The sequence below is a fragment of the Microcaecilia unicolor genome, chromosome 4 (assembly GCF_901765095.1).
Source record: "Microcaecilia unicolor chromosome 4, aMicUni1.1, whole genome shotgun sequence".
In the NCBI taxonomy this organism is placed as follows: domain Eukaryota; kingdom Metazoa; phylum Chordata; class Amphibia; order Gymnophiona; family Siphonopidae; genus Microcaecilia; species Microcaecilia unicolor.
The window spans coordinates 280,705,278-280,777,366 of record NC_044034.1 but is presented as its reverse complement, the minus strand read 5'-3'; the positions used below and the strand labels follow the sequence as shown (position 1 = coordinate 280,777,366).

Below are 72,089 nucleotides of genomic sequence, written 5' to 3'. Positions count from 1 at the left end.
AGATTGGACTGCAGTTAAAAGGATGGTAAGGTATTTAAAGGGTACCATTGATTGTAAATTAAAGATTTCAGCCAATAGTAATCCAAAACTAATATGTTACTGTGATTCAGATTGGGCAGGGGATCATTCTGATTATAAATCCACAAGTGGATATGTGTTTATGTATGGAAATGTACAAATTTCATGGGCCAGTCATAAACAAAGTATTGTGAGTTTGTCTTCTACAGAAGCTGAATATGTGGCCGCATCGGAAGCGTGCAGAGAACTGATGTGGATTGAAAAACTTTTGCTGGATTTCGGAATAGCTGAAAAGAGACCAATCCAGATAATGGAAGATAATCAGAGCTGCATCCGACTGTCACAGAATGACAAGGTTCAGTCACGCACCAAGCACATCGCAACGAAATACCACAACGTGCGAGAGTTGGTGAAAGAAGGGGTCATCAGTCTACACTATTGTCACACCAGTGAGATGACAGCTGACATCATGACCAAACCGTTACCCAGAGAACATTTTGTGAATCTGCGTATAAAGCTTGGACTTTGTATGAATAAATAATTGCATGACAGTTATGCATGAGAAGGGGTTTGTTGGAATGTAATTGTATTTTTACATGCATTGACTGTCACCTATTATTTCTCTGTGATTACTCTGTGACCTCTGATGTGAATTACTTAGAGAGGTCACACTGCTATGCAACTTCCTGTGGGGGTTAGACACAGCAGATGCAGCACATGCAGCACATGGAGCACATGGAGCTCATGATCTCTCCTAACCTGAGAGGATCTATGGTGGTGTGAGCATCCATTACCATCTAAGCACATGGAAGGAGCTGATAATACAAATGTATAGTAATATGTATATATAAGCCTGTCTGATTATAATCTAACTACAAACTGTGAGTAAACAGATGTTTTGTTACTTCAACTTTAAAGTGACTCAGCAGTGAATTATTCAGGGGTGAATGAGAGAGAGATGAAGAAAGAAATTAACATTTCTAAAGCTGAAGCTGTGTGTACTAAAATCTGCTAATTATTTACTACAAATAATCCAACACAGTCACCCTTGTATTAAAGGCTTGGGAGAAGAGCCAGGCTTTCACCTGCTTCCAGAAGTAGAGGTAGTCTTGAGTTATACGTAGCCCCTCTGGGAGTAAATTCCAGAGCGAGGGGGCTAATCCTGAGAAGGCTCACTGGCAGATATCACATCGTACAATTTCTTTTGCTGCGGGGACAGTGATGATCCTTGAGAAGCCCTTAGAGGTCTCAAAGGTATGTAAAGGACTAACTTATTCTTTAAGTACTCTGACCAGTTTTGTCTGAGGGCCTTGAAAATCAAACATAAAGGCCAATATTCACAAAAATATAGCCACTAAAACGGCACTTAGGCGACTATCCAGCGTTATTCAGTGCCAGGTAGCCTGCTATCTGTCACTGAATATCACCGGATAGCCGGTTAAAGATAGCCTGTTATATTGTGCAATATAAATGGCTATCTGCCAATTTTAAAAGTCAAACCGGCCAAGTGGAATAACTTGGGCTGGTCTGACTTTAAGCAGCCAGCGCGAAATATCAGCTTGGCTGGTTAAAGTCAGACTGGCCAAAGCTAAACCAGATAGTCAATGTCAGTCATCGAACACAGCCTGGCATTGAATTTCCGGGTTCAGCACAGACCACGGAAGACAGCCCGGCTATCTACCACGATCTGAAAATCGGGTGGATAGAGTTTTAAATTTAATCCTGTAAGCAGTGGTGTGCTGGAGCCGGTGGATCTGGCAGGCGAGCCGGCTCCCAGGAGTGGCGCAACCCAGCGGTAAGCGAGGTAAGCATGGCAGGAGGGCGCCACAAGCCATGCGTACCTCATCTCCCGCCGCCCTGGGGGGGTTTAAATCTTTGATTTACCGACCGTCGCAGCAGCCGCAGTGAAAGCCCTGCCCGTCTCTAGTCTTCCCTTTTTTCCCCATCAGTGTCCTGCCTTCTTCTGACATCATGTCCTCTTTCCTCGATGACAGGACACTGACAGGAAAGTAGTAGTAGTAGTAGGAAGGCTAGAGACAGGCAGGGCTTTCACTGATGCGGCCGCTGTGATGGAGGTAAATAAAAGATTTAAACCATGAAGGGTGGTAGGAGCAAAAAGAGGGATGTTAGGGGAAGAAGAGGGCGGGCAAGTGGACATGGGAGTGGGAGGGCAGGGGAGAGAGGAACATCGAAGCCATCGATGGACATGGATGGGAGGGCAGGGTCCAGGGAGAGAGGAGAAATTGCTGGACATGGAAGGGAGGGCAGGGGAGAGAAGAGAATTGCTGGATATGAATGGATGGAGGGGGGGCCGGGGAGGAGAATTGCTGGATATGGATGGATGGATAGATGGATGGAGGGCAGGGGAGAGGACAGTTGCTGGACATGGGTGGATGGAGGGGAGGGCAGGGGAGAGGAGAGTTGCTGGACATAGGTGGATGGAGGGGAGGGGAGAAGAGAATTTCTGGACATGGGTGGATGGAAGGGAGGGGAGAGGAGAGTTGCTGGACATGGGTGGATGGAGGGGAGGGCAGGGGAGAGAGGAGGGTTGCTAGATGTGGGTGGGTGGATGGAGGGGAGGGCAGGGGAGAGAGGAGGGTTGCTGAACATGGATGGATGGAGGGGAGGGCAGGGAAGAGAGGAGAGTTTCAGGACATGGATGGAGGGGAGGGCAGGAGAAATTCTGGACATGGATGGAGGGAAGGGAAGACAGGAAGGAGATGCACATGGATGGAGGGGAAGGGAGAGAGAGAAGAAATTCTGGACATGGATAGAAGGGAGGGAAGAGAGAGGAAGTGAGATGAGCATGAATGGAGGGGAGGAAGGAGAAATGCTGGACATGGATGGAGGAGAGGGAAGGGAGAGAGAAGAAATGCTGGACATGGAGGGAAGAGAGAGGAAGGAGATGAGATGAGGGAAAAGGAAGAGAGGAGAAAAACTGCACATTGATGGAGAAAATAGGCAAAAGCTGGATCCACTGGACAGTCAAGTCTGCGGAGGTCCCAGCTTTTACTTATGGAGGGCAAGAAATGAAGAAGAAAGGATGAAAGAAAAGAAATAAATGGAAAGGAAACCCTAGAAATTAAGTCAAGGGAACAGATAGAGAGCAGTAAAATCAGATACTGGGCCAGCATGATCAGAAAAACAAAGACACCAGACAACAAAGGTAGAAAAAAATCATTTTATTTTCATTTTAGTGTTTGGAATATGTCCACTTTGAGAATTTACATCTGCTATCATATTTTGCAGTGTATAGCAACGCATTTCTTTCTGTTTTTCTGGTATTGTGCTGCATGCAGAGTCTAACTTCTTAGGATTTCAGGTTAAGTTTTGAAGAATTTGAATAGGGGCTATCTCTGTTCTGCATGTATGACTGCAAGGCCATACTTGTTTGTTAGGTTCTAAGATTTTGATAACACATTGTTTTTCAGAGTTGGCAAGACTGTTCTCCTAATTCCTGGTCTGTATGCTAATTTGGTTTGTGTCATTTTGGGTATACTGCAGATATTTTGTTTTTTCCTGGTAAAGGGCTTCTAAAACAGACATCATGTTATGAGAATCAGGTTCTCAACGTTAAAAATTTATATTTATTTACTTATTTATGGCATTTTATCCCACATTAAATAAGAATTAGATTGGAACCTGGGAGCATTTCATTATTTTTTTTCCTGGAGAGAGTAATGCATTGCCGCCGCCCCCCTCCCCCCCAGTCTCTCTCCCCAGCTATAGCCAGCTCTGCAATTTGGGGGGTGCAGAGGTGAATGGGGGGGGGGGCGCAGAGATGGACCGGGGATAGAGCCTGTTGTTAAACATTTACCAGCACACCACTGCCTGTAAGGTACTGGTAGCCAGTGTAGTTTTTGCAGGAAGGGTGAGATGTGGCCACGTCGCTGGCAGCTTCCTACGAGTCGTGATACAGCATTCTGAATGAATTGGAGCTGATGCAAACTCTTTTTGGTTTGAACAGTGTACAGGGCATTACAGTAGTCTAGTTGTGATGTTATCATGGCATGGACCAGTGTGGTCAGACTTGTCTTTTCAGTATATGGAGAGAGATTTCATAGCTGCCAAAGATGATAGAGACAATTTTTAAAGGTTGTTTGAATTTGTGTGATCGGAGTGATTGATCAGTCTAGCAGTATCCCAAGATTCCTGACCTATGATTTTAGGGGGAGTTCATACTTCCCAAAAGTTATTATGAAGTCAGTTATTTGTCCACTTGTGTTAGGTACCTAACGAATCTGATTTGTTTGGGTTCAGGCAGAGTTTGTTGTTGTTTGCCCATTCCTGATTTGCGGTTAAGCAGGCAGGCCAGTTTACTCAGAGCTGTGGGTAGATCTGGTTCAATGGGTATGGGTAATTACACATCATCAGCAGAGATGTAGAACTTTGTGTCCATTGACTGAAGCAACTCAGCCAAAGGCTTCAGGTGGATAATAAATGAAATGGGGAACAGTATGGATCCCTGTGGCACCCCATAGTTCAGTGCCCAAGGTTATGATGTGCTATTGCTGAACTGAACTGATTGTTGTCTGTCTGACAAATAGGATTTGAACCTTATAAATACTGTGCCACTGATACTTGTTTCTGCCTGCTTGTAAGCATGATATTATGATCCACAGTTTCAAAGGCTGCTGAGACATCCAGCAGCACTAGTATCGAGGCAGATCCCGTTTCTGTGCAGATCAGCAAGAAGAGCTGTCTCTGTTCTATACCCAGGTCTGAAACTAGACTGACATGTGTCTAGTCAATTACTGTCAATTAGCCAATCGTTGAGTTGAATGCAGACTGTCTTTTCTATAAGTTTTGCTAGGAAAGGAATGTTAGAGATTGGTCGGTAGTTTTTGAGCTTGTCCTGGTCCAGTGAACTCTTTTCCAGTAGGGGGTACACCACAGCTCTTTTTAGTGTTGTTGGCAGCTGCCCTTCCACAAGAAAGGTGTTAACAATTTTAGTGGCCCCTTCACTGAGGCCATGTTCACTTGCCTTTGCTAAACATGCATTCCAAATATTAACGTATTCTGAAACTGTCATCAACTTTTCATCCACATGGGGATAGGACAAGGCCTCCAGGAAGTTATCAGCAGTCAGATTTCTTATGTCTCAGATTTCTTTTCAAACTTTGATTGGTCTCATCTGTTTTATATAGTCCTTAATAGAAAATTTGATTAGAAAATGGTCAGTCCATGATAAGGGTGTTATTTTAATGCCACCAGTCTTGTGTTCAAAGATGTTGACCCCTTTGCAGAAACCAAGTCTAGTATATAGCCCTTTTCACGGGTTGGAGATTTTATCACCTGAATGAATCCTAGTGCTGCCATCATATTAAGGAAGGCAGCAGTAGTAATGTCTGATGTATAGTTAAAGTCTCCGATGATCAGTAACCTAGGGTAGCTCAGGGTTACCTCAGTCACCAAATTTAGTAGTTCTTGCACAGATGATGTGTTGTTGTGAGGTGCTCTGTAGACCACAAGCAGCCATGCTGGTTTCTTATCTCCCAGCTGGATTAGGAAACATTCTGACTCAGATAGTGGGGATGGAGACTGCGCAGTTTGATTGTCTCTCAGATCATGACTGCTACCTCTCTACCCTTGTCTTGTTTGGTGCAGGATAGTGAATCCTCTGGGGCATAGTTCAGCTAATGGTACTGCTCTGCTTTCATCCAGCCAAGTCTCAGTTATTCCCAAGATGTTTATGCAAACGTTTCCCGTTATAAGATAAATGTGGATAAGATAGTATGCATTGCAATGAATGAACACACTCATATAAACTTGACCGCCAGAATGATACCATTCAGTATAGCCATGACTATGTAATATATCTTGGTGTATGGTATGACAGAATGCTTGATGACACCTCAGATAAGAACTCATATTACATCATTTCCATTGTGAAAGACTTGATGTCTCCACCTCTCTAGGTGGGTGAGATTGGAGGCCATCAAGATAGTGGTTACCCCCAAAATAAATTACCTTATCAGTATGTTTCCAATAAAGACTACCAAATACACTCTATAAAATGACAGACATACCCCCACACTCTTCACACCACATACACCCTTCCAATCACCTACTGCATGTATGCTACCCCTATACACCCATATCTTTCACACAACTCCCTCATACATCCACAGCATCTCCATGCCCCCTCACCACCTAGCTCCCTCCCCAATCCACACTCCATACCCTACATATACCCTCCTTACCCTTCCAGCCACACACATAGAGCCACATAGAACCTTTCCACACAAACACAGCAGTACAAGCAGGTAATGTAGTTGAGTTTAAAAAAGGTTTGGACAAATTCCTGGAGGAAAAGTCCATAAATCATTGTTAAGGTAGACCTGGGGAAAGCCATTTTTTTCACCGAGATTAAGTAGAATGTAACCTTTCTGCTTTTTGGGACTCTGTCAGGTACTTGTATCCTGGACTAGCAGCTGTTGGAAACAGTATACTGGATCCTTGGTCTGACCCAGCAGGGCATCTGTTATGTTCTTATGTTCATATCACCCAACCACTAACAAAATCCTACATCAGAGCTACCCAATTCCGGTCCTCAAGGTCCACAGGCAGGCCAGGTTTTTAGGATATCCATAATAAACATGCATGAATGAGATTTACATGCACTGCCTCCTTAGTATGCAAATCTCTCTCATGCATATTCATTGTGAATATCCTAAAAACTTGGCCCACCTGTGGACCTTGAGGACCGGAATTGAGTAGCCCTGCCCTACATAATCCACACCTCAAGTCTACAAATAGAGAAAAGGGAAACATGTCATTATGTGTCACACTGTAAGTGCACACTTTTTAAACTGTTGTTTATGTTTTCAAACTCATGATTAGGCCTCAGAAGAAATACTTAGTACAGTGGTCCCCAAACCTGTCCCGGGGGGGGGGGGGGGGGGGGGGGGGGCTCCCTAGCCAGTCAGGGTTTCAGGATATCCACAATGAATACTCATTAGAGAGATTTCCATGCAGTGGAGGCAATGCATGCAAATTTCTCATGAATGTTCATTATGGATATCCTGAAAAACTGAATGGCTGGGGAGCCCACAGGGCAGGCTTAGAAATGTATTTCCTGGCTGTCATTTCTCCCACTGCTGCAGCAGTGTGGCAATAATGCTGACTAAGATCTCTCAACTCCTCTTTTTTTGGGGGGGGGAGAGAGTGTTTTTAAAGGCTTGGATGATCACCCAGTTCGTCTTTACCTAGACCACAGATGGCCGAGGGCACCAAGGCACCAGTGTTCTGGGACTTGCCACGGCAGATGAGTCCCACTGCACTCCTCCCATGGCCCTAGATCTGAAGCAGCTTGTGCAGACTGGCTTGTTACCTCAGGCACTCCAGGCTATGCTGACATGCCTCCCAGGCCACAAAGCTTGCAGACCCACTGTTATTCCCTCTCCCCTTTCAATCAAGTTGCCACCAGTCTCCTCCATCATTGGTGCAGGGTAGGAAAGGAGGATGTGGATGCAAGCAGTGCACTATGCACAAGGGACTGGTGTCCCTCTTTCCTCCCCACCCTTAATGGTTTTCTTTTATTATTCATGACCAATGGATAACACCCAAAGCACACCAAACTGGCTAGTGCCAAAAAGATGCCCTATCATTCCCCTATTGTCCAGTGTTCCACCAGTCCAGTGACAACCACTGTCCTCCTCCTCTCTCTCCCCACTCAATGTGCCACACCACTGATCCCGGACACCTGAAACACACAAAAATATGTACAGCCACTTCAGTAAAGGCATGCAATCACACATTGGCACAGCCTTTGGTGGTTCAGGGGGACAAATATGAATTCCCCAACAGGTGTTTTTGCTGAAGAGAGACCCACCTAAAATAAATCACAGTATGTTTTTAACATTGTATATATTTACACTTCCTAGTAAAAATAAAATAAAAAATACAGAGGAAAAAAGTGCTGTTTGCATTATTATGAGCCTCTGGAGTGGAGCGGGGGGGGGGGGGGGGGCGGCTGCGGTCTCCTTCCAGCACTTGCTTGCAGTGCTGAGCCTTTGCTTGTTTTCCCTCTGCTTGTTTCCCCTCCCCCACCATCACATAATACCATCCCCAGTCTGTGCTGTCTAGAAAGGTCATGTGACCCTCATCAGTCTCCCGGGCTGGAGGAGGGGAAGCAGAATGAACCTGTTCTTTGTTAAGAGGTCAGTGCTGGCTCTGGGAGCTGGCAGAGCATTACCGCCAACCTTCGAAAAGCCGAGCACTGCCCGGAAATAAAGGGCTTCAGGGCTGCTGGTAGATTGCATTCGTGAGCATCCCCCATGTCCAAAACTTCTGTCTGCAGTAATAGATACACAGAGACTAGCTTCTGACTGCAGTAATAGATACACAGTCTAGCATTATTTAAAAAGCAGCAGTTTTTTCATGGGGAGGCGAGTCAACTGTTATGCCAATGATCCAGAAACATTTTTGCACAGAAGAAAAAGACCTTTTTTAAAAATTTTTGTTTCTTTAGATTTAGAGGCCCTTTTGCTAAACTGTGCTAAAACCTGCGCTATTTTTAGCGTGTGGGTTTCATGCACGCTGAGGCCACTTTTAGTGCGGCTGTAAAATGGGCACAATTTCTTTTTTTCATTCATGGCCACACGCTAATTTCCCACTTAGCTTGTGACCATTAGCGCAGGAGCCCTTACCGCCACCTATTTTGTAGGTGGTAGGGCGGGGCTCCTGTGCTAATCCTGCACTAATCAGTGCACGCCAGTGGCGTAGCTACTATGGGGCCACGGGGGCCTGGGCCCCCGTAGATTTGGCCCTGGATCCCCTGCCGATGACCTTCTCAACCCCCCCCCCCCTCCTGCCGTCAACCTGCCATCGCCATCTACTACCTTTGCTAGCAGGGGACCCCAACCCCCGCCAGCCGAAGTCTTCTCTTCTTCGTTTGGTTTCTGAGTCTGACGTTCTCTGCACGTTCTATTCAGAAACCAAACGAAGGAAGAAGACTTCGGCTGGAAGGAGTTGAGGTCCCCCGCCAGCAAAGGTAGGCGACGGCGAGCAGGGGGGGTCGAGAGGGTCATCGGCAGGGGGGGGTTAAAGTTGTTGGACGTGATGCTGGCGGCAGCGGGGGGGTCGGCAATGGCGACGGGGGGTCGGCGGCGCTGAGGGGGGCTAAAATGTGCCCCCTCATCTCGGGCTCTGGACCCCCCTCCCGCCGATGCCCACCAATGCCCACACGCTAATTAGTGCAGGGCACGCCTACTGTCCGCCTCCAAACTCTGTGCTAAAAAAATCTTTTTTTAGTGCATGGGAAATGTGCGCCAATTCCAAAACTGCCACAGGATGTCCCGCACTAGTGCCTTTTTAACCTGCAGTATTAGTCCTTGCTGTAGCTTAGTTAGGGTTACCATATTTATGGAGACAAAAAAGAGGACACAAAAAAATAAAATGCCACCCCACCCCTAGTCTACCCAGACTGGATGGGCCACGCAGGTCTTTTTCTGCAGTCATCTACTATGTTACTATGTCCACCCCAGCCCCACCCCCGCTGCACTGTGCCAGTCCCTGCCATACAGTCACCTTGTCTCCCCAAGAAAGCCAGATTCTATAAGCAGTGAAAATACTGGTAAACATAACAGAAATGCATTTTCTTCTGTACTCTGAAATATAGACGTAGAAAATATGTACATTTCCAAAAAAGTAAATATCCATGGGCATCATGTCCCATCTCCTCTCCTCTCCATCCCCTTCTATCCATGTGCTGCATGCCCCCCTTTTCCCTTTCCTCCCCTCCACATGCAGGTTGTCCCCCTTCTCACCTTCCCATCCATGAGCAGCTTGTTCCCATTCTCTCCCTCCCATCCATGAGAAGTATATCAACCCCTATCCCTTCCCCAGGCCTACCTTTCAGACCTGGTGGTTTAGGGGCCTCCTCAGGGCAGAAAAGAATCCCACTCTTTCCTGCCTGCTGCTGCCACTTCTTGAGAACAGCTGCTGAGACTTCAAGCAGTGGCCTCACAAGACTTTGGGGGTGGAGAGAGAGAGAGACGGGCAGCTAGCCTACCTGCCAGCCAGCTTGCCCGCCCACCTGCCCAGAAACCCAGACTGGTAAAAACTGCCTGGACCTCCAACAGTCCCCTAAAAGGAGGACATGTCCTGGGGAATCTGGACGTATGGTAACCCAAAGCTTAGTTAAAGGGCCCCATAATTTCTTACTTTTCCAAAGCTGAGCTCAAGGCAAATTATTATAATTAAGTGCAGTAGGTATTTCCCTGCCCATGAGGACATATAAACTAAGCCTACAGGGCCAGTGCAAGAGCATTGGAATCCCTCCCCCCCCCCCCCCCCTCCATTTTCAGGTCCTTAGCCCTTTTAGCTATCCCTCCAGGATCATCTAGAACAATTCGATATAAACACGGAGCAGGATCTCATACTTACAAACACTAAAATTGTTTTTTCAGGTAAAAATAAAAGCAGATGGTTCTTGGAGTATATGAGGCTGACAGAATTTTGACTGTGGTTGTTTCATGCTAGCCCCATAGAAGCTGCCACCCTAGGCAACCACCTGGTCTTGGCTAATGGTTAGGCCTGCCATGCAGGCCCCAGCGTGCCCACAATTTCAAGGAGCATCACTAGGAGCAGCAGAATTAAACCCTGGCTGACTTCCCTGGTTCCCAAGACAGAGCTTCAAACATCAGACTACTCAAAATTAATATCTTACTTTAGGAAATGCTATCCACCCATGGGGCAAACCAGAGATCACACTGAAAATACCTTGTGTACTCTGTCAACATTTTATTTTTAATTCCTTTTCCTGTTTACGTTAATGCTGATTATTGCTCTGCTTAGAAAAGTGAAGAGAGATGAAAGAAATATTATCTAAATAATCTAGGACTGTGTTATGGATCCAAATGGAGCAATCCGCAGTGGAACTGAATGGCCCAGTTAATGGTGTGTTTATTCCTGTCCCTACTGAACACAAGCCAAAGAAAATAGGAGCAGGGTCCAGCATTCCTTTATTTAACAATTTCATTGTCTTTAATGCTATTTCTCAGAAACTGTAGGGAGAAATGCTGTTTATTTCCTTTTTTAAGGTAAAAATTTAAAAGAAAATCATACCTTTTGTACATTTTTACCACTTCACTAAGCACTACACAAGTAGATATTCAGCCCATAATAGTCAACGGTTTTTAAACCACATAGAGCCACCGACTGAATTAACCCAAGATATTCAATGCCGAGCCATGTCCGGGCTCTAGCATTGAATATCCAGACATATGTGGTCACCCAGAAAAATAGCCTAGCACCGGCCAATATTCAGACTGCTGCCTGGTTAGCTCAACAGATAAAGTTAGGAGAGCTTTTTTTTTTTTTTTTGCTCTCCTACTTTTATCCGCTTACCTAGCCAGTTAGCAGACTAACTATCACCACCAACCAAGTTCCGGCTCCGCCTGTGGACCACACCACCACTAACCGGACAGTGCCTGGGTGGTCACAGGCAATATTTAGCTGTCTACTAACTGTTTAAGTGCTGCTGAATACTGCCGGTTGGCCAGTTCAGATAGGTTTAAACAGGCAGGAGCCTCTCTTACTCAGTTAACCCTTTTGAATATCAGGCCCTGTATGCATAGATATAGGGGCCCTTTTACTAAAGCTTAGTATGTGCTAACAGAATTAGCGCGTGCTATCTGTTAAGAAGCTGATAGGTATAAAATGGGCTTCTTAGCATTTACACTAATTCCACTCGTGTGCGCTAAGCTTTAGTAAAAGGGTCCCTTAGTTTGGAAGGGGACCTAGTATCCCTGAAAATTCAGATCTACAAATCCATGCTTCTAAATTGGGATTCTTTGACATCCTTTTATGCAGCAATTATATGCAGGGAGCTCCTGGGAGCAACTATATTTGGAACCTGCTACAGAATGAGATCTGATAGGTTGATAGTATGATACTCTTTGTGACATCACGGGCAGTGAAGGTAATGTGTGACCCCTTAGCTAGCATGGCTGCTCCCATGGGATCAGAAGAACGCCAGGGCAACTACTTAAATAAATGGAAATAAATAAATGATGACTGCAGGAAATCTTTGAACCAGTATTGGATTTTCGGTTTACTAGAACACCTCGGGATTGGAGGTAATATACTTAATTGGATCAAGGGTTTCTTAACCACAAGAACATACCAAGTTAAATCAAAAACAAACATTTCATCACCATGGAATGCACATTGCGGAGTACCTCAAGGTTCCCCATTATCACCAAAACTCTTCAATATAATGATGTCCCCTTTGGCCAAATTCTTATCCAGTCAAAGACTTCACTCGTTCATTTATGCAGGCAATATTACAATTTATATCCCCTTCAGACATGACCTTTCTGAAATCTCCAATGAAATCACGCGCTGTCTGAACATCATGGATTCTTGGGCTAACTCATTTCAACTAAAACTAAACACCGAAAAAACACATTGTCTTATCCTCTCATCCCCATACAATAATTATAAACCCACAACCCTAAGAACTCCTGTTTATTCTCTTCCTATTTCTGATAACCTCAAAATCTTAGGTGTTATTATTGATAGCCATCTTACACTTGAGAGCCAAGTTAACTCCATTATAAAGAAGATGTTTCATTCTATGTGGAAACTTAAATGTATAAGACCTTACTTCCCCAGGGAAATTTTCCGTAACTTGATACAATCAATGGTTCTGAGCCACGCAGATTACTGCAATGGATTAGATGCGGGATGTAAAGTACTGCTTATGAAGAAACTCCAGACAGCCCAAAACACAGCTGCCAGGCTGATATTCGATAAAACACGATTCGATAGCGCTAAACCTGTCTGATTAAAATTGCACTGGCTCCCAATTAAGGATCGCATTACCTTCAAAATCTGCTCTTTGGTCCACAAGATTGTCTACAGTGATGCCCCAGGATGCCCCAGAACCAGAACGTCACGTACCTATTTGAACCTCCACTATCCAAGCTGCATTGGACTCAGATACAAATCAACATATGCATCAAATTTTTCTTACTTAAGTACACAAATGTGGAATGCACTACCAAACAGTGTGAAAACGATTCACGACCATCAAAACTTCAGGCGATCATTAAAGACCTATCTGTTTTGCAAGGCCTATCCTACTAGCCCTACTTAAATGCCTCAACTCTGCAATGCATCAATACTTTACATCGCATTGGACATTATATATTCCTTTATTTCCTTGTCCCTTTTTGTACCTGTTTACTCTAACCTTACCTGACCCTTATTTTAAACTGTATTTGTTTAACATCTACCGGACTTGGCAATCGCCTTTACGGTATAATGTAAGCCACATTGAGCCTGCTAATGGGTGGGAAAATGTGGGATACAAATGTTACAAATAAATAAATGATTACTTCTACTTTGTCATGTGTAATTTTGAAATACTGTACAGGACACAGAGCCTGTTTTTCTTTTAAAGCAGAACACAATGACAAATTCCCTACTGCCATATTTGTTATTGTATTTTGTCACATCAGGCATTTGCAATTAAGCTACAGCACTAGGTTTTTGTGCCCTTGAGACTACATCTTGTGGAACGTTAAAAGAATAATTGCTCTCTTTCTGCGCCTTGATTCCAAATATGACGATTTCTTTCCAGTTGGAAAGTGCACCCTGACTGCATCAAAATCACTTTCTTGCATGATAAAGAGATATCGGTGCAATAGTGCTTTCTGCTCCCAATTTGCATTTACCCCAGTTTAAGGTAGAAAATGTACTGGAAGTGGGAGAGAGCACCTTGTACCTTGACCTCTGTTTAGATGAGGGAGCAGGTGAAAAGGCCAAGGCAACCATCTACTTTCAGCTTGAGTGTTCATTGAGAGCATTTGGGTAATACTTTATGAGAATTTTCAGCTTATTTTGCTGCTTTTATCATCAGAGGAGGGTAATTCTCTGCCACTGTAGTAGAAAGAAGGAATGTTATCTTCATACAAAATATGTCAGTGGTTCTCAACTCAGTCCTCAGGACACATCCAACCAGTCAGGTTTTCAGGATTCCAACAGTGAATATGCATGAGATAAATGTACAGGTATTGCCTGCACTGTATGCAAACTTTTCTCATGCATATTCATTGTGGATATCCTGATTGGGTGGGTGTGTCCCGTGGACTGTCAGATGTCATGCACTTTTTACTTTTAACCAGCAGGGCCAACCCAAGGATATCTGATGCCCTAGGTGAACATCATGGAAGACAAAACAACAAGGCAGACCTTGTAAAAAAACAGTTTTTATTAATAGATTAAAAGCTCCCAGAAATTTAACATAAAATGCCTGTCATGCAGTGGCGTTCCTAGGGCGGCTGACACCCGGGGCGGATCGCCGATGCGCCCCCCCCCCCCCGGGTGCAGCGCCCCCCCCCCCCCCGGCAAAAGGACACCTCCCCCCGGCGAAAGGACACCCCCCAGGTGCATTTTTACCTGCTGGGGGGGTGCCGGCCGCGCGCCTGTTGGCTTCACTCATTCCATGCTCCCTCTGCCCCGGAACAGGAAGTAACCTGTTCCGGGGCAGAGGGAGCATGAAATGAGCAGAGCCAACAGGCGCGTGGCACTCCCCCAGCGGCGTGCACCCGGGGCGGACCGCACCCCAGTGCCGTAGCGAGGGCAGCTGACACCCGAGGCGGGTCGCCGCTGCGCACCCCCCGGGTGCAGCACAGCGCCCCCCCCCCCCTCGGCACGCACCCCCCCTCCGGCGCGCACCCCCCCCCCCCCCGGAGCGCATTGTTACTTACTTTAGAAGCGAGGGGCGGGCGGGAGGGCCGATCCGCCCCCAAGTCCACGTTGCTGGGAGCTGCGTCGGCTCCATTGGTTCCTTGCTCTCTCTGCCCCGGAACAGGAAGTAACCTGTTCCAGGGCAGAGGAACCAACGGAGACGACCCCCCCCCCCCCCCCCCAGCGACGTGCACCTGGGGCGGACTGCCCCACTGCCCCTCCCTTCCTATGCCACTGCCGCCCCCACCGCCCCCCCCCCCCCCCAGGAACGCCACTGCTTTCATGGCCATGTTTCACCAGTATAAAATGGCTGTGTCAGGGGCAGTGGGTCACCAGCTGATATAAAATTCCAAAAATAGACTGGCTGGTGTAACTGTTAAAACATAGAGCTAGATTCTGGGATCAGTCTCATAAAAACGCTGTGATTGTAGCTCCCGGAGCAGTGAAGGCTGACTTTGCATCCTCCTCCAGCTCCTGCCAGCTTTCAGGAGCAAGAGACAGGCTCTGAAATCAAATCAAAGTCTATCAAGCAACAGCCCACAGCACTGTCACTGAGCCATATGACCTGTTCAACTGGACAGTGTGAAAGTGCAACATGGATCTCAACCAGTATTTCTCAACCATCACCTGGAAGCACATCTAGCCAGTCAGGTTTTAATGATCACAATGGCTATGTATAAGAAAAAATTGCATAGACTGAAGATCTATCGTATGTAAATCTACCTCGTCTGTATTCATTGTGGTGTGATGCAAACCCAACTAGCCAGGGTGGCAATGCTATAATTCGCCGTCTAATTTTAGGTGCCACAAAGGGACACACTTAGGGCTAGATTCTGTATATGGCGCCTGAAAAATCCATGCAGAAAAAAATATGCCTCAGCGTATTCTCTAAAGTACGCATAAATTTATAAAATAGACTTACATTTTTGTGCAGTATATAGAATACGCTGGGCGACTCACCACACAACTAAATTTGGTCGCATCCATTTAGGCCACGTTTTACTAGCTGTAAATCCCAACACCTAAATTAAACACAGATCGGGTGTATTCTATAATAATACGCATAGATTTTAGAAACACCCATGCCCCGCCTCTGGCCACACCCCTTTCAACTATGTGACTTCAAATGTAGGCGCACCACATTATTGAATATACTTAGAGGGGCATAATTGAACGAAAACGCCTATCTCCATGGGCGTTTATCTCCGAGAACGGGTCCGTGAAGGGGCGGACCCAACCGTATTTTTGAAAAAAATAGACGCCCATATGTTATTTGCTAATTTGTGAGCTGGGCGTTTTTGTTATTCAGTGATAATGGAAAATGAAAGCGCCCAGCTCAAAAACGAATACATCCAAGGCATTTGTTCGTGGGAGGGGCCATGATTCGTAGTGCACTAGTCCCCCTCACATGCCAGAACACCAACCGGGCACCCTAGGGGGCACTTTTACAAAACAAAAAAAAAAGGTAAAAGAGCTCCCAGGTGCATAGCACCCTTCCCTTGTGTGTTGAGCCTCCCAAATCCCCCTCAAAACCCACTGCCCACAAGTCTACACCATTACTATAGCCCTAAGGGGTGAAGGGGGGCACCTACATGTGGGTACAGTGGGTTTGGGGGGGTTGGACGACTAACGCATTAAGCAGCACAATTGTAACAGGTAGGGGGGGGATGGGCCTGGGTCCACCTGCCTGAAGTCCACTGCACCCCCTAATAAGTGCTCCAGTAACCTGCATACTGCTGCCAGGGAGGTGGGTATGACATTTGAGGGTGAAAATAAAAAGTTGTGAAACGTCATATTTTGTGCTGGGAGGGGGTTTGTGACCACTGGGGAAGTCAGGGGAGGTCATCCCTGATTCCCTCCAGTGGTCATCTGGTCATTTAGGGCACTTTTTGGGGCCTTATTCGTGGAAAAACAGGGTCCAGGAAAAGTGCCCTAAATTCTCGCTGAAATCGCATATTTTTCTTCCATTATCGGCGAAAGGGCGCCCATCTCTGTTCGCCCGATAACCACGCCCCAGTTCCGCCTTCGACACGCCTTCGACACGCCCCCGTCAACTTTGTCCGCATCCGCGACGGAGTGCAGTTGAAAGCGTCCAAATTCGGCTTTTGATTATACCGCGTTATTCGTTTTTGTGAGATAAACGCCCATCTCCCGATTTAGGTCGGAACTTGGGCGTGTTTCTCGTTCGATTATAAGCAGGTTAGCGAGTTGTGCGTGTAAATCTCAATTAATGACAATTAGTGCTGAATTGCTTGTTACCATCCAATTAGCAGTGCCAATTAGCTAGTTAACCAATTAAGTTATGCAAATAGTTATAGAATATCCTTCGGTTTCTGCGTGGATTTTTAGGCACCATATATAGAATCCGGGGGTTAATGCCAATTCTGTAATGGCCGAAGGGCACTCCTACGCTTTTATAGAATACTAACGCAAAGCCAAATTGGTGTTGCAAAAGTTAGGCGCGTCAACTTGTGACAGGTCAATAGCTGGCATAAGTGGGCATGCGTAAGTGCGCCATGCAACATGTGCAACTGATTGTATTCTAAAAGTTGCACATATCACTTAATAACATACCCACAGTATACCCATGCTCTGCCCCATAACAGCTATGTGCCAAGTGATTTAGGCGCACCGGTTATAGAATATTATCTAGCACTTACACACGTAACCACTGTTCCCTCTAAGCTGAGCAGGAGTGCTCCAACTGCATTGATGCCAGTAGGGGGTTGTGCTTCAATATTGTGTTTTCAATTGCTAGAGACAGCCAGGTTCCCTGGAGTTCTGCAGAACTTAGCTGTCTCTCACTATTGAAAATGGGATAGTGAAACAGCACCCCCCACTGGCAGGACCAAAGGTGGAGGACTCCTGCTCAACTTAGAGGGAACAATGCATGTAACTGCAAATTATTGAGCAGATGCATGTAAGCACTAGTATTCTATAAACCAGGGGCGTAACCAGTGGTGTGCTGGAGCCGGCTCCCTCCAGCTCGCAAGAGTCGCTTGTTAAATTTTGACAGCTCTTGTGAGCCGGTTGTTCTTCGGGGCGAGCCAGCTCCATTGCAGGAGGTAAGCATGGCAGGAGGGCGCCATGCTTACCTCCCCTCCCGCTCCCAAACATGCCCAGCGATTGTCCTTCGCCCCCACTGTCCCCTCCCGCTCCCATCCATCTTTTTAAAATACCTCCTCCGTTGAAGCGCCGCGTTAAAGCCCTACTGCCCGTCTCTAGCTTTCCCTCCCTGTTTGCTTCAGTTCGTGAACTTCGTGCCCTTCATACGTCAGAAGGCGGGACTAAGGGCACGAAGTTCACGAACTGAAGCAAACAGGGAGGGAAAGCTAGAGACGGGCAGCAGGGCTTTAACGCGGCGCTTCAACGGAGGAGGTATTTTAAAAAGATGGATGGGAGCGGGAGGGGACGGTGGGGGCGAAGGACAATCGCTGGGCATGTTTGGGAGCAGGAGGGGAGGGAGGAAAATCGTTGGACATGGATGGGAGCGGGAGGGGAGCAGGAGGGGAGGGAGGAAAATCATTGGACATGGATGGGAGCGGGAGGGGACGGTGGGGGCGAAGGACAATCGCTGGGCATGTTTGGGAGCAGGAGGGGAGGGAGGAGAATTGCTGGACATGGATGGGAGCAGGAGGGGAGGGCAGGGGAGGGAGGAGTATCGCTGGACTTTGATGGGAGCGGGAGGGGAGGGCAGGGGAGGGAGGAGAATCGCTGGACATGGATGGGAGCGGGAGGGGAGGGCAGGGGAGGGAGGAGAATCACTGGACATGGATGGGAGCATGAGGAGAGGGCAGGGGAGGGAGGAAAATCATTGGACATGTTTGGGAGCAGGAGGGGAGGGAGGAGAATCGCTGGACATGGATGGGAGCGGGAGGGAAGGACAGGGGAGGGAGGAGAATCGCTGGACATGGATGGGAGCGGGAGGGGAAGGACAGGGGAGGGAGGAGAATCGCTGGACATGGATGGGAGCGGGAGAAGAGGGCAGGGGAGGGAGGAGAATCGCTGGGCATGGATGGGAGCAGGAGGGGAGGGCAGGGGAGGGAGGAGAATCGCTGGGCATGGATGGGAGCGGGAGGGGAGGGCAGAGGAGGGAGGAAAATCGTTGGACATGGATGGGAGCGGGAGGGGAGGGCAGGAGAGGGGAGGGGAGGGAGGAGAATCGCTGGACATGGATGGGAGCAGGAGGGGAGGGCAGGGGAGGGAGGAGAATTGCTGGGCATGGATGGGAGCAGGAGGGGAGGGCAGGGGAGGGAGGAGAATCGCTGGACAAGGATGGGAGCAGGAGGGGAGGGCAGGGGAGGGAGGAGAATCGCTGGACATGGATGGGAGCGGGAGGGGAGGGCAGAGGAGGGAGGAAAATCGTTGGACATGGATGGGAGCGGGAGGGGAGGGCAGGAGAGGGGAGGGGAGGGAGGAGAATCGCTGGACATGGATGGGAGCAGGAGGGAGGGCAGGGGAGGGAGGAAAATCGTTGGACATGGATGGGAGCGGGATGGGAGCGGGAGGGCAGGGGAGGGAGGAGAATTGCTGGGCATGGATGGGTAGAGGGGGGCAGGGGAGAGAAAACAATTGCTGAGCATGGATGGATAGAGGGGGGCAGAGGAGAGAAGACAATTGCTGGGCATGGATGGGTAGGGGGGCAGGGGAGAGAAGAGAATTGCTGGGTATGGATGGATAGAGGGGGGCAGGGGAGAGAGGAGAGTTTCAGGAAATGGATGGAGGGGAGAGCAAGGGAAATTCTGGACATGGATGGAGGGGAGGAAAGGGAGAGAGAAGAAATGATGGACATGGAGGGAAGATAGAGGAAGGAGATTAGATGAGGGAAAAGGAAGTGAGGAGAGAAACTGCACATGGATGGAGAAAATAGGCAGAAGCTGGATCCACTGTACAATCAAGTCTGCGGAGGACCAGAAATGAAGAAGAAAGGAGGAAAGAAAAGAAATAAATGGAAAGGAAGCCCTGGAAACGAGTCAAGGGAACAGATAGAGAGCAGCAGAATCAGATACTGGGCCAGCATGCTCAGAGAAACAAAGTCACCAGACAACAAAGGTAGAAAAAAATAATTTTATTTTCATTATAGTGTTTGGAATATGTCCACTTTGAGAATCAGGTGCTGAATGTTGAATGTTTATATTTATTTACTTATTTATGGCATTTTATCCCATTTTAAACATGAATTAGATTGGAACCTGGGATCATTTAATTTTTTTTTCCTGGAGAGAGTAATGCATTGCCCCCCCAGCTATAGCCAGCTCTGCATTTTGGGGGGGGCGCAGAGGTGGATGGGGGGGTGCAGTGGTGGACGGGGGGCGCAGAGGTGGATGGGGAGCGCAGTGGTGGACGGGGGGTGCCGAGGTGGACCGGGGAGAGAGCCTGTTGTTAAACATTTACCAGCACACCACTGGGCGTAGCCAGACTTCGGCGGAGAGGGGTCTAGAGCCCGAGGGGAGGGGCACATTTTAGCCCCCCCAGCACTGCTGACCCCCCGCCATTGCCGACCCCTGCCGCCACCAACAACAACTTTGACCCCCCCCCCCCCCCCCCCGCTGACGACCCTCTCGACCACCCTCCCGCCGCCAACCCTCCCCCGCCATCGCTGTTGCTATAAACCAGAGAAAAGAAGGGGAAAGGGGATGGGAATTCACATACCTTTCTGTGGTTTACATACCATATACAGGGGGCAATGGAGAGTTGTGACCTGACCAGAGTTCCAAGGGCCCTGATGCTCAAAGCTCCAGTGCTATAGCGAACAGCGCCTGCCCCATACTGCAGGAACAGCGCAGAAAAGTTGCCTTCCAAAGCTCAAAGCTAATGCCATTCAAATTGTATGCATGCTGTGAGACCGAAAGTAGGGGGTAGGAGTGTGCCTGGCATATATTCACAAGAGTTTCACGGTAAATGCAACTCTTGTGTGCGTGAGCCAGCCAAACCCTAAAGTGAAGCACATATTGGTGCCATTCTTCTGTGTCTTTAAATATAAACTTTTCAAAAATGTTTCCCATTTGAAAGGCTTATATTTAAGTGTAGAAAACAGGTGCCAATGTGTGCTCTCACTTTCGGGTTTCCTCGGACTTGCAGTAGAGGAGTGTGGTAGTCATGTTACCACACTCCTGGGCACTGCGATGGGCACCAGGACAGTATCCCAATATGCCAACCTTTTTATGGCTGAGCTGGAAGAGACATTTCTGAATACACACCAGACCAAACCTCTAAAATACTACCGGTACATCGATGACATTTTTATGATTTGGACGGAGGGTGAAGAAACTCTGAAACAATTTTATTCTGCCTTCAATACATACCATCCTACAATCAGATTCAAAATTGACTACTCCCCAGAAAAAGTCAATTTTTTGGACACCACGGTCTCAATCAGTGATGGCTGTATACAAACATCTATATACAAGAAATCCACAGACAGATGCAGCTACCTCCACAACTCCAGCTTCCATCCTTCACATACAAAAAGATCCATCATTTATAGCCAAGCCACAAGATACCACCGTATCTGCTCTGACCCAGGGGACAGAGACAGACACCTTAAAAGCCTAACTGCATCCTTCAAACAGAAAGGCTACAACCCCAAAATAATCTCCAAGAATATTGCCTCCTGCCTCAAAACACCCAGGGAGACTCTGCTACAGTACAAGGAGAAAAAATCCACAGACAGAATCCCCCTTGTAGTGACATACAATCCAGAGCTGGAAAAACTGAGGAAAATCATAAGAGATCTACAACCTATACTCCAGGAGGATGAATTACTGAAAGAGATATTCCCATCCCCACCAGCACTGGCCTTCCAAACAGCCACCCAACTTAAAACACAAGCTAATCAGAAGTAAACTTCCATCACAGATTGAAAAGGAACAGAAGGGCACACTTCCCTGTAATTTATCCAGTTGCAAACTATGCCAAAATATTTCACAGGACCCCACAGTCATCCACAAAGGAAAGATATTCAGCATAAAGGGATCTTTCACTTGCTCATCTTCCAATGTGGTATATATCATTCAGTGTAAAAAATGTAACGAAGGATGCTATATTGGAGAAACAGGCCAGATGCTTAAGACAAGATTCAATTTACATAGACATCACATGAACAATACTGGTGCCAGTAGGGCTCCCACGCCTGTTGGTCAGCATTTTACAGGACCAGGACACTGTACCAGTGACTTTACAGTAAGAATCCTGAAAGGTAACTTTAAAACCATACAAGAATGTAAGACCTTTGAAGTCAGAATGATTGAATATTTTAACACCCAACAGAAAGGACTTAACAAGGATCTGGGGTTCCTAGCCCATTATAAACCATAAAGCTGTATTTCTCTGTTGATCACCCCACCCCTCACCTATCCACACCCATCCTGTTAGAATATCAATGATATGCTTTAATGTCCCCATGCATACCTCCTACCCACCCCCATCCTCCCACCCTGTCAGACTGTCATAGTAATGCTTGAATGTTTTCACTTATATACACTGTCAGCTAGCACATTTGCTTATTTCCGATCTGACGAAGAAGGGCAACCTTCGAAAGCTAATCAAGAAATGTATTAAGTTATGTCCAATAAAAAAGGTATCATCTTATTTTCTTTTCCATGTTTTATTTTGTTTGATTTCTATTGATAACCTCGGACTTGCACACATTTGATTTTCAGTACCAGCACTTAGGGGTCCTTTTACCAAGCTGCAGTAAAAAGGGGCCTGCGCTCGCGTCAGTACATGTTTTTGAGACGTGCTGAGGCCCCCTTTTACCACAATGGGTAAAAGGCTCTTTTTTTTTTTTTTTTAAGAAATGGCCGTGTGACAAGTGAATCATTCCGGGCGTAGCACTTACCGCCACCCATTGAGGTGGGGGTAAAGGCTCCCATGCTAACCTGGCGGTAACCAGGCAGCGTACAGCACTACCTAGTTACCCAGTAAAAATATTTTTGTAACACCGGAAGTGGTGCGCACTGGGGGAAGGAATTACCGCCAGGCTGCTGAGGTAGCCCAGTGGTATTTCCATATTAACTTCATAAAAGACCCCTTAGAGTCTTGTATGGGCTTCCTTCTGCTTCCCAAAGAAAGGAAAGCCGGAAGATTTTAGAGAGAAAATCACAAGAAATCCTCTCTTCCAAACCTCCAATGCCAGCTCAGAAGTGGGCTTGTTTGTGTGTTGTTCTCTTTCTCCAACTCATGTGAAGGGTGGAATTTTACACTTATTTTTGACACCTTGTAAGTGTTTATAAAATTCAACTGAATAACACCTATTGACAGTAAACCATTCAAAAAATCCAATGTTATGTCATCAGTATCATCTAGGATAGGCAAATTAAATCTCCCAGAATCAGGATGTCCAAAACATTTGCACACCTATTTAAAATTAACTGCAATAATTCTGGAACAGTAATAATCCCTGGGGACTCTTTATAACAGCATGACAGCCAGATTGTTCAAATTTTCAGTCTGACCAAGAAACATTCCATTCTTGCCACCCCTGTGATGTTATAAACATTTTTAAAAAGTGCATTATATACAGCCAAGCCACACAATAATATTGTGTGTGTTCTCACCCATGAGACTGAGATAACACCTCAAACTTCTGAGTGAATCTTTCAAAAAGACAGGTTATAAACTGAAAATGATCTTCAGGAAGACAGCCTCTTCATTTGAAACAACCAGAGAAAAACTACTGCAGTATAAAGAAAAGAAAACCTCTGAGAGAGTCTCCCTTGTAGTGACATGCAATTCAAAGCTGGGAAAAAATATATACATATATATTTACTTACTTACTTATTTAGTGGATATACAACTATATATATATATATATATATATATATATATATATATATATATATATATATATAATTGTATAGCCACTACTCCAGGAGGATGAATTAATGAAAGACATATTCCCAGCTCCAACAATGTTGGCCTTCCAGCAACCACCAAATCTGAAGCAAAAATTAGGTTAAAGCAAGCTTCCAACTGAAGCTCAAAAAGAACTGAATGATGTAAGTCCCTGCAATCAAAGCTTTGGAGTTAGTAAAAATCTACCAACGCCGACTCCAGCTTCAAAATAAAAACGTACAATATAATATATGGTAAATTTAGCATTTTGTTTGTTCAGGTTCTTTGTTTAAACTTCAAATAAATACATTTTGCAGGCTATTAGTCTCAATTTTGTTTATAAAGAAATATCCTATGTTTCTATAATTAATCAAATTTCTCATAGATTAACTCTTCACTCCTACCCTAGCTGAGATAATATTAAACCATCTCTGACCTCATGTGCAACTTTCTTTAAATTAGTTACCTTACTTTCTAACTCTTCTTGCTCTTCTTGTTCCATCTTTGCTTTACCCTTCACTATCAGTTAAAATGTTCTATTGCATGTTGTGTTGACATTGCAAGTAGTATACCATGCCATACTTTATATTGTTATTTGAATATTTTTATTGCTGTGATTGCCTATTGCTCATGTTTGATCTATTCTTACTGACTGTGCACTGCCTTGAGTGAATTCCTTCAAAAAGGTGGTAGAAAAATCCTAATAAATATACATAGTAGGAGTCACAGTTAGAGTCGGAGTCAGGATCAGACAGTAGAAACACAGAGGTGTTGGAATCGGAGTCAAAGGTTTGGTGTACCGACTCCACTGCCCTGCCTGCAATATACCTACCACACTGCAAATTGTGCCAGTGCACATCACAGGAACCCATGGTTAGTCACATGAACAAATGTTAAACATAAGGGGATCCTTACTCATGCTCTCCCTCAAATATATATTTATTCAGGAAAAAGGACAGTGGGAAATCGACCATGAACTCAAGAGTCAGGGACACGATCTTAAACTTCTCAAGTTGCTTTTATTGATTGAAGACTCAACACAGGCCTGCTTCAGGAGTCTAAAATAATAAATACACATATATGTAAAATAGACATAAAGATAATAGTGATAAACATAAAAGGTTTATGGTACACACATAAATTTACATTTAAATCATATACCCCAAGAAATACATATATTTCGTAAGATTAAAAAAAGGTTTAAAAAGTTTAATGTATACTGTTGTGTGGGTTGATGTAAAGATGACAAGAAACAAATGAATCACTGTTAAAAAGTCCAAAATCTCATATGACTATGGGGGTAATAGAACAGACTCAAACCCAGTGGCGTAGGAGGGGGGGCGGTGGGGCGGTTCGCCCCGGGTGCACGCCGCTGGGGGGGTGTCAGCTCCGCTGATTCCCTGCTCCCTCTGCCCCAGAACAGGTTACTTCCTGTTCCGGGGCAGAGAGAGCAGGGAACCAGCGGAGCCGACGCAGCTCCCAGCGACATGCACTCGGGGCGGTTCGGCCCTCCCGCCCATCCCTCGCCGCTTTCCCTCGTCGCTTTCCGTCATAAGTACGCACTCCAGGGGGCTGCGCTCCGGAGGGTGCCCCGGGGGGGTGTGCAGCGGTGACCCGCCCCGGGTGTCAGCTGACCTCGCTACGGCACTGCTCAAACGACGACCCTGCGCTCTTGGATTCTCCAATTAACTAAACACAGTGGGTAATTGCAATTATATAGGAGCCTCAGCAGCAACTCGTTTCACACAGGAATCAATTCTGTGACTTGCCTGCATCATCATCGGCTTGTCTTGCAAATGTTTTTGAAACTTTTATACTTCTTTAATACTAAATAGTATAAACTTTAAAACTTATCTTTTTGATTTCAAAATAACACATTCAGACCCGCGCCAATGATGATACAGACAAGAAACAAATGAATACAAATCAAATAAAAGACACAGGGGATAAAAACAACAATGGTGTGCACTTGCTAAAAAAAGTGTAATGACACCAAAAAACAATACTTAAATACAACATTATGAAAATGTATATGAAGCTAAAAAGAAAAAACTTTAGATGCACTGACAACACATTAAGGAGTCCTTTTACAAAGGTGCATAAGGGCCTATGCACATCCAGCTTGAGCCAAATCGGCATTACCACCTGGCTATCGCGTGCCCCGGGCGGTAATTCTGAATTTGGCGTGCGACAAAAACACGCGGTAGAAAATGTTTTCTATTTTCTACCGTGTGGCGCTTACCCAGAGGTAAATGGCTGTGGGTGTGCGCTGCATGCCTTCCACCCAGGTAGCGCCTGAGACCTTATTGCTAAGTCAATGGGTGGCGGTAAGGTCTCAAGTCATAAAAGCGATGCACGCTGGTTTGTATTTTGCCTTACATCCCTTTTCCGGCACCTTAAAAAAAGACCCTTTTTCCAAGACATGATAAAAACCAGCCCAGCATGCATCCAAAAGATGCGCTCACACTGCCACAGGCCACTTTTTGTCACGGCTTAGCGAAAGGGACCCTGTAAGACCTCAACTACTTGATTTACATAATGTGTAGTTTGAAGAAAACTTAAAAACGACTAACCTTCTGAGCTTGGTTTGAAGTACAAAAACTCCGATATGTGCTTGTGCTTGAGTGATGATTGGGAAGACTAGTCTATGAGAAAAGCATCAACATAACATAGCAACATTAGATGTAAGCAGTGTGTTTTTTTCTATCGAAAAAGGTAATGGTACTCAAATGCCAGGCCACCCTTCAGAGATGAGGTGATCACTGAGGGACCAACCCCACAATAGCCAGGACTCTTGCAACCAGTCACAGATCTATGACAAGGCAGAATTTGTGTGTAGAGCCTGAGCTCTTTCATTAAAACTTGGGGACCATGGATCAATTTTAGCAGACAATGGAGAAGGTGCCGGTACTCAGTACCTCCAAGTACCCCCTCAAAAAAAGCCCTACATGTAAGTGAGGAAACTCGGTATAAAAACTTGGTATGCAACAAGGGTACCTAAGGGTAAATGGTCTGGTGTGAAAATATAAAAAATGAGTCAAAGTGAGCTGTATTCTCAAGGAGAATGATCCATTATGGGGACAGGAGAAGAGAGTGCAGAAAATATGAAGATCAGTGCTATTTTGTACAGATGAGCCAGATGCTAAAGACAAGAATCAACTCACACAGGCACTGTATCAGTTACCACTGTAGTGAATCAAACCTGGACACATGAATGATTAAAGAGAGGAGAAGTGAAACCTAAGGATGAGCAATTGATAGTTGCAGCCCAGGACAACAGATTACAGATGAGATGTTTCACAGCCAGCACAAAAAGCTAGTACAACAGACATTTGTAGATTTTGTAAGAAAGAGACGGAAATGGTTACTCATTTGTGAAATGCTGATAGCAGAACATTTTTATACCGAAAGGCACAACAAGGTGACATGTTTCATTCATCGGAAAATCTTATTTACCATTTATCAATGGAAACTCTACCATCTGTTCACTGGAAACTCTTATCTCTCATCCACCCGGCTCCCCCTGTTTCTCAACTAACCCACCCCACTCTCTTCCTGTGAGGCTGTGATTGAAATGCTTTTGTGTTTCACTTATATACTGATTTTTGCCAACATTTGCTTATTTCTGATCTGAAGAAGAAGGGTTACCTTCGAAAGCTAATCAAAAAATGTAATAAGTTAGGGGTCCTTTTACTAAGGTGCGCTGAAAATGGCCTTTCAGCGCACCTGTAAAAAATGCCTTTTTTTATTTTGGCTGAAAATGGACATGCAACGAAATGAAAATTGATGTGCGTCCATTTTGGATCTGAGACCTTACTACAAGCCAAGATAAGGTCTCACATGGTAACTGGGTGGTAATGGTCTGTGCGCGTCAAATTCCACTTGGCTCACGTAGCTGCCGTGCATCAGAAAATAAAAACTTTTTTCAGACACGTATAGCGGATGTGCACCAAACTGGAAATTACCACAAAGGCCACGCAGTAACCGGACAGTAACTCCAATTTGGCGCACGTTGGGCACACGTAGGCGCCTACGCAGTTTAGTAAAAGGGCCCTTTAGTCCAAAAAAAAGATATCATCTTATTTTCTTTTCTATGTTTTGTTTTATTTCTATTTATTACTTTTACATGTGGACTAACAAGACTACCGTATCACTTTACTCTATTGGAAACTCTGTGAACATTGTGACATTACTGTACTGGAAAAGCTTTGGGATCATGTGGAAAATGAAGAGATTATGATCACCTGACATCCTCATCCTGACTGATAAAAAGCTAAGAGCATGCACTAAACGTTAGAGACGCCCATACATAGGGGCAGAATGGGAGCACAGCAGCAACTTATCTGAGGGCGGTGATATTAAGACTGCCCTCTAGAAAGCTTTTCAGACAAAGTTAGGGCAGTAGAAAGGTGTCCTTATGCTATGCAGATAGTGATGCAAATAACTGCCACTATCTGGAGAGCAGTGTTGCTCACCCCTCTATTTAGAGATTTTGCCCCACTCGTAATCCAGATAGCAGCACTGAATATTTTTTAAAGAAATGTTTAAATATTGACCCATTAGTATACACGCTAAATGGCCACTTAAAGAACTATGAACAAAATTTTAGTCCATGCTTACAAAACAAATTGGCACTCACGCTAACTAAAAATGTTTAGGTGCTGCTTGATGGACCATGAAATTTCTCATGCTCACCTTCCCAACCTATGAAAGAGCACCCCACCTCCATAACCAATGGCCATCCCTCTACACCCTATGACTCCCCTCTAAAGGCAGTATGGTGTTTCCAACATACAGTGCAGCCCCAGAAACCTTGACCTATTCCAGATCATCCCCAAAGAAATCTTCAGCTCCTTTCCAAGCCCCTATCTTCCCTTCCTATAGAAAAAGTATAAGCTTCCACAGACCCCTTTCTCCCCTAGCAATGTCTGGATTGTACCAGAGTGGTTGGAGCCAATATTTAGTGGCACTACCTGGTTTAAGATCCTTTTACTAAACCGTGGGAAAAAGTAGCATTAGAGCATTCTTATACGGGTCTTTCCTACACGCTAAGGCCATTTTCTGAATTAATGGCCATGCACTAATGTTGAGATTGACCACCAAGTAGAGGAAGTGGAGTCCACTATGAACACACAAAAGAGTAGCATGATCATAACGAGATGAAAAAAGTCATACACACTTTATTCCATAAATGACAGCAGTACACTGCTTTGGCTTTTTTTTTTTTGGGGGGGGGGGGAGAATTTGTAGCCTTTTTAAAGACTGTACCCATTTTTAGTACTCTTGTGAAACCTTCTTTGCTACCTTTGGGCTTTACCACATATGTACAGACTCCTGAGGCAGACAGTCTGGCCACAACACAGTGCCGTGTCATCACTTTTAAACGTCGTCTTATTTATGGAATAAAGTTCATATGACTTCACCAATCTCCCTGGTCATTATCAAAAAATAGCACGTGAGCACTTGCCAATACCTATTTTATAGGCGGTAAGAGCTCATGTGCTAATCCTGCGCTAATTAGCACATGGTAATATAACTGCGCTAACAGATTAGCATAGAAACATCCACACTCTCTTACATCTCCCCCCCCCCCCCATATGCTTGTACTGCAGAAAAATAAAAATGATTTTTTAGTGCATGGTTTGCATATTCACATTGTAAAATTACTGCAGGATGCCTCAGCACATCCCGCAGTAAGTCCTTTTAAGCTGCAGTAAGCACGCAGCTTACCGTAGCTTAGTAAAAGGAGCCCATATTGATATTGAATATCAGCAGATACTTGGCTGAGTTTGATTTAACTGGGCGGGAGCATCTCTAGGCAGTGCTAGGGCCCCTTTAGATCTCATTCTGGGACCCTCCAATTCTAATATCCTTCCTCCGAAGCAGTGCCAGGTGTTATCTGAAAACCCCCACCTCTCACCCCCTCTGTAATATGGGCTTACTTTGCCAGAGGATTCCCACCCTGAAAAGCAGCTTGCGGGAAGCATGTCAGAACCCTCCTTCCAGGACCACTGCAGCCACCAAATGACATGGGAGGGGGGGAGGTCTGGAGGTATGCTGGCACTGACTCCAGGAAAAGATTGTGGTCTAGGGTACAGGTATTGCTTTGAGGAGGTAGGGAGGTGCCATGATGTTAATGCTGTATCATCATCTACGGAATATATTATCTTACATTTCCCTATCTGTAAGAATGTGATATATAAAACAATCCACTCTGCTAATTTCTCCTATCAAGGCACCAAAACTTGGAAATCTCTTCCTAAATCAATCCAGTTTATAGATCATTATCTAACTTTTAGAAGTCTTCTAAAAACACATTTCTTCAGTCTGACTTTTTCAATACAAAGAACTCTATTTGAACTTTACCCACTTCCTTTTCTTAATCTCATTTCATCCTTTTTTACCATCTAGCCCTGCCTAATTATGCTCTCACCTATCCACCCTTATTTGTTTGTCCTTGAGATAGTCTACATCCATGGTTTATTTACTGCACATGTATTAATTTGCTTCTTGAAGTTCTATTATTATTATGTTTTATTCACTTATTTGTTTGTACGCCACATTGAACTTGAGTCTATTTCACGCTAATGTCAGGTATAAATGTCATTAATAAATAAATAAAATAAATGATGTGGAAGGCATGGGTCCACTGACTTGGCAGGGGTTGCTGTTAAGTGAGAGGGGAAAAAAATTCTCCATACGTTATCAGTTTAGGCCAGTTAGCAGTGGGGATTTCAGAAGGAAGCATTTGTGCCAGAAAACTGATTCAAGGCCAATATTAACTTTTTGGGCTCTGCAGATTCTTAGTAAATACTAGATGAAGAAGATCATACCAAGTTATTGTCATGCATCCACTACAATCTCAAGACATTTCCCCATGTATAATACTTGTGGGTATAGGATAATTTTAGCATGTATCCACCTTCAACCTCCAGCAATGGTATAGCATTTACATTAGGGCTTAAATGCATATCACATTCTTCCATATGCATGATAACCAGTAAGTGAACAGGCCCCTATAACAGGAAAACTCATTATATTTGGTGCAATAATAACCAACATTAATTTCATACAACATATGCAAAGGGTTGACAGTAGAGTTAACATGATCCCACCATTTCCCTTGGTTCAGTCTAAATCATTTTGTAAGGTGCTCTACAAGTACCCCTCTCTTTTTTAGGAAATGTATTTTACAAAAACAGCTATTTAGCAAAAATCTAGCTGGCTCAGCTACTCACCTTTTTCAAACCACAAGTAGGGCTCCCACGCCTGTTGGTCAGCATTTTATAGGACCAGGACACTGTACCAGTGACTTTACAGTAAGAATCCTGAAAGGTAACTTTAAAACCAAACAAGAATGTAAGACCTTTGAAGTCAGAATGATTGAATATTTTAACACCCAACAGAAAGGACTTAACAAGGATCTGGGGTTCCTAGCCCATTATAAACCATAAAGCTGTATTTCTCTGTTGATCACCCCACCCCTCACCTATCCACACCCATCCTGTTAGAATATCAATGATATGCTTTAATGTCCCCATGCATACCTCCTACCCACCCCCATCCTCCCACCCTGTCAGACTGTCATAGTAATGCTTGAATGTTTTCACTTATATACACTGTCAGCTAGCACATTTGCTTATTTCCGATCTGACGAAAAAGGGCAACCTTCGAAAGCTAATCAAGAAATGTATTAAGTTATGTCCAATAAAAAAGGTATCATCTTATTTTCTTTTCCATGTTTTATTTTGTTTGATTTCTATTGATAACCTCGGACTTGCACACATTTGATTTTCAGTACCAGCACTTAGGGGTCCTTTTACCAAGCTGCAGTAAAAAGGGGCCTGCGCTCGCGTCAGTACATGTTTTTGAGACGTGCTGAGGCCCCCTTTTACCACAATGGGTAAAAGGCTCTTTTTTTTTTTTTTTTAAGAAATGGCCGTGTGACAAGTGAATCATTCCGGGCGTAGCACTTACCGCCACCCATTGAGGTGGGGGTAAAGGCTCCCATGCTAACCTGGCGGTAACCAGGCAGCGTACAGCACTACCTAGTTACCCAGTAAAAATATTTTTGTAACACCGGAAGTGGTGCGCACTGGGGGAAGGAATTACCGCCAGGCTGCTGAGGTAGCCCAGTGGTATTTCCATATTAACTTCATAAAAGACCCCCTTAGAGTCTTGTATGGGCTTCCTTCTGCTTCCCAAAGAAAGGAAAGCCGGAAGATTTTAGAGTGAAAATCACAAGAAATCCTCTCTTCCAAACCTCCAATGCCAGCTCAGAAGTGGGCTTGTTTGTGTGTTGTTCTCTTTCTCCAACTCATGTGAAGGGTGGAATTTTACACTTATTTTTGACACCTTGTAAGTGTTTATAAAATTCAACTGAATAACACCTATTGACAGTAAACCATTCAAAAAATCCAATGTTATGTCACCAGTATCATCTAGGATAGGCAAATTAAATCTCCCAGAATCAGGATGTCCAAAACATTTGCACACCTATTTAAAATTAACTGCAATAATTCTGGAACAGTAATAATCCCTGGGGACTCTTTATAACAGCATGACAGCCAGATTGTTCAAATTTTCAGTCTGACCAAGAAACATTCCATTCTTGCCACCCCTGTGATGTTATAAACATTTTTAAAAAGTGCATTATATACAGCCAAGCCACACAATAATATTGTGTGTGTTCTCACCCATGAGACTGAGATAAACACCTCAAACTTCTGAGTGAATCTTTCAAAAAGACAGGTTATAAACTGAAAATGATCTTCAGGAAGACAGCCTCTTCATTTGAAACAACCAGAGAAAAACTACTGCAGTATAAAGAAAAGAAAACCTCTGAGAGAGTCTCCCTTGTAGTGACATGCAATTCAAAGCTGGGAAAAAATATATACATATATATTTACTTACTTACTTATTTAGTGGATATACAACTATATATATATATATATATATATATATATATATATAAAATTGTATAGCCACTACTCCAGGAGGATGAATTAATGAAAGACATATTCCCAGCTCCAACAATGTTGGCCTTCCAGCAACCACCAAATCTGAAGCAAAAATTAGGTTAAAGCAAGCTTCCAACTGAAGCTCAAAAAGAACTGAATGATGTAAGTCCCTGCAATCAAAGCTTTGGAGTTAGTAAAAATCTACCAACGCCGACTCCAGCTTCAAAATAAAAACGTACAATATAATATATGGTAAATTTAGCATTTTGTTTGTTCAGGTTCTTTGTTTAAACTTCAAATAAATACATTTTGCAGGCTATTAGTCTCAATTTTGTTTATAAAGAAATATCCTATGTTTCTATAATTAATCAAATTTCTCATAGATTAACTCTTCACTCCTACCCTAGCTGAGATAATATTAAACCATCTCTGACCTCATGTGCAACTTTCTTTAAATTAGTTACCTTACTTTCTAACTCTTCTTGCTCTTCTTGTTCCATCTTTGCTTTACCCTTCACTATCAGTTAAAATGTTCTATTGCATGTTGTGTTGACATTGCAAGTAGTATACCATAAAACAATCCACTCTGCTAATTTCTCCTATCAAGGCACCAAAACTTGGAAATCTCTTCCTAAATCAATCCAGTTTATAGATCATTATCTAACTTTTAGAAGTCTTCTAAAAACACATTTCTTCAGTCTGACTTTTTCAATACAAAGAAGTAATTTGGATGAATAAACTCCAACTGCACAAAAAGCTACTTTAACAAATTTCCCCTTTAATTCTCGCAATAGATTAACCAACCCTTACAAGAAAATTGCCGTATCAAGACCATAAAATCAGTAACAAATGGATTCTAGTCAGAGGTGGGCACACAATCTAGAAAGAAGTATTTTTCAATTATGAAATATACATCTTAATTTAATTTGAACATTTCTAGTCTGCTCTCAACCTTCTAATCCTATCCATATTACAACACAGTAAAATAAAGTAAGACAGTACATTCAGTACAATAAATCACCGCATAGTCAACATGCATAGTAAACTAAAATCAATGTAATCCATAATATTATCATTGGTCCAAGCATGTTATGCTAACAAGCTTCTATATACTTCTTTATCAATACACCTACCTAGTCTTATTTAATAAAAATTGTAAAACAGGTACCAACCTTCTAAAATTTATATAATTCTTGAGTAAAGAAGAAATTTGGAGATTAGCATAGTCCTTGTAAACTAAATAAAGAATTGTTCTTTGTAGACTTCGTAGGTCTTCTTTTGTCTTTTGGTTGATTTGTTGGTTTGGTGGTCCCTCTTTCTCCTTTTCACTTCCAGCACAACAGAACCACTGGTTGGTTCTTGGCACCATCAGCCTTTGTCTGCAACTACCTGGGAGATTTCCCCTATTTAAACAAACTTCCACCCAAGTGCCCTAGTTCTTTAATGCATCTACGTCGTTATCCTATTTTCCTTGACTACACTACTCCTTTTGGTTGGTTTTGTGCTCGTAGTGTTTTGTGTTTCTCCACTCTGGTAGACTCCCTCTAGTGTGGACATTGCCAAGGTTGTCAACTGGCTCCAAAGTTTGAGGACAGGTTAATCCAAGACCTAATATTATGGACTCTAAATCCAGTCACCAAGTGTTACACTTGTGGATGACCATGCCTGCCTTTCCCAGTAGGGCCTGTGAATGCTACCTCTGTAGTTATATTGATTTTGCTGAAAATATGTATATATATAATATATATGGCAGAGATGTTGTGGGTCTTTAGGGTCAGTCTACTTTGGCAAATAAACTTTTGACTTGGTCATTTGGAACTTCCCTCACTTTCACCCCTGTAGTTTCTGCATGCTGTTCCTGTGGAAGTCATGAGTACACCCCCTCTTTTTTCCTGCTTGGACTGAATGTTACTTGCTCTACCCTTCCCCTGAAAACCAATGGTAGCCTGAAACAAAAGAACTATTAAGAGGACTTCCTTTTTCACCTCCATCGCATCCCTGATCCCATTCATAGCTGAGCTATGGAAGACCTGGTCAGATCCAAGAACTGAATTGGCAATAGTCCTCCTGACAGCATACAGTGTTGTCACTGAGCTTGTCCAGTCTTAATTTACAAAAACATTAAAATGAGCAAAGTAACAAGAACAACTATAGCCTCTATTTTTAAATATTCTCTGTCCATCAGCTGTCCATACAACAGTGGCATAGCCAGAGGTGGGCCTGGGTGGGCCGGGGCCCACCCCCTTAGGGCTCAGGCCCACCCAACAGTAATACACATTTAGCGGTAGCTGGTGGGGATCCCAAGCTCCACCAGCTGAAGAGTTCCCCCTGATGGTAAACAAAATGCTACTCTCCACGATATTGGCACCTGCACATGCTCAGTTTTCACTGCATGCCTGCTGCAGACTGCCATGATGGAAAGAAGTGTTTTCCTGCCAGCTGAGATATTTTTTTGGTGGTGGTGGTGGAGGGGGTGGGGGGAGAACACTTGGTGCCCACCCACTTCTTGCCTAGGCCCACCCATAATCTGTTGTCTGGCTACTCCCCTGCCATACAATATTTCTGTTTTCAAGTAGATGCTTGTATGGGTTCTGCACGTCAGCACCCTTATTTGATTCATAATAGTGGGAGGAAGTAAATAGGGAGAGCTTAAATAATATGTCTTTGTTAGCTTAAAAAGAACCAAATGAAGCACAGAGATCTCAGTGTTGTAGTTTGTTTTAACGGCTGACTGAATAATTAAATACACTTTGCCTCTATTGCTGCATTACAACAAAATCTCAGAATGATCACGTTGCATATGTTGAACATTTTTAGACTGTGAATTGAGTCACAATAGGAAAACATTTTTCAGCCCTTAGGGCATAAGCATGCAGCCACCTCCATAATGGAAACCACATAGAAATGTTTTAAATTGTACTGTATGAGAGCTATGACCTGAAATGAGATGAAGGAACAATGTTCCATGCAGCCTAGAGTAATCTAACATTTAAACTATTTTGCTTTAAAATGCCAGAACTACAAGGGCTGAGCTCTGAATTCTGTAGATTTGCCAAAAAAAAACTCATAAGTGGATCTTAACTGCACATAATGTATGAAAAGCAAGCAATAGGTAGGCTTTCCCATTGTGGCTGAGATTTGTGCAGTAGCATACTAGTTTGAATTTTCATTATTTTATTCATTATATATTTATTTATTAGTTGAATGTAGGCAACAGACAATTACAGCAGTAAAATATTCAAATAATAGTACATAGTATAGTGTGGAGGGGCATTTTTGATATGATGTCTAAGTCGAACTATGGATGTTTTGCACTAAATGTTTATTTATTGCATTTGTATCCCACATTATCCCACCTATTTGCAGGCTCAATGTGCTTTACAGAGTTTTGTTATGACATTGTCATTCCAGGATAACAGATACAATTAATAATGCACAGAGATTAGGTATGGGAAGATAAAAAGAAAAGTGTTAGGCGGGTAAGAATAGAGGGCGATCTTGCATAACTGAGTGGTTTGGCGAGGTAGTTTAGTGAGGCTCTGGGTTCTCTTTGTAGGCCTTGTTGAAGAGATATGTCTTCAGAGATTTGCGAAAGTTAGTTATTTCATCAATAGTTTTCAGGGCTGTGGGTAATGCATTCCACAGCTGCGTGCTTATGTAAGAGAAGGTAGTGGCATACATCAGTTTGTATTTCAGTCCTTTAAAGCTGGGGAAGTGCAGATTGAGAAATTTGCGGGATGATTTTATGGCATTTCTGGGAGGTAGGTCCACAAGGTTTAGCATGTAGATTGGGGCGTCTGCGTGAATGATTTTGTGTACAGTCATGCAGATCTTGAACGCAATGCGTTCCTTAAGTGGGAGCCAGTGAAGTTTCTCTCTTAGGGGTTTTACACTTTCATATTTAGTTTTTCCAAATATGAGTCTTGCGGCAGTATTCTGGGCTGTTTGGAGTTTTTTGATAGTCTGTTCTTTGCAGCCAGGGTACAGTGCGTTGCAGTAATCCAGATGACTTATTACCATTGACTGTACCAGGGTATGGAAGATGTATCTCGGGAAGAAAGGTTTTACTCTTTTGAGTTTCCACATGGAGTGGAACATCTTTTTCGTCGTGTTTTTCACGTGGGCATCGAGCGTGAGGTTTCAATCAATGGTAACTCCAAGAATTTTCAAGTTTTGTGAGACGGGAAGAGAGCAGTATGGTGTGGATATGGTGGAGAAGTTGTTTGTGTTATGTTGTGGGTGAGTAAAAGACATTGTGTTTTTTCTGCGTTAAGTTTTAGCTGAAATGCATCTGCCCAGGAGTGCATGATTTGGAGGCTTTGGTTGATCTCCTTGGTAATTTCATTTAAGTCATGTTTGAATAGGATATAAATCGTGACATCGTCTGCATATATGTAGGGGTTGAGGTTTTGATTGGCTAGAAGTTTGGCTAAAGGTATCATCATCATCAGGTTAAATAGGGTTGGTGAGAGGGGGGATCCTTGGGGGACTCCACATTCAGGTCTCCACGGGGATGATATGTCCGCGTTGGTTGTCACTTGGTCTGATCTTGTAGTCAGGAATCCTTTGAACCATTTGAGAACTGTGCCTCCTACTCCAAAGTATTCTAGTATGTGTAATAGTATTCCATGATTAACCATGTCAAAGGCACTGGACATGTCGAATTGTAAGAGAAGTATGTTATTACCACTTGCAATTGCTTATTTTAATGAGTTCATTGCGGACACTAACACAGTTTTGGTGCTGTGATTTGACCGAAATCCTGACTGAGACTCGTGTTCAAAATCCGAATAGGAAATATGGCCATTTTCGAAACCGCAAAGGACTAGATTATATATATCATGCCTAAAAAATCAGCACCAAATCAAAGTATGCCTAGGTGCTGACTTGGAGGGGGTTGGGGGGCTTTGCCCCCCCCCCCCCAATTGCTCTGGAAGGGGAAGGGGAAGGAGACTAAGGAGCTCATTTTCAAAAGAGAAAAAATCCAAAAAGTGGAATAAATCTGCATCTGGACGTTTTCTCACAAAAACATCCAAATCGGTATTTTCAAAACCAATTTTTAGATGTTTTTCTCTGAAGTCCATCAGAAGTGCATTCAAATCACAAGGGGGCATGTCAAGGGCATGTTAAACGCGGGATCTGGGCATTCCTAACACCCAGACATAATGGAACAAAACAAAACTATCCAGGACTAAAATTAAAACGTTTTCAGCTAGACCTGTTTTTATAACGAATAAGGCACAAAAGGGTGCCCTAAATGGCCACTGAGCTCATTTTCGAAACAGAAGGATGCCCATCTTTCGACCTAAATCGGAAGGTAGACGTCCTTCTCACAGGGTCGTCTAAATCGGTATAATCGAAAGCCGATTTTGGACATCCCCATCTGCTTTCCGTCGCAGGGACGGCCAAAGTTCAACGGGGCGTATCGAAGGTGTAGCGAAGGCGAGAGTTGGGCGTGCCTAACACTTGGACGTCCGCGTCCCATAATCGAAAGAAACAAGGACGTCTCCGACGAACACTTGGATGACTTTACCTGGTCGTGTTTTTCTTACAACCAAGCCACAAAAAGATGCCCGAAATGACCAGATGACCACCGGAGAGAATCGGGGATGGCCTCCCCTTACTCCCCCAGTGGTCACTAACCCCCTCCCACCCTCAAAAAATATCTTTCAAAATATTGAGTGCCAGCCTCAGATGTCATACTCATCTCCATCACAGCAGTTTGTCCCTGGAGCAGTTTTAGTGGGTGCAGTGCACTTCAGGCAGGCGGCCCCAGGTCCATCCCCCCCCCCCCCCCCACCTATTACTTTTGTGGAGGAAACAGCAAGCCCTCCAAAATCCACCAGAAACCCACTGTATCCACATCTAGGTGCCCCCTTCACCCGTAACCCTAGTAGCGCTTTAGAAATGTTAAGTAGTAGTAGTAGTAGTAAGGGCTATGGAAGTGGTGTACAGTTGTGGGTAGTGAGTTTTTTGTGGTGGGGGGGAGTTGGGGGGCTCAGCACACAAAGTAAGGGAGCTATGTACCTGGGAGCAATTTATGAAGTCCACTGCAGTGCCCCCTAGGGTGCCCGGTTGCTGTCCTGGCATGTCAGGAGGACCAGTGCACTAGAAACGCTGGCTCCTCCCACAACCAAATGGCTTGCATTTGGTCATTTCTGACATGGAAGTCCTTGATTTTGATTATCACCGAAAATCAGAAACGACCAAGTGTAGGGACGACCAAATCTAGGGATGACCAAATTTAAGGATTTGGACGTCCCTGACCGTATTATCGAAACAAAAGATAGACGTCCATCTTGTTTCGAAAATATGGGTTCCCCGCTCCTGGATCGGGAAGTTTTGCAAGGACGTCCTCATCAAAACTTGGACGTCCCTTTCGAAAATGCCCCTCCATATGACCACTGGAGGGAATTGGGTGACTCCCCAATACCCCCCCCAGTGGTCACTGACCCCCCCCCCCTCTCACCCCCACAAATGTGAATACAAATATGTTTTAGCAGCCTGTATGACAGCCTCAGATGTTAAAGCCAGGTCTATTAGAGCAGCATGCATGTCCCAGAAATAGTGTAGTGGTCAGTGCAGTGCACCATGGCGTGGAGGACTGTGGTCCCTATCTCCCTCTACCTGTCACATTTGTGGTGAAAACTATAAGCCCTCCAAAACTCATCAGAAACCCACTGTATCCACTGTACATACAGGTGCCCCCTTCACCCATAAGGGCTATTGTGTACAGCTGTGGGCAGTGGGTTTTTTTGGGGGGGGGGCTCAGCAGACAAGATAAGGGAGCAGTAGTGAGGCCCCCTCCCTGCCAGGCCCCCTCCCTGCCCATCTTCAAGTCCTTGCTCAAAGCCCACCTCTTCAATGTCGCTTTTGGCACCTAACCACTACACCTCTACTCAGGAAATTTAGACTGCCCCAACTTGACATTTCGTCCTTTAGATTGTAAGCTCCTTTGAGCAGGGACCGTCCTTCTTTGTTAATTTGTACAGCGCTGCGGAACCCTAGTAGCGCTCTAGAAATGTTAATTAGTAGTAGTAGTAGTAATGTGTACCTGGGAGTATGTTTTTGAAGTCCGGTAGGGTGCCCCATTTATCTCCTGGGTTGTCTGGGAGACCAGTTTACTAAAAATGCTGGCCCCTCCTATATCCCAATGGCTTGATTTTCTACGTTGTTCACTTGGACTTTTTTTTTTTTTTTTTTTTTAAATGAACCAAAAAACAAAACGACCAAAGCACAAAACCGTGTTAGAAACAGTATTTTTGAAAACAAAAGATAGACGTTTTTCTTTTTTGAAAATGAACTTCTTTCTTATTCAGATTTTAGACATTTTTTGCAAAACATCTAAAGCTGGACTTAGACGTCATATCGAAATTGCCTCTCCATATGTGTTTTGTAGGGTTTTTTTTAGTTATGGGTGGGAATTTTCCTCCCTTGTGTGGTAGGATTTGGCTCGGTGGGAATTGTCCAGGTGGGGCCGGTCCAGGTGGGAACTGACCTAGAAACCATGAAAAATTTTACATTGGGGTGATTGTATAATGGATTGATAATGTCTTTAGAAAGGAAGTCTCCTTGACTGGCCTTAAGAAGACTAAAGGGCTCACACATTCATTTATTTATGGCATTTGTACCCCACATTATCGTAAACAAGTCTGGGTTCAATGTGACTTACATCAAACTTTTTAAACAAATTACAATAAGAGAAATATAACATAAGTACAAACCAATAATAGGTAAAAACATCCAAGCAATAAGATGACTCATTTTGAAATAACAAATTAACTAAAAGAATAACAATCACCAACAGTGGCGAGGAAGTCACTAATTGCCCCTTTCACCAAGCTGCAGCAAAAGGGGGCCTGGAGATAGTCTTGTGTTGAGTGAAGCTTTCCAAGGAGTGCATTCCAGAGTGTGGAGCAGCAATTTTCAACCAGTGTGCCATGGCACATTGGTGTGCCATGGTTGGTCTGCAGGTGTGCCGTGGGACTGACAGTGGCTGTGGTGGTTAGCAGGAATCTACAGTCACAAAACAAGAAGTAGGGGTGGACCAAAAAATTTCGACAGCCAAGGTTGATTGAAGTGACTTTATTAGCACCAAATGTCACCCGACACGGGTCCGTGTTTCGACGGATAACCATCTGCCTCAGGTAGGGTTACCATTTGTCCGGATTTCCCCGGACATGTCCTCTTTTTGAGGGCATGTCCGGGGCGTCCGGCGGGTTTTGCCTGCATGCACGTTTGTCCGGATTTCTGGACAAACGTGCGTGCGGGAGGGCGTGCGTGCAGTTGCGCGATCCATCGGCGCCGTGGGTCTCCCCTCACCTTCCTTACCATCTTCCCTGGTGGTCTAGTGACGTCTTTCGGGGCAGGAAAGAGTCCCCTCTTTCCTGCCCGGAGCTCTGCCTTGCCCATCCTCCTTCTCGGTCTCTGCTGGTGATTCAAAATGGCCACCGAGAGTTGAAGTCTCGCGAGGCCGCTTCAACTCTCGGCGGCCATTTTGAATCCTCAGCCGAGACCGAGAAGGATCTAGGCAAGGGCAGGCAGCGCTCCGGGCAGGAAAGAGGGGACTCTTTCCTGCCCCGAAGACGTCACTAGACCACCAGGGAAGATGGTAAGGAAGGGGAGGGGAGCATGTGACAGGGGGAGGGGAGTATGTGATGGGGGGGTGCGGGGGAGGGGACTATGTGAAGAGGGGAGGGGAAAGGGGGCGGAATTACGATCCAAAAGGGGCGTGGCAGTGGGCGTGGCGGGTGCAGGCGGGGGCGTGGCATGTGTCCTCTTTTTCAGAGGACACAAAATGGTAACCCTAGCCTCAGGGGTCAAACTCTTCAATAGAAGTATCACATTGAATGGGTGCTTAGATGAAACAGATTAGGAAATAATATATTTGTTCAAGAGCAGGAAATGCAGGACACAACCAGCAATGGAGATCCCCATCTTCAAAAAGTTAGAAACCCTCCTTGCAAAAATCAACTTCATCTGTGAAGAGATTTACCTAGGATTTGTAGTCAAATTTGGTGATAATAAAGTCACTTCAATCAACCTTGGCTGTCGAGATTTTTTGGTCCACCCCTACTTCTTGTTTTGTGACTGTCGATGCACACGTAGGGGTTTCTTTACCCTGATCTGTTGGTTGCTGTTTCGGCTGGTAGGAATCCCCAAGCCCCACCAGCTGAAGATGTCCCCTAAGGTCCCAGGAGCTCCTAAGCACAGCTTGGCAGTCAGCAGCTGCTTCCTGAGCCAATGATGCAGGTAATCTGTGCATGCTCAGTTTTCGCATAAGCACAGAGTACCAGTGTTGGGGACATCCAAAAATTGATTTTTGTTCTCAGGGTCAAGGTAACTGAAGTGTCAGTCAAAGCTGTTGTTGAAGTCTCTTTCTCCTGCAGTTGCCTGCTGGATTTTTCTTCCTGTTTTTTTTTTCTCTCATTTCTTAGGAGCTCTTAAATTTGTATCTTGCCTTTATCAAATAATATTTTAGACTAGTGGGGGTTTTTTAAGTTAAGTGTTGGGGGGGGGGGGGAAGATGCAAGGCAGGGCGAGAAGGGGGTGGAAAGGACATATATCCTTAAAAACTTGTGGTCTGCCTTGAAAATTTTAGCACCTTGTCAGTGTGCCGTGAGATGAAAAAGGTTGAAAATCTCTAGTGTGGAGGCTACTCCAGAGAAGACTTGCTTCCAGGTGGCACATTGTGTGATGTTCTTTGGATATGGTGTGATTAGGGATACTCTTTGGAAGGACCTTAGAGATTTTGGAGGCGTGGAAGAAAGATCATATTTTTCAATTCATCTGGCCCTTTTTCTTTAAGGAAATACCAAAACAAAAGATCTGCTGTCAAAAAAATGACTAATCACTGATTGCATTCTAAAGTAGTGGAAAAAGCCTCAAAAAGCTTCTAAATCTCGAATTGACTTAAAGAAGCTATGACGGGTCAAATAACCTCACTGTCATCACTGGCATAAAAAACCACTACTATTGCTTATATTCTATTAATGATCACCTATGATTTATATATTTTATATAAACACCCCACTTATCTTTGCGGTGGGTGCTTGTAGCGTAAACATGCTGATTTCTTCTCTCTCAACTTGTGCGGGGCCGACGATGGCCAGCGTTTCGCAAGGCTGCTTCAGGGCCTGTAACGCACTATCTGTTGAAAGAAGTAAATATTAAACCCGCTACAGTAAATCGCACTACCCATTTTTTGCAACTATTAGATTCATACAATGGTAGAGTTAATGGTATGTTGATGGCCACTTTAGATGTGTCCTCTCTGTACACGGTTATACCACAAGATGAAGCCTTAGAAGTAATAGAGATGTTCTTAAACGAACGAGAACAAAGTCGGTTTCCCACATCTTTCATCTTGGCTCTTGCTGAGTTAGCAATGAAGAAAAATTTTTTTCTATTTGATGAGCAATTATACCAACAAGTGTCAGGTGTAGCCATGGGCGCGACCATGGCACCGTCAGTGGCGAACCTATACATGAGGGCTTTTGAGCAGAAGTTTATTTACACTACAGAGCTCTATCAGTATGTAGCCCTTTGGGTTAGATTTATCGATGATATCTTCTTATTATGGACTAGCCATGAAGAACATCTGGTTCAATTTGTGTCAGCTCTTAATAATAGTCATCCACGGATTAAGTTTACAGCACAGATAAATGTGACACAGATTTCATTTTTGGATGTATTAATTACCAATACCGATGGAGAGATTAGCACAACTGTATTCCATAAATCCACCGACAGAAATACATTTTTAAACTACAGTAGTTGTCACCCTAGATCATTAAAAGACAATTTACCGTTTTCCCAATTTCTAAGACATCGGCGCATATGCTCTACAGATACAGAGTTCAAAAAGCAATCTAGAAGATTATCACAAAGATTAGCCACAAGAGGCTATCCTGAATATATACTCCGGAAAGCCTATAAAAGAGCGAGATGGAATACCAGAGAACTGTTACTGACCCCTAAGCTAGATAGGCAGCATGACTCTGACAATTGTATTACATATGTTACTCAGTACAATATGGATTCTTTGGAATTAACAAAGACTTTGAAGAAGCACTGGTCTTTGATTAATACACTGCCGAGCTTTGAGAATACCAAATTGAGGTTAGCTTACAGTAGGAGTTTGAATTTGAAAGAACACCTCTGTCCAGCAGTTTTGCCGTCCACCAACACACCCATTAATGAGGTCAATGGGCACCGGAGATGCGGTGATTGTAATTTCTGTTTCATTATGGAAGAAACTCGTGAGTTCATTAATCCTACGGACAATAAGACTTATGCATTAAAACAATGTACTAATTGTAAATCAAGAGGAGTGATTTATTGCTTAAGATGTCCGTGCAATAAAATCTATGTAGGGCAGACAAGGAGGATGCTATCAGTAAGATTGAGTGAACACAAAAGCTCCATCAGGACTAACCGGATTGGTCTCCCATTAGCAATGCACTGTAAAACCTATCAACACGCTTTCGAAGATCTAAAATGTGTAGTACTTCAAACCATTAATCAGTCCAACAGAGGGGGAGATTATCAGAAGCTCCTGTTGCAAAATGAGCAAAAATGGATTTTCAGGTTACGGTCTCTGCACCCGACAGGACTGAACCATCGGGTCGAGTGGAGCCATTTCTTTTAGTACCTTCCTATTGGCGCTTATGATTCAACAGCGTCTGACGTCAAAATTTTTTATATAAAGTAGCCATTTTAACAGACGAGCTAACCAGTAGGAAAGCGTAAGACTAAGCTGTCCTCTCAACCGGGTGAGTGTGGGAGTTTTTTATGATCCTCTGTGATTCGATTTACTGTAGCGGGTTTAATATTTACTTCTTTCAACAGATAGTGCGTTACAGGCCCTGAAGCAGCCTTGCGAAACGCTGGCCATCGTCGGCCCCGCACAAGTTGAGAGAGAAGAAATCAGCATGTTTACGCTACAAGCACCCACCGCAAAGATAAGTGGGGTGTTTATATAAAATATATAAATCATAGGTGATCATTAATAGAATATAAGCAATAGTAGTGGTTTTTTATGCCAGTGATGACAGTGAGGTTATTTGACCCGTCATAGCTTCTTTAAGTCAATTCGAGATTTAGAAGCTTTTTGAGGCTTTTTCCACTACTTTAGAATGCAATCAGTGATTAGTCATTTTTTTGACAGCAGATCTTTTGTTTTGGTATTTGTTTAATAGCGAGTCGATCTGCCATCGGGCATATTTACCTTTTTCTTTAAGGGCCTTGACGATCAGGCATAGAGTTTTAAATTTAGCCCTGTGTTGTACTGGTAGCCGATGAAGTTTTTGCAGACTTGATCTGTTTTATTCAAGCTCATCATGATGTTCATCCCAGCCTCTCCGCCAATGATTTGGACCTCACAGAGAGAATCGGCTGTACTCTTCCCTACATCCTTTCATGGGCTTCAGGAACCCTGTAGTACCAATCAGCTGCCCTCTCCTTATCACCTCTGTGTGGATATTGGTTACTTGAGGCTGCGATCTACCTCTCATGGCATAGGCAACATGGAATTAGGCAGGAACAGCATTAGAACAGAGCTTCTCAGAGGAAATGTCAGCCTCCTCTTATTCTCTTCAGCTACATGTTGATTGCCTATGGTGTGGAGCACCCCTGTGATGGTCTTGAGGACACCTAGAGGTCCACGGACTCCAGGTTGAGAACCACTGATTTTGATCATAGGCCATCGCATCACATCCTCTTTTTCATCTTTTTATATGAACCCACACAGGGTAAATGCTGGTGACCACTGCACTTAAGGATCAGTGATTACCTGCATTTTTCATTCTGGATGAAATGTTTCAACTCTATTTTTATGTTTCATTATTATTTAGACATTTATTATTTTATTGTGTGATTCTAATTAGTTTTTATGTTTGCACTACAGTTTTTACCCCTGACATAGACACTGGGCAAAACGTGGCCACATTGGGTTCTTAATAAAACTGTGTACCTGCATTGGCTGTCAGTTCAGGCAAGAATTTGTTTCAAAGTGTTGTGCTTGTTTTTTAAAGTTTTTATTTGGTGCCTGTTCTGATGACTTATCGCAAAAGCTTAAGATCTTAAATAACTGTTTTACTTCTCTGTCATGTCAACATTTAGTGTTTCCATCTGTTAAGCATGTTAGATTAAATCAGTCCTTACACATTCTTTCTGTTTCTTAGTTGTTCGTCTCTGGAAGTCTTCCTGTCCAGATTCGTCATTTGAAGGACTATTTAATTTTTCAGAAGATGCTAAAGACGCATTTATTCTACCATCATCATTGCTAGTACTGTCGTTACAGTTTTTGTCTTTTGATGGTATTTATTTATTGTAATTCCTGATGAATTTTCAGCTGTTTTTTTAATTGTTGCTTTACCTTGAATCTCATATGGGACAGTTGGTGGGTTATAAATACCTTATAATATAACGTAACATAACAAACTGTTGGTCTGCTCCATTGCTGTTTACACCAACCTTTGACATGGTGTAAGAGGTCACATCTAAATTTAAGCACATATATGTGGACTTATGGTTGTATTCTATAATGACAATTACATGTGCAATTGCCGTTATAGAATTTGCGGTTACACACATAGTCTAGGGACCTATATAGAATTACCCCATAAGGGTGTTAACAGAGAGCAGTTCTATAGAACAGTTAACATTTTTGTTTATATTTTTCATGTGGAGTTCAAATATTCATTATCAAGTTAGGAAAAAAAAAGATAACAATTTACCTGGACACAATTTATCCCGAGACAGGGGTGCAAGTTATAGATGGACTACAGGAATGCACATTCTTACAGTGCCATTTGCATCCTTTTTCTACCTCCTGTTCAGAGAGGCATGAAATTTTGCAACTCTCAGATTGCAATAGTCACAATTTTTACAAGGTTTTGAATTATTTTAATTCATTTTCCACTTTACCATGAATACAGAAGGGAGATTACAACATCAGATATTTAAAACATTAAAGGCCCTAGTTACTATGCTGCATCAGCTGGCCAAGTTAACCTCATAAATAGGACGGTAAAAAAGTCTGTCCTATCTTTATACAGTAACCTATAGCCGGTTAAGGGGTCCAGGTGTGCTGAAAAATAGCTTGCGGTAGTGTAGGCATGGATTTTGGGTGCACACCGATCCATTTTTCAGCGCACCTGTAAAAAATGCCTTTGTAACATTTTTGCCAAAAATGGACATGCGGCAAAATGAAAATTGCTGCGTGTCAATTTTTGCTCTGAGACCTTACCGCCAGCCATTTACCTAGTGGTAAACACTCACGCAGTAACCAGGCAGTAATGACCTACACATATCAAATGCCACTTGGCATGCATCCGTTATGCGTGTCTGAAAATAAAACATATTTTTCGGACACGCGGATCGGATACTCGCCAAAAATGAAATTACTGCAAGAGCCAAGCAGTAGTCGGGTGGTAACTCCATTTTGGCATGCGTTGGGAGTGCGTTGACACTTACATGGCTTAGTAAAAGGGCCCCTTAGTGCTGAATATCGCACCGAGGTGTCCTTTTACTAAGCTGCGGTAAAAGGCCATTTTGGGGGGAGCACTTCCCACCACACGATTACCCACCGGGTAAGCACAGGCGCTACAAAAATAGAAAATATTTTTGTAGCACCAGAAATGACGCACACTGGGGGTGGGAACTACAGCTGGGCTACCGGATTAGTGTGCAGCAAGCCCATTGCCAGGCGCCAACCCTTTAGTAAAAGGGCCCCTTAACTGGCTATGACTTAGCCAGTTCCAGAAACCCGGAAATTCAATGCTGGGCTTAATACTGATTGCCGCTGGCTGAATATCGGGCCCCGGTGTACATGTAAATGTATAAATTCCATGGGGAAATTTTCAAAATGGCAATACATGCATATTTTCAATTTGAAAAATCACTTAGCACCAAATAAGAAAACTTGTGGGCATACGTTTCATGCCTGCAGCACTTATAAAATTATTTGCAGAATGGTTTGCTTTAGAAAACTTTTGTATAAACCAAGGAACAGCCTGAGGAGTCACAGATTTCACACTGAGCTTGAATTTTGTGTTCTTTTGTTTGTGTACAATAAAAATATTTACTGCCTTTATCCAACTTGAGAAGTGGGAAGGGTAGGGAGCTGAATCTAATAGGCCATAAGAGGTAGACAGACAAACTATAAGCCTTTATTTGCAGCTAGCAGTGTAATCAAAGATGGAGGATGCACTTGGCTAACCTTGTACACATTCATTAAACAGCAGGAGGTTGCAGCGAGTGTTTATTTCAATAAAAACAATTAAGCATCTACATTTTGTTTGTTCAGTGTTAATGATTCCCTGTCGGCAGAGCTGAGCGGGGGAGTGCTGCTTAAGTTTCAAAAGCATGATTATTAAACAGAAACGACAGTGAGTCTCGTAAGGTGGGTGATTGCCAAGCAGTGCAAAGGCAAAAAAGGAAAGAAGATGGGAAAACAACAGGGATGATCGTTTTGTTTTTGGGTTTTTTTTTTTTTCTGATGGCACAAACAAGCAGAGGGCACTGAGTCATCGTCTGCACATCTGCAAAGGGTTTCTGTGTCTTTTGCTTATTGTGTTTTTACAGTTAAATTCCCTGCTCAATTAAGATTTCTTCTTTTATCCCAAAAATGGGCTTGTTAAGAGGGACAAAGCATGCATAAAAAGAATTTGAAAAAAAAAATCTAAGGTCACTGTGGCTCTCTTCTCACCCAGTCCTCAGATTACCCACAATGAATATGCATGAAATAAACTTGCATGCCCTACCTCCATGGTATGCAAATTTATCTCGTGCATATTCATTGTGGATATCCTGAAAAGCTGACTGGCTAGATGTGTCCCGAGGACTGGGTTGAGAGTCCCTGATCTAATGGTATGCATGCATGTCTGTCTGTATGCAAGATTCACATATCAATATTTAAGAAATATTTAAACTTGTAAACATAGTAATATATACTCCGGTTTTAGGACCCTGTTTATTAAGGCGCGTTAGTGTTTTTAACGCATCTACAATTAGCGCACGTGCTAACAGTGTAGGCGCCTACAGGGCTATTGTAGGCACGTACACGGTTAACGTGTTTATATGGTTAACGTGCATTAAAATACTAACGTACCTATAACACAGCTTAGTAAACAGTGTGGTTAATAGGATGAATATATGATTTTTCTGGCTTTGATGCCCCATATAATTACTATTATTTTTATTTCCTTTGGGGCCCTTTTATAAAGGTGTGTAAGGACCTACGTGCATCCAGCACATGCCAAATCGGCATTACCGCCTGGCTACCATGTGCCCAGGGTGGTAATTCTGAATTTGACATGCCCCAAAAACACGTGGTAGAAAATATTTTCTATTTTCTACCGCGTGGCACTTACCCCAGCGGTAAATGGCAGTGGGCGTACTCTACATGCCTACTGTCCGGGTAGCACATGAGACCTTACTGCTAAGTCAGTGGATGGTAGTAAGGTCTCAGGCTGAAAATGGATGCACGCTGGTTTTTATTTCGCTGCACATCCATTTCCAGCCCCTTAAAAAAGGGGCCCGTTTTCCAGGATACAGTAAAAACTGGCCCAGCAAGTGTCCAAAAGACGTGCTCGCACTGACGCATGCCACTTTTTGCTTTCATTTTAAAATTGTTACGCATGTCTTTTTAATGCATTTATGATTTAGTTGTTCTGTGTTAGATTATGGTTTTAGCTGTATGCGTTTTAAATTGCATATTTATTTTTGTATTTAGATTATGTGACCCCTGGGGCAGGCAGCTTTTCACTGCTGAAACATGATTCCATGTCGGGTGTCAATATATGTGGTGCCTTTTCCAATAAATTTTCATTAATGTGTGGAAGAACATTGTCTGCCCCTATGTTTTTCTGCTTTCTGTAGTTATCTACACCAATATCAATATCTATGTCTTTATAGTGAAAGTCATAGATGTAGATATAAATAATAAAATGTGTGTCTGTGGGAAATGATATCATTTTTAACTCTTCCACCTAGAAACTGTTTCCTCTTATTTTTCACCATAAAAACAACATCAGGGCCAAGGCAGCAGAAACCTTTTTTGCTTGTTGTTGCTGTTTGTTGACACTTCAAACCTGATCTTCTCCTTCCTTAAACTCTCCATCTTTCTCTCCCTACATTTCCAGAGCCTATTCTTACTATAACATATGCTACTGTTTTCGTAGAATCATTTAGTAATATCTTTGGCTAATATGCTTGCTCCTAGACTTCTTTTCTCTCTCTTCAAAAAATCTATAAAACTTCTTGATGTTTTGATAGAATAAATATCAATATTATAGGCCTATGAAATAAACTCTGCACTGAAAGGTATTTAAGGTACTAGTTCATTAAAATGTGCATGGTAAAAACATTATTTAGGAGGTACAGGGGCTCATTTTCAAAATAGAAAAAAAAAATTAAAAAATGGCATAACAGGCAGAAATATGTTTTTTTCACAGAAGAAAAGTCCAAAATGTATATCAAACAAAAAACATTTGCTCAAGTCTGCTAGTCGCTTAAAAGAAAATGTTACCAGAGGGAGCATTTTGTGGGGTTGACATGGACAGTGTTACGTGATGAACGATTTCTGCTCATAATGGATAGCAAAACGACTTCCTGGGTGCAGGAAAAAAACGTATGGAATTATACCTGCTTTAAAAGCATCTAGGGTAAAGCCAAACCTGTCTTTAGACCAATGTGTGATTTTGCTGAGTTGGAGAGCACAGAAGTGGAAGTGGTCGTCAGAGGCATAGCCAGGTTTTGACATCAGGGGGAGCAGACTTTTGTAAAATAGTCACCAGTGCGAGACTTGAAAGGCCGGGAGAGATGGAACACTTCAAATCCTCATAGGCATATGCGTGATCAGTGGAAAATAAATCTGTTTGCTCAGGCTGCTTGCTAAGTGAATATTCCATCACCTTTTCATTACTGCTACCAAGTATTACATATTAAGGTCATTTGCTTTAGGTAAATCCTAAGGGTGGTAACCCAAGTTTGCTTGGGATAATGTGGGATATAAATATTTTAAAACAAAATCCTTTATCCTCCACCTTTTAAGACACTGCCTATCCAGCAGGATGGTGATGGCACAAGGAAACCAAGTTTGGTCCAGTGAAGACTAACTCAAAATAACCTGTTCCTTAGCTGGGCTCTAATATATTGAAAATGTGACCATACCATGCCTCTATGGTTGTGTTCCACTAACAAATGATTAACTGGCTTTCTTGAAAGGATTATATAACATTTGGATGCATAACTAGGAACAAAAACAAATTTATTTATTCAATATCACAATTCCTCATGTACAGCCACAAAACAACCTTTTAGGGTGGATAGTGTTCACAATGAGCTCCTTTTATTATTGACCAGATAGAAGAGATAACGAGTTTTCAGTTTTGGCACAGTATAAGTCATCACAAGAACAAAATTTAAGAAAACCAATGGACTGAATTAGGGGCTTATAGTTCATTTAGTTATGTTTAAACAAAAGAAATCTGCATGAAACAAAATATTTTATTTTGAGTTATAAAACCACTTGTCTGTGAAATTTGCTCAAAACAGAATAATCTGTGTATCTAAAATGTAACCTTCTACAAAACATGAAGTGAAGATGTGATTCCATGAGCCCCAGTGAAAGGAGAGTTTAATTTTACTTCCATTTAGTTTCAATATATTCCATTATCTTTATAACACCAGGCTTCCCAAGGCAGATTACAACAGTTAAGATGAACCCATCAAGAAACAGGATATCCTCACTGAAATCTCGTAATCTGTATTGTATTGTATAGAATAGTGTAGAAAAATGAGCACAAAATACAAAGTTTTTAACTGCTGTTTCTATCAGCTACACTTTTTTTAAGATGTAGTGATATTCAATTTTTATTTCATATAATGGCTAGATAGCTCACCCTCTCTTCTGTTTCTGTCCAAACTCCTTGGCTGATACCAACTCCTGTTCTCAATCTAACCTCCTTGTTCCTCCCCATCCATCCCTCAAACCTGCTTTTCTTTAGCAGGGAGCCCCTGCAGTGATAACAAGCTGCCTGAGCCAGTACCGAATGCTTCCCTCTGCCGCGTCCCACCCTCTTGTACACAGGAAGTTGTGTCAGAGGGGCGGAGCAGAAGGAAGCATTCGGCGCCAGCTCAGACAGCCTGTGATCGCTACAGGGCAGCAGGGAGGGGCCAGGGCCGTGTCGATGCGGTAAGCAAGGTAAGCACCGCAGGGGGGCGCCCACCTCTGGAGGGCGCCGCTGCGGTGCTTACTCTCGCCCCGTGCCGCCGAGGCCTTTAAATCTTTTGGTCGCAGCAGCGTCAGTGAAAGCGCTGCCGACCGTAGCAAGGGCGGGGCGGTGGGGGAGGTCCGCCCCGGGTGTCACCAGAAAGGGGGGTGCCGCCGCTCCCACTGCTCTTCATCCTGGCACCCCCCCCCCCCCGCACCAGCCCTTTAAAAATAAATTGCCGATGCGATAGTGAGCGCAGCACCTTGTGTGCAAGTAAAAGAAGCGGATCCGATCATCTCATTGGGCCTTCCCTCACTGTCCCGCCCTCCTCTGATGCAACTTCCTATTTCCTCTAGGGCGGGACAGTGAAGGAAGGCCCAATGAGATGATCGGATCCGCTTCTTTTACTTGCACACGAGGTGCTGCGCTCGCTATCGCGTTGGCAATTTATTTTTAAAGACCGGGTGGCAGGGAGAAGATGAGGCAGGGTGAGGGTGGGGGACAGATGGGGTGAAGGTGGGGGGGACTCGGATAGCAGAAGGGACTGGGTGGGAGACAGATGGGGTGAGGGGGACTCAGATGGGCAGAAGGGGACTGGGTGGGAGACAGATGGGGTGAGGGTGGGGGGCACTTGGATAGCAGAAGGGACTGGGTGGGAGCCAGATGGGGTGAGGGGGACTCGGATGGGCAGAAGGGACTGGGTGGGAGACAGATGGGGTGAGGGTGGGGGGCACTTGGATAGCAGAAGGGACTGGGTGGGAGCCAGATGGGGTGAGGGGGACTCGGATGGGCAGAAGGGACTGGGTGGGAGACAGATGGGGTGAGGGTGGGGGGCACTTGGATAGCAGAAGGGACTGGGTGGGAGCCAGATGGGGTGAGGGGGACTCGGATGGGCAGAAGGGACTGGGTGGGAGACAGATGGGGTGAGGGTGGGGGGCACTTGGATAGCAGAAGGGACTGGATGGGAGACAGATGGGGTGAGGGGGACTCGGATGGGCAGAAGGGACTGGGTGGGAGCCAGATGGGGTGAGGGGGACTCGGATGGGCAGAAGGGACTGGGTGGGAGACAGATGGGGTGAGGGGGACTCGGATGGGCAGAAGGGACTGGGTGGGAGACAGATGGGAGAAGGGGCATGGAGCTGGAACTGGGGTCTGAAAAGTGAGCAGGAGGGAGAATGGGGTCATGCCTGAGGCAGGGGTGGATGGGAGAATCAATGGATCTGGAACTAGGGGCAGCCGCAGGTGGGAACTGGGAACCGAAAAGAGGGGGCAGTGAGAGAGGGGGGATAGATCCTGGATGGAATGGGGAGTGAGAGGGAGGGCAGACCCTGAATGGATGGGAGAGGGCAAGTGGTGAATCGAAGGAGCAGAGAGAAAGGGCAGACAGTGGATAGAAGGGAGTAAAAGAGCAGACAGTGGATGGAAGGGGGCAGAGATAGAGGGCAAATGCTAGAGGGAAAGGAGAGAGAGAGGGCAGATGGTGGATGGAAGGGGGAGAGAGAGATGGCAGACTGGAGCAGATGGTGGATGGAAGGGGCAGAAATAGAGGGCAGATGTGGATGGAAGGGACATTAGAGAGGGCAGACACTGGATGGCAGAGAGAGAGCGAAGACAGATGCTGGATGGAAGGAAGACGGTGAAAAGAAGATGAGGAAAGCAGAAACCAAAGACAACAAACTGTAAATATATATTTTTATTATTTTGCTTTAGGATATAGTATTTTAGCTGTGTTAATAAATGTTTATAAATAGAACATGTAAATAAGGTAATCTTTTTATTGGACTAATTTTAATACATTTTGACTTAACTTTCAGAGAACAAAGCCCCCTTCCTCAGATCAGGATAGGATACTGTAACAGCACTATACTGTATTGACCTGAGGAAGGAGATTTTGGCCTCTGGAAGCTAAATGTATTAGTCCAATAAAATAGTATTATTTTATTTTCTGTATTTGTTAATTTGTAAAGTGGTGATTGGTATTTGTTAGTTTTTTCAAATTTACATCTGCTGTCTTTATATTTTGCACAGTACTAGGAGACATTTTCTGTTTCTGTGGTATTGCATTGTATGCAGAGTCTGGCATCGGGGGTTCAGTTTAATTTTTGTCTAAATAGAAAGTTTATGATTACTTATTCTATAGTGGATTAGGGTGTATCTGTGTTTGTGAAAAAGACATGGCTTTCAGTTGGCATTGACTGTGCAGGATCGACGATCTGTACTATTCTGTCTGGTTTCGTTTTACAATAGGTGAATTGATGTTCTAGTGCTCACTGTAGTGCTTAAGATGCTTTCCTTTTCCTTGTGTGACTCGTAGAAATGACTGCTTATGGTATGGTAAAATTGCTCTATAGGTCGTGAGTGTTTTGTATTCTCGGTATGCCTAGTACTGGATTTGGGGGGGGGGTGTTAAACAATGACCGGCCCCGGGTGTCAACTACCCTAGCTACGCCACTGCTGCCGACGTCTCCCTTCCCTTGCACTCGTTGGTTCCCTCAGTGTCCCGCCTTCTTCTGACGTCAGAAGAAGGCGGACACTGAGGGAACCAAGAGCGCAAAGGGAAGGGAGACGTCGGCAGCGCTCCGCTTTCACTGACGCTGCTGCGACCGGAAGTAAAAGATTTAAAGGCCCCAGGGCACGGAGGGAAGGGCAGAGAGGCATGGATGGGAGGGCAGAGAGGCATGGATGGGAGGGCAGGGCCCAGGGAGAGGACAAATTGCTGGAAATGGAGGGGAGGGGAGAGAGGAGGATTGCTGGCTATGGATGGAGGAGGGAAGGGCAGAGAGGGACAAGAATGGACATGGATGGGAGGGCAGGACCCAGGGAGAGAGGAGAAATTGCTGGAAATGGATATAGAGCAAGAAATGAAGAAGAAAGGAGAAAAGTAAAGAAATAAATGGAAAGGAAGCCCTGGAAATGGAGTTAAGAGGACAGATAGCAGCAGAATCAGATACTGGACCAGCATGATTGAAAAAAGTCACCAGACAACAAAGGTAGAAAAAAATTATTTTATTTTCATTTTAGCATTTGGAATATGTCCACTTTGAGAATTTACATCTGCTATCTTATTTTGCAATGTATAGCAATTTGTTTCTAAGAATATTGCTGACAATTCCTTTCAGTGTGGCAAGTGGTGAGCGATCATTTTCATGGGGGGGGGGGCGTGATAATTTTCACGGGGGGGGGGGCGCCAACTGATAGTCTGCAGGGGGGCGCCAGAGACCCTAGGCACGGCCCTGGGAGGGGCGCCGCTAAAGAAAGCAGGTTTGAGGGACCGAGGGGGGGGGGGTAGTGAAAGCGAAAGCGCCGAAGCGATGTTAGTCCATGCTGCTGTGTGGTGGTGGCCCAGCACCAACAGAGGTAGGCGCCGTTTTCATGTGAAATCTGATTGGGGGAGTGGCCGCTCCCCTTGCGCCCCCCCCCTTAGCTATGCCACTGCCCACACGTGGAAATGTTTTGGGAAGAATGATGTCTAAGTCCTGTGATTTAAATGCCATTTTCGAACCTCAATGTCACATTAGTGTTCATAAGGGGAAAGTGTCTTCTCATCTGCCTAGAATCTTCTACACCTGGGAAACTAACGTATTTGTTCTGCATTCTGGCTGTGCAGCATCAAACAGCTGATCCCTGGAAGCCTTGAGCCAGCTGGAGTCCCCTTTTGCAACTGTCTCCAGGTAAGCAGAGACCTCTGATCCTATCCTTCCCCTTCTGGTAGGGAGGTGGCCTGAAACCTGGTCTTCCTTATGTCTCTGCTAACAAAGGACTCCTTGCTTTTTTCAGGACCTGCCTGCGGGACAACATACAGCACAGGCCCTGGTCAGCAGGAACACAAGGGATAGCAGTGGACTGTTGATACAAACTGCTTTCATGCTACTGCATTTACCTATTTATTGTTTACAAACTGCCGCAATGGGATTGTGGGGTTATGTGCAGCTGTAAGTTTCATGGAGACACCCATTTGTGGCTGCCTGCCTGACCAGCGGGGGCTGGGGAGGCCCTGGGAATGGATATGTGCACCATGTTATCCACAGGCCTCAGGTTCACGAGGTTCACAACTGATAGCTTCTCTCTGTTACATGAATTAATTTATAACTTGGGGATATTGCTCTAGAGCACTCGCTACTATTTATAATTTTTAAGATATATATTGAATAATTCTCCACAAGTTACCCATTAAGGCAACAAGATTCATGATTGCAATGAATTAAATATTATCTCTGTTAAAATGCAGTATCCTGCGCTGCAAGATTTAAAAGCACGTACCCAGGACACAAATGACCATATATTTAGCTTCAAAAGGGTTTATTTAAAATACAAATCATGTGAACAATATTGCAAGAGGTAGTTCTTTTTAAAAGATCTTACAGAGAATCTGTGCTTAAAGTAAGGTAGCAGGTTTAAATATGAATTATTAACTTACAAGAGTCCTTTGTTATAGAAGCTGAGTGATGAACAGCATGGTTACAGGAGGAGAGTCTCTGACCAGGGCCGCAGCAGAATAGAAGAGATCTGTGTGTGTGGAACAGCTTCTGTTTTTTATACATTGCAAGTTGCAGGAGGATATGATCACATGAACCTCAGCACTTGCTTCCTGGTTTGCACTGGATAATTTGCAAGGCATTATGGTTAATGTAGTCTGTTGACATGATCACATTATAAGTCTTTCCTTGCTGCACATGTCCTGGCGTCTTCTTGTCTGATAGCTGATGGGAGGGGGCAGATATACATATCTGAGGTAACCAGCAAATGGTTTTAACAAGCAAATGCCTTGTTTATGGTTTTCCTCTGAGTCCTTTGTCTTCAGTACCTGGTTTTACACTTCTCCAGACCCTCTGTCTGCAGTTGTGTTTAATCTCTGCAGAAGTCTTGATGAGCCTTCAAGTATCCACCTAGTCATGCTTTTGTTATCAGTCCTTGTTAGGTGGGAAGAGAAGGAAGTTTTATAGCTCTTTGGAACAGTGCCCTTTTGTCTCTGTTAAGTGTTTGTAATTGACTAGTCCTGCTATCAGAAGTTCCCAGGAAAAGGAAGGGGAAAGAGGGGCTTGAAGTTCAGATCAGTTTCCCTGTTGCAGTTTCAATTAGTCTTTTAAAAACTGTATTTTTATATTTGATTCAGCCCAATCAACTGACATACTGCTCAATAATTCTGACACCATGTTACATCTCCAGCCTTGCATTTCATGTCTCTTTTCAGCTGGCTCCTATTGTATACTGCCAGTCCTCCACATCTCCATTTGTGTGGTAGACCCCTTTCGTCTTTCTCCATGTGCCCACCCATTCCCAGGGTTGAGGGGGACCATTTTATTTATGTATTGTAATTCCCTAAAAAGTTCACTCATCCCCACAAGCATCAGAATTTCAGCTTCTTTTAATGTTATTCCTGTCTGCCCCTCATGCTCAGTAGGCCGTGAGGTGGGATCCCTCACCCTCTACAGGGCCATCTGCAAAATCCATGCAGGGGGGGGTGGAGGTTTCCTCCAGAAACAATTGCTGCTCTTCGTTCCCCACAGGTGGCTCCTGGCTGGTGCCTACATTAATCCCTCGCCCTCTGGCCTGCTGAACACAGAGTAAACTGCAGTTTCTACTAAAGCCAAGGACACCTGGTGCTTTCTACCTGACTGGCTGCTATTGTGAGAGAGCAGACATGTGTATAACAGTTCCTTTCCCTCTTCATCCTTACTGTGGTATGCAATAAGTTTTATTCATTGAACATTAGATTTTTGCCACAGTAGTAGTACACACCACAGTAACCAAAAATCTATGCCATGTACATTTACAGCCTGCCAAGATCCCCTATGCAAACTACGTCAACATGAAAGCGCTGATTAAAAAGGAGATTTCCACCCTTTCTCCAGTTTGGTACAGTCTGAATTTGGCTTTGGGTTTTAGATTTAATTCCTCACCTTTTGCAAATTCATTGTTAGCCCACAGTCAATCATTGATGTGCTCTTGTCGACCTCCAGTAACAACTGAGTACCAGAACCAATCAGACAACATGAGAAAGAATGCTGAGTGAGCTCAGAAGCTGGTAGTTTCTAACAATAAACAAAATAAAATGGTAGTCAAAATAAACATCTTGATTTTTGAACTAGAGATGAAACCTAAATGAATGTAGAGATTCTAGAGTAGCCATGTGATGCTGCATCAAAGCAAGCACACAAAAGCAGCCTGGGAAATCAAAATGGGTGCTGGCCTGGCTTCCTGAACGTTTTGTACACTCATCACACCTCTGCATTTAAGCCGATTATTTCTGGTCCTTGCAATCATAGCTGCATCTTTGATTTGCCATGTATTTTGCATATATATTGAAGATTAGGCAAGAAAAGAATTCTATCAGTCTGTTAGATTTGGTGACTCATTGTAGACTGGGGGGAAAAAAGAAACCATGTACACATCAATGCCATTTATTAGCAGCACAGATTTAGACATGAAGATTTGTTTCTGATCTGCTGTGCAGGCTTCATTCTAGAATCAAAAAGAGACCATATGGCAACTATTGTATAGAGAGGAGCTCTGATAGAAAATTATCTATTATAATGATTTTCCTTATATAGTGAATATATCTTGAGGTTGCATTATCTTCCAATAAATTCTGCAGCAGCAAAAAGTCCTGATGCATGAATAATGGCTGGGGAGTCAAGTTATTGTAATAAAAATATCATCCTATGTGAAGTCTTTCCATCTGTTTTTCAGTCTGGCTAGAAAAGAAAAAAAGATCATTTCCATTTGCATTTTAACAAAATATGAAATAAGTATAGACAGTGTGCACCAGGCATGCTTTCCTCACTATTGTGATGCAAATTAATAGATACCATTCTCTTTTCTGATCTGAGGCTTGATTCATTTCTAAAAAATGTTTCAGCCTCTGAAGGGCAAATATTAGATGAGACCTGGAAAGCATCTATCATAAAAGCAGGTGTTCTGCAAAATTAAAAATATATTCAACAGTGCCTGAAAAATATTCCAGTTCAAGAGCAGGAGTTGCTATAGACCCCATAAAAAGTAACTTTTAAAGGTCTACTGATTTGCCCAAAGACAATTGTTGAATGCGTTTTACAAAACAGATTTAGTATTCCTGCTTCGTTTATCCAAATCTATATGTACTTTCTCTCTCATTCTGTTCTGGGTCAGCTTTGTTTTTTGAGATTGAGATATAGGTCCATATGTCCATACAATCTCTATATGTCTGCATTTCCCCCCATTTAAATATCGCAGTCCTAATAGCAACACTATAAATCTTCATCAGGTCTAAAATCTGGAAGGTGTTTCCTCAGGAAATGTCTCTCACTATAATTTTTTTTTATGGCCAAGGAAATCACTGACTTCTTTTGCTAGGACTAATTACTTTGTAATGTTTTCAACCCTCAACCGTCACAAACAGAATACTCAAAGCCAAATCTCCCGAGCTTCAGTATATAAGGTACAGCCTAAACGATGGGGTTTGGAAAATCCCATGGAACTCCTTTTATTCATATGTACAGCTCAGTTATTTAGAGTTTAGTTTATTCAAATCTTGATATTCCACCTGGACTGTTTCACAGACCACAGCAGTGTACAGCAGGCTTGTCCAAGTACAATCTTCTAGGGTCACAAACAGGCCAGATTTTCAGGATATCCTTAATATGCATGACCTAGATTTGCATGCCTACTACCTCCACTGTTTAAATCAGGGGTGGGCAACCATGGTCCTCAAGGGCTTCAACCTCAGTCAGTATTTCAAGATTTCCACAATGAATATGTATGAGATTGATTTGCATGTACTGCTTCCATTGCATGCAGATAGATCGAATGTATATTCACTGTGGAAATCTTGAAAGTCTAACTGGATTGTGGCTGTTGAGGACCATGGTTGCCCACCCCTGGTTTAGACAGACATCCTATAGCCTTGGGACTATATATACCCAAGATTAAAAACCAAATAGTGTACTGACATAGGATGTGTTCACCCTACTTATAGCATTAGTTTATGCAGGGCCACCGAGAAGGGGGGCCTCCAAGATGGGTTCAGCGCCAGCAATAGAAAAGTCGCTTTCTTCAGGCTTCCAGTGGCAGGCACAGGCATAAGGCTGGATTGGTCTCCTGCTTCTGTGTGTTGGGTTATTGTGTTATCACGTTAACACTGCTCTGCTCTGCCAGCCACGTCACGCCTCCTTTGTGAAGTACTTCCTATTTCTGCATAGGCAAGAGGGGATACGGCAGGAAGAAGGACCCATGGCCGGAAGAGCAGAATTAATGTGATAGTGAGAAAACCTCGCACATAGGAGCAGGAGACAGACCAAGTGAGCAGAAGGCTACTGCTAGGTGGGAGGCCACCTTCAAGATTGTTTATCCCGGGCCCGGCTTGGTCTCTCAGCAGACCTGAGCTTACATTACACTTAGGAGATTATATACTAACAGTTAAAGCATTTTAATGCCATTAATGCATGTTATTTTTTACATATCCCCCTTAGTTAAGTGTCAATCACACAAGCTATAACATATATATAACTCACATGCCTCCTACATGACACATGCGAAGCATGAGCTAGGGTGTCAACATAACAGGCGCTGCCATTTTTCTGAGACCTGTAACAAAGTTTTCTCTATCACTAGATTTATGGAATAAAATTGACTACCTAAAAAATTGAGGCTGATTGATCACTGATTTCATGATGAAGCTGAAGCCACTTCTATTCAAACAGGTTTGGGGGACGTAATTAATACAGTAGCACATTGGAAGAAAAAAGAGATATTTAATATTAATCTGTAAGAGATCAGAAGACAGTGATCAGGTTTTTAATTGGGATGTTGGCAGTATTAGTATGTTTTTTAAGTGTTTGTGTTATTAGTTTTTGATTATGTGATGTTTTTGTTAATGATAGATTATGTATGTAACTCTGTAATCTGTTTTGAAATTTTGATTGGGTAAACTATAAATACTGGACCCAATAAGCTCCTAGCCAGGGCAGGATGTACTGCTCAGTAGACCCTAGGCAAACAAGCATGTTAGCCTCCATAGTAACTCTCCCCCCCCCCCCCCCCCCCCCCCATTGTAATATAAATACCTTTTAAAATCTCACAAGAGTCTTGCATGGTTCAATTGCAGAGGAAAACCAATAGAGGGGGAAGTGGCTATGCACGGGTGTTGAGGAGAATAAACAGAGACCTGTAGGCATTGGGCAGTGATGGTTCTCCCACTCCCCCCCCCCACCCCCAACTCTGCCAGCAACTGGCTCACCAAGGCAAGAATTTGTGGGGGGGGGGGGGCCCTTCTAAACTCTTAGGCCCTAGATATGTGCCTAGTTTGCCTATGCCGTAATCCTGCCCTGCTTCTAGTTTTGAGTTATAAATTGACCTCACTGAAAATTTACTAGGGCACGCAAGTGGGAGACAAAAGGGGCAGATTTAGGGTGAGGATAATGTTAGGAGCTTAGCACGTATTTTCAGCACTAGGCACATAAATGAACATTTAGGCATACCCACATACGTCATGCCTTGATTAAGGCGGTAAATAAATCCTAATAAATAAATAAATAAGTTGGACTGCTAGGGCAAACCAGAAATGGTGCTTCACCAGCTGCCCACTGTAGCTGCAGGAAAATTCTCCTCCCTTCTTTGTGGTACTAGACCAAGTGGTAGACCCTGACTCCCTAGTTCCCCTTCAGATCTTAACAGCATCAATGTAGGACAGGCTGAAGAAGCATGAAACACCTACAGCTGGCTGTAAATAGATCTGTGTTGGAACATAGCAATGGCACAGCATGATTTGGAGGTGGGAAGGCATAGCATGATGGTAGGGGTACACTTGAACATGAAGAGACAGTCCCTGCTCGACAGAGCTTACAATCTAATTAGGACAGACAAACAGGACAAACAAGAGATAAGGGAATATTAAAGTGAGGATGATAAAATAAGGGTTCTGAACAAGTTAATAAGGGTTAAGAGTTAAAAGCAGCATCAAAAGGTGGGCTTTTAGCTTAGATTTGAAGACGGCCAGAGATGGAGCTTGACGTACCGGCTCAGGAAGCCTATTCCAGGCACAAGGTGCAGCAAGATAAAAGGAACGGAGTCTGGAGTTAGCAGTGGAGCAGAAGGGTGCAGATAAGAGAGATTTACCCAGTGAACAGAGTTCCCGGGGAGGAATGTAGGGAGAGATGAGAGTGGAGAGGTACTGAGGAGCTGCAGAGTGAATGCACTTATAGGTCAATAAGAGGAGTTTGAACTGTATGCGGAAACGGATAGGAAGCCAGTGAAGTGACTTGAGGAGAGGGCTAATATGAGCATAATGACACTGGCGGAATATTAGTCGTGCAGCAGAATTTTGAACAGATTGAAGGGGAGAGAGATGGCTAAGTGGGAGACCTATGAGAAGCAAGTTGCAATAGTCTAAGTGAGAGGTGATAAGAGTGTGGATGAGGGTTCTGGTAGTGTGCTCAGAAAGGAAAGGGCGAATTTTGGTGATATTATAGAGAAAGAAACGACAAGTTTTAGCAGTCTGTTGAATATGTGCAGAGAAGGAGAGGGAGGAGTCGAAGATGACCCCAAGGTTACGAGCAGATGAGACAGGAAGGATGAGAGTGTTATCCACAGAAATAGAGAATGGGGGAGGAGGAGGAGAGGTTGGTCCCTATCCCCTTCACCTGTGTCCAGCCATCTCTCCTCTGTGTCCCTATGCCCCCCCAAGTCCAGCATCTCCCTTCTATGTTCTTATTCTCCTCCATGTCTAGCATTATCTCTCTGTGTCTATATACCCCCTCCAATGTCTGGCATTACCCCCTCTGTGTCCATATACCATCTGCATGCAACATCTCACCCTCCCTTCCTTCCACCCTCCTTGCTGCCTCTGTCCCCTTCAGCTTCCTGCTTTCCGCCATCTGCACTGCTTCTGTCCCCTTCAGTTCCCTATCTCCAGTGCTACCTCTGTCCCCTTCAGTTTCCTCTCTCCCTCCATTGCTGCCTCTGTCTCTTTCAGCTCCAGCCCTCTCTGCAGCACTGCCTCTGTCCCCTTCTGCTCCCTCCCTCTCTCCCTCCAGTGCTGCCTCTGTCCCCTTCAGCTCCCTCCCTCCAGTGCTGCCTCTATCTCCTTCAACCCCTTTCTTCCTCCCTCCAACACTGTCTCTGTCCCCCTTCAACCCCCTCCCTCCAGTGCTGCTTCTGCCCCCTTTGGCTCCAGCCCTCCTTCCAGCACTGCCCCTCCTCAGTTCCAAACCTCCCTCTGTCCCTCCCTCCAGTGCTGCCCCTCACTCAGTTCCAGCCCTCCCGCCAGCACTGCCCCCTTCCCTCACATGGGTCCGGTATTATTTGTCTGCTGGCTCCCACCTTCTGGTTAACTTCCTGTTTCAACAAGAAATTACATCAGAAAGTGGGAGCCAGAGGAGGGGAGGCCCCAGAGCAGGCCTGTGAGAGATCTTCTTTGTGGTTCAAAAAGGTAGAAGACGCGATGCGATGGGGAGAGAAGGAAGGGAAGAAGGAAGGAAGGAAGAAGGAGATCCCAGACTCACAGTAATCCCAGTTTTGGGGTTTTTTACTATGGGATCAAGGCTTTTACTGCTTCTGCGGGGCAGTAAAAAGTGTTGCTACCACACCCATTGTAAATGCGGTAAATTATTTTACTGCGGATTTACCACAGGTCCCCATCCCCATGACATTCTCTATACACTGGCTTGCTGTTTAAGTAAGCCCTGCTCAGAAGCTGGTAAAATATTTGCAAATGATTTATAAAAAGGATCTCCATATATGGTGACTGTCATCTCAAAGAGACCACATAAACAGCAATGGAAAGCACAACAGAAAATGTGTTGCAGGCATCAGGGATTCAAGTCTGGTACAAGGACTGACCACTGGCTGTGGCTCATGCTGTGGTTTACTATTTACTGAGAATTACTTGCAGAGCCAGCTTTTTCCGAATGAGTGGGAGTGCTCAACCATCTCAAAATACCGCTCCTTAGACAAATGAAGGCATTCACTCAATATTGGGGGGTCTCACACACCCACAGCAGCCACAGAACTGCTTACCTGTCATCTATAAATCATCCATCTCAGAGTCAGAATATCTGTAAAGATATAATACCAGGACTTATACACATTTTTTAAAAGAGCCACAAATATCTACTGAGGCAAATGGTTAAACAGCAAAATGAGCACTGGAATATATAAATAGCATGGCAGAATTTACATAGCTGTATCTCAATTGTATTTTATGGAGCCAATACTAAAAACAATTTGATCGGACAGGAGAGGCTCCTTCCTGGTTAAATCACACTGGCCAGTCCAGGGGCAGATGTTCACTGGCACTTAACTGGACAGTGCTACTGAATATCCACTCTCATCACTGCAGCACTCTCCAGTTAGTGCCAGGGCAGTCGGGTGCAGAGTCTGGACAGAGCCAGGAATTACCCACTTAGTAGCAATTTTCAGTCCACTAACCAGGAGTCAGTTTTTATAAAATGCACCAAAAAGTAATGCACTGAGCATGAATCCTATAATAACCTCTCAGCGGCCAGATTCTGTTATAGAATACTAGGATAAGTCAGCATTTACACACTAACATTTAGACACACCCACTTACACCATTTCTGTAGCAGACGCCTAAATGGAGCACCTTAGCATATAAATGCAAGATTCCATAACCTACATGTGTAAATGTTTGACACACCCTTGCCCCGCCCACGTGGAGGAGTGGCCTAATGGTTAGTGCAGTGGGTTTTGGACCTAGGGAACAGGGTTCGAATCCTGCTACAGCCTAATGGTTAGTGCAGTGGGTTTTGGGCCTAGGGAACATAGTTTGAATCCTGCTACAGCCTAATGATTAGTGCAGTGGTGGAGATCCTGGGAAGCTCGCCAGGTGCCCTTGGCCTGGCTGTTGTGGACAGGATGCTGGGCTCGATGGACCCTTGGTCTTTTCCCAGTGTGGCATTACTTATGTACTTGTGTAACCAGGTTCAATTCCCACTGCAGCTCCTTGTGACCCTTGGCAAGTCACTTAACCCTCCATTAACCCAGATACAAAATAACCTTAGATTGTGAGCCCATTAGGGACAGAAAAGTACCTGCAAAAATAGTATATCTAAACTACTTTGTATCTATAGAAAGGCAGTATATATCAGGTGTGGAATAAAATTAAACTCCTGCATTTATTTGCTATTCCCTGGATTCTGCATAGGTCATTCAAATTTGGGCAGGGATCCCAAATCTGCATGTAAACTAATTAGTCAATTAGGCGCTAACAATCAATAATTAGTGTTAACAGCACTTAATTGGTCTTTTCCCAGTGTGGCATTACTTATGTACTTATGTAACCAGGTTCAATTCCCACTGCAGCTCCTTGTGACCCACGGTCATGCCCCATTTTTGGACCTAGGTGTAAATTTTAATTAAATCCAATTAGCACCAATAATTGTTAAAATCCCAATTATTGGCACTAATTGGCTTGCTATTCAATTAAATTGTGCACATAAATTGGATACCTACCCAAATTTGCATTCGCAAATTTTAGTGATTTTTGTAGATTTGGGGGGTTTGCGTGTAATAATTGCATTATTGCATATTACTGCCATAAAGCCTATTTTATACAATAGGCTTTGAGAAAAATAACACAATAACAGCATTATCTCACCATAACTATTAGTAAATAGAGACATAAATGCTTTTGAGTATATTTAAAAGAAGTAACATAACATTTTAAATATGTGTAAAAGTTTGAGCTTCTCTTTCTTAATTTGGGACAACATCATAGTCAGAGTGTTTCAGGAGTGACTGCATATTTAAATATGGATGAGGCTCATGCATGTTGCAATGAAGCTGATAATGTTTTATTCAGATCCAAATGGGTGTTGTCCAAAACACCAATGCAAATTATATTTATTCAGATTTCCTGAAATAGCAGGACTTCTGTGTACTGATTTGAATTTATTTCCATTTGCCAGCCTCAGTGAATATATTTCTACTGAAAAGGTTCACAGATTTGGCTGATCCAAGACCACAAGTAAATATCTCCTGGGCTCAGTCTAACATCCCTATTAAAATTGATACTATATGCGATCTTAGTCTAGGGCTTCCAAAAGCTGTTCTGGGAACCCGTCCAAAATAGAAGCAGTGATGATCAAACACAGGTCTGGTCTGGAAGAACCAGGAAAACACACCAATTGCCAAGAAGTAAAAAAAAATACCAGTATGGCAACCAGACCTTACACAGCATGTTCCCATTTGTCAACATTTGAATCAACATAAGAACGTAAAAATAGCCATACTGGGTTGACCAATGGTCTATCTAGCCCAGTATCCTGTTTCCAACAGTGGCCAATCCAGGTCACAAGTACCTGGCAGAAACCAAAATAGTAGCAACATTCCATGGTACCCATCCCAGGGCAAGCAGTGGCTTCCCATGTCTATCTCAATGGCAAACTATGGACTTTTCTTCCAGGAACTTGTCCAAACCTTTTGTAAACCCAGATACACTAACTGCTGTTACCACATTCTCCAGAAACAAGTTCCAGAGCTTAACTATTCGTTGAGTGAAAAAACATTTCCTTCGTTCTTTTAAAAGTATTTCCATGTAACTTTCTTGAGTGTCCCCTAGTCTCTGCACTTTTTGAAAGAGTAAAAATGTTATTCACTTCTTCTCATTTTACACCACTCAGGATTTTAGACTTCAATCATATCTCCCCTCAGCTGTCTCTTTTCCAAGTTGAAGAGCCCAGTAGCATACCGAGGACGGGGCAGTGGGTGTGGTCCTCCCTGGGTGTTCCCTCTGGTCCGGAACAGGAAGTAATAGCAGAGGGAGCAGGGAACCAGTGGAGCCAACAGCCACACAGCTACTCCCAACAGGTAGGAAGAATGCACCGGAGGGGGGTTGGAGGTGATGCACTGGGGGGGACGCTGCGCCGGGGCGATGTCGTGCTGCAACCGGGAGGGATGGATGATGCTGCACACAGTGGGGAGGGGTGCGCAGCGCTGATCACCACGGGTGGCAGCCGACCAAGAACGCCACTGAAAGAGCCCTAACCTCTTTAGCCTTTCCTCATATAAGAAGAGTTCCATCCCCTTTATCAAGTTGTTCTCATTCTTCAAAGAAAGTGTCCTTACGCATCATTTCCCTATGATATGATCATTAAAACTGAGGATATTGTCTCAATCTGAGAAGGCCACGATGGCCTACTTCTTTGTCCAGCATCTCTCATCTCTGTTGCCTCCAAATCCCCCTGTCCAGCATCCACTGAATCTCTTTCCGTCCCTTCCCCATATAATCAATCCTCTCCTCCTCCTCTTGCCCCTAATGCCGTCCATCATCTTCTCCTCCCACATGTGGTTCATCATTACCCCTCTTCTTTTCCTCTTCAGCGCCAGTCCCTGATCTCCCAGTCCCCATGTCATCCAGCAACTCCCTCCCTCCCTGCTACAGTTCCTCCTGCCCTTTAACTTTACCAGGCAGCAGGCCAAGACAAGTAGACACTGCATGTGATAGCTCTACTAGCAGAGTAAGTTCAAAACAGGAACGCACACAGCCAGGCCCACCGTGGGAATATCTTCTGACCTGAGAGAGATAGAACCCTCTGATGCATCCTGCCCTTGTTTCTTAAAATTCCTTTGGGGGCAGAACATATCACAAGGTTCTACCTCTCTCAGGTCCAGAAGGTGTTCTGTGCTGTCCTGGCTATGCATGTTCCCATTTTAGACTGTATTCTGCTACTGGCTCGATTGCACACTGTGTCCTCTCACGTCAGTATGCTGCACAAAGGTAAAGAGTAGAAGGAGCTGTGGCAGTGAGGGGAGGGGGTGTTGGATCATGCTCAATATTTTGGTGGTACATGACCCCTGTGGCTACCCCTGTTCCAATACGTATGCCCTGGACTTCTCCCTACTTGAATACTCTGTTAGACATCATGGAACTACCCAGAGCAATTCAAGGAAATGTAAGAGTTTTGACCTAAGCAGTGTGGTTCATACAAGATTGATATTGGTACCTGCCGTGTGCACTTTGGAATATTGCACAGTATAGAGATGGTATGAGTTTTCCACCTTGTTGATTATTGGAAATAATATAATTATTCTTGATTATTTATAATGCAGTATTCAATAACCACACTGTTGTGAAGGTTGTGGGTACTATGCACCCATGGATCTTGTGGTTAATTTTCAAAAGAAAAATAGCTTTGTACCTGCTATTTCTGCAAGCAGTAGAATGATGATAAATCAATGCATGTACATTTCAAAATGAACTGTATATATGTTGGATTGGTCTTCTCTCCACACCTCCTGGCTAAATACACTGAAAGATGGCACATACGTTTATAAGCCCTTTAACTAAAGCATGGTAAACTTTTGCAGGTACCACTCACTAATTGCCAAAATTAATAAGAAGTAACTACAAAGCCTCTGTTAACTTTGGGGGACATTCTCAGCATGTGCCCATACAATTTATAACAAAGAAAATATACTTAGGGCTAGATTCTATACATGGCGTCTAAAAAAGCGCTATGCTATAAGCCATGCTTAAAGTTAGTTGGTTTATAGAATAGCGTTTATGTCTGGGAATTGTACCTAAGTTCAGATGCGGCCATTTGCATCAGCTGAAATGTGGTGCAAATGTACGTGCCTATAACAACACACATTAATTTTAGGAACACCTCGTTCCACCTCTGCCACTCCCATTTCCACGCCTTTTTGAAATCAAGCAAAAAATTTAGGCACAGATCACAGCACCTAAATTTACATGCACAAAGTTCAATTACATTTAATTAGTGCAAATAATTGCTTGTTAAAAAGCCAATTATTGGCACTAATTAGTTTGTTATTTAATTAAATTGTGCATGCAAATTGGGCACATGGCTTTTACAGAATTTTGGGGGTTAGCACACGATAACTGAATTGCAAATCACACATATGCACTTAGGGGGTAATTCTATAATAATGCATCTATATTTAGGCACCTGTTCTATAAAGAAAAGTAGGCACCTACTTTCCTGTACAGAATGATAGCATAACCAGTGAAATGTGCACCTATAATTTAAGCACAAGCATTTACGCCAACCTTACATACCTAAGTTCCACAGATACTCACACAAATTATAACATTCTATAAGTTGTGTGCATAAGTGTGAGACCTGCCAAGACTCTGCCCATGTGTAAAATATGAGCTTAGGTGGCTTGTTGCACACATGCACTCATATATACTAGTATTCTAATCATTTACACACATATGGCTAGACTGTATATATAGTGCCTGAACATTTCATGAAGAAAAAAAAATACACCTAGGCATATTCTCTAGAGTACACCTAAATTTTATAGAATAGCATTACATTTCCTTGTGGTATATAGAATATGCAGAGCGTCGGTCTATATAACTAAATTTACTTGCGGTTAATTATGCCAACTAAAGCCTTGTTTAAATCCTGATGCCTAAGTTAGGTGTGGAGCGAGTGTATTCTATAACAATGCACATAGATTTTAGAAACACCCATAACCTGCCCATAACCATGGCCTTTTAAAAACTTTGTGACGTGGAGGGGCATAATTGAACTGCACCGACCGAATAGATTGCCGGCCATCTATAAGGCCGGCGCCGTAAAGAGCTGTCCCTGACCATATTATCGAAAAATATGGCCGGCCATCTTTTGTTTCGATAATACGGTTGGGGCCGGCCAAATTTCAGAGATGGCCGGCATCGGTTTTCACTGATAATGAAAACTGAAGTCGGCGATCTCAAACCCGGCCAAATCCAAGGCATTTGGTCGTGGGAGGAGCCAGCATTTGCAGTGCACTAGACCCCCTCACATGCCAGGATACCAACTGGGCACCCTAGGGGGCACTGCAGTTGACTTCAAAAATTGCTCCCAGGTGCATACCTCCCTTACCTTGGGTGCTGAGCCCTGCAAATCCCCCCCCCCAAAAAAAAAACCCCACTCTGCACAACTCTACACCACTACCATAGCCCTAAGGGTGAAGGGGGGCACCTACATGTTGGTACAGTGGGTTTTGGGGGAGGTTTGGAGGGCTCCCATTTACCACCACAAGTGTAACAGGTAGGGGGGGATGGGCCTGGGTCCACCTGCCTGAAGTGCACTGCACCCACAAAAAACTGCTCCAGGGACCTGCATATTGCTGTCATGGAGCTGGGTATGACATTTGAGGCTGGCATAGAGGCTGGCAAAGAAACTGTTTTTTAAATTGTTTTTTTTTGGGTGGGAGGGGGTTGGTGACCACTGGGGGAGTAAGGGGAGGTGATCCCTGATTCCCTCCGGTGGTCATCTGGTCAATTGGGGCACTTTTTTGAGGCTTGGTCCTAAAAATAAATGGACCAAGTGAAGCTGGCCAAGTGCTTGTCAGGGCCGGCCATTTTTTTTCCATTATCAGCCGAAGCCGGCTATCTCATAACCATGCCCCTGTCCTGCCTTCCATACCCTTCCAAAATGTCCCTTTTAACTTTGGCCAGCTCTGCGACGGAAAGCAGTTGGAACCGGCCAAAATCGGCTTTCCATTATACCGATTTGGCCGGGTTCATGAGATGGCCGGCCATCTCCCGATTTTTGTCGGATCTCTTTTTTGGCGATCTCTTTCGAAAATAAGCTGGTTAGTAATCTATGCACACCATGTTATAGAATACGCTTAGACAGTAGTGTGCGTAAATTCTAATTAATGCCAATTAGTGCTGATAATTGCTTGCTAACTAATTAAGTTATGCACATTGTTATGGAATATGCTTTGATTTCTGTGCAGAAATCTCAGCGAGATAGATAGAATCCCAGGGATTGCATGTATATGTTAGCGTAGGTGTGAACATATATGTTTAGATGCCCAGAAGGTGCCTCTAAATACACACATACAGCTTCATGCACATGGACAAAGTCTGGGTGGTGCCTGGGCGGAATTCACACTTATGTGCATAACATATAGAGGGGCATAATCGAACGAAAATGTCTATCTCCATGGGCGTTTATCTCCGAGAACGGGTCCGTGAAGGGGCGGACCGAACGGTATTTTGGGAAAAAATAGACGTCCACGTTGTATTCGACAATTTGTGAGCTGGGCGTTTTTGTTTTTCAGCGATAATGGAAAATGAAAGTGCCCAGCTCAAAAACGAATAAATCCAAGGCATTTGTTCGTGGAAGGGGCCAGGAGTCGTAGTGCACTGGTCCCCCTCACATGCCAGGACATCAACCGGGCACCCTAGGGAGCACTTTTACAAAAAAAAAAAAAAGGTAAAAGAGCTCCCAGGTGCATAGCACCCTTCCCTTGGGTGTTGAGCCCCCCAAATCCCCCTCAAAACCCACTGCCCACAAGTCTACACCATTACTATAGCCCTAAGAGGTGAAGGGGGGCACCTACATGTGGGTACAGTGGGTTTGGGGGCGGTGTGGAGGGCTCCCATTTACCAGCACAAGTGTAACAGGTGGGGGGGATGGGCCTGGGTCTATCTGCCTGACATCCACTGCACCCCCTAATAACTGCTCCAGTGACCTGCATACTGCTGCCAGGGAGGTGGATATGACATTTGAGGGTGAACATAAAAAGTTGTGAAACGGCATATTTTTGTGGTGGGAGGGGGTTTGTGACCACTGGGGGAGTCAGGGGAGGTCATCCCTGACTCCCTCCAGTGGTCATCTGGTCATTTAGGGCACTTTTTGGGGCCCTATTCGTGGAAAAACAGGGTCCAGGAAAAGTGCCCTAAATTCTCGTTAAAAACGCATATTTTTTTTCCATTATCGGCGAAAGGCGCCTATCTCTGATCGGCCGATAACCACGCCCCAGTTCCGCCTTCACCACGCCTTTGACACGCCCCCATCAACTTTGTCCGCATCCGCGACGGAGTGCAGTTGAAAACGTCCAAATTCGGCTTTCGATTATACCGCTTTATTCGTTTTTGTGAGATAAACGTCTATCTCCCGATTTGGCTCGCAATATAGGCGTTTTTCTTTTTCAATTATAAGCTGGATAGAATATTATAAATTTCACATGTATCTCCAGCATTTAGACGCCAGCACTTTCATCAGCTCTGTGGCTGGCATAAGTGCTTGTGCCCAATTATATAGTATATGCACAGTCCCAGGCACTACATATTTTCAATAGTGTATAATTATCAATTAATACCGGACATATTTTTTGTTATTTTTTTACTCTTTTGTGGGGGGGGTGGGGGGGAGGGATCATCAGAATGTCCTGCAACAAACACTGCTGAAAAGCTTTCATGAAGCAGCGAAGTACAAATCCTCATTGATCCACAATTTTTTTTATTTTTTCCCCTTTTAAACCCCAATTTCACATTAATAATATTTAAATCATTTTTTGCAAAATTCTGCAGTGTAGTGCTGCTTCATGAAAGCTTTTCAGCAGTGTTTGTTGCGGGACATTCTGATCCCCCCCAAAAAAAAATAGTAAAAAA

General features: G+C 43.9%; 1 long non-coding RNA gene across 1 annotated transcript; it reads right to left on the bottom strand.

The window, feature by feature from the left end:
• Positions 1-24,544: 24,544 nt before the first annotated feature.
• Positions 24,545-56,217, bottom strand: LOC115468065. The gene is made up of 3 exons (XR_003941815.1): positions 56,151-56,217; positions 26,127-26,198; positions 24,545-24,611 (listed from the first exon to the last, which is right to left on the bottom strand). It is a non-coding gene; the product is annotated as an uncharacterized LOC115468065 (long non-coding RNA).
• Positions 56,218-72,089: the final 15,872 nt, after the last annotated feature.